Source organism: Coptis chinensis, unplaced genomic scaffold (genome assembly GCF_015680905.1).
Source record: "Coptis chinensis isolate HL-2020 unplaced genomic scaffold, ASM1568090v1 utg1287_pilon_pilon, whole genome shotgun sequence".
NCBI lineage: Eukaryota > Viridiplantae > Streptophyta > Magnoliopsida > Ranunculales > Ranunculaceae > Coptis > Coptis chinensis.
In genome coordinates this window covers 95,054-167,142 of record NW_028238099.1, presented here as the reverse complement: position 1 = coordinate 167,142, position 72,089 = coordinate 95,054, and the positions used below count along the sequence as shown (strand labels likewise).

General features: G+C 33.2%; 5 protein-coding genes and 1 long non-coding RNA gene across 8 annotated transcripts; 2 read left to right on the top strand and 4 right to left on the bottom strand.

The window, feature by feature from the left end:
- The first annotated feature begins 32,666 nt into the window (after positions 1–32,666).
- On the top strand, positions 32,667–33,041 carry LOC147474154 (uncharacterized). Its single transcript, XR_015210102.1, has 2 exons — positions 32,667–32,726; positions 32,816–33,041. It is a non-coding gene; the product is annotated as an uncharacterized LOC147474154 (long non-coding RNA).
- An 11,410-nt stretch (positions 33,042–44,451) lies between these two features.
- LOC147474153 (uncharacterized protein PHLOEM PROTEIN 2-LIKE A4-like) lies at positions 44,452–47,041 on the top strand. Its single transcript, XM_086586578.1, has 3 exons — positions 44,452–45,370; positions 45,493–45,611; positions 45,797–47,041. The coding sequence occupies exons 1-3, from the start codon at positions 45,029–45,031 to the stop codon at positions 46,179–46,181; spliced, it is 846 nt and encodes a 281-aa protein (XP_086442704.1). The 5' UTR covers positions 44,452–45,028; the 3' UTR covers positions 46,182–47,041.
- On the bottom strand, positions 46,469–47,061 carry LOC147474152 (Ribosomal L27e protein family). The gene is given in 2 exon segments (XM_086586579.1): positions 46,469–46,840; positions 46,843–47,061. Coding segments are annotated over 2 exon segments (405 nt in total). The 5' UTR covers positions 46,991–47,061; the 3' UTR covers positions 46,469–46,583.
- Positions 47,062–54,383: 7,322 nt separating this feature from the next.
- SMB (NAC (No Apical Meristem) domain transcriptional regulator superfamily protein) lies at positions 54,384–56,837 on the bottom strand. The gene is made up of 4 exons (XM_086586591.1): positions 56,498–56,837; positions 55,640–55,906; positions 55,124–55,404; positions 54,384–54,995 (listed from the first exon to the last, which is right to left on the bottom strand). The coding sequence occupies exons 2-4, from the start codon at positions 55,809–55,811 to the stop codon at positions 54,492–54,494; spliced, it is 957 nt and encodes a 318-aa protein (XP_086442717.1). The 5' UTR covers positions 55,812–55,906; positions 56,498–56,837; the 3' UTR covers positions 54,384–54,491.
- Positions 56,838–58,211: 1,374 nt separating this feature from the next.
- On the bottom strand, positions 58,212–64,619 carry LOC147474150 (mitogen-activated protein kinase homolog MMK1). Of its 2 annotated transcripts, XM_086586581.1 has the most exons (6): positions 64,047–64,619; positions 63,740–63,869; positions 61,383–61,520; positions 60,131–60,463; positions 58,864–59,044; positions 58,212–58,621 (listed from the first exon to the last, which is right to left on the bottom strand). In XM_086586581.1, exons 1-6 carry the CDS (start codon positions 64,244–64,246, stop codon positions 58,446–58,448), a joined length of 1,158 nt encoding a protein of 385 aa, XP_086442707.1. In that variant the 5' UTR covers positions 64,247–64,619; the 3' UTR covers positions 58,212–58,445. The 2 variants fall into 2 exon arrangements, with proteins under 2 accessions (XP_086442707.1, XP_086442708.1); XM_086586582.1 differs by lacking the exon at positions 61,383–61,520.
- A 1,450-nt stretch (positions 64,620–66,069) lies between these two features.
- MAPR4 (membrane-associated progesterone binding protein 4) lies at positions 66,070–70,095 on the bottom strand. Of its 2 annotated transcripts, none has more exons than XM_086586583.1 (8): positions 69,616–70,095; positions 69,459–69,535; positions 69,294–69,365; positions 69,120–69,157; positions 67,938–67,981; positions 67,804–67,850; positions 66,601–66,775; positions 66,070–66,464 (listed from the first exon to the last, which is right to left on the bottom strand). In XM_086586583.1, exons 1-8 carry the CDS (start codon positions 69,715–69,717, stop codon positions 66,297–66,299), a joined length of 723 nt encoding a protein of 240 aa, XP_086442709.1. In that variant the 5' UTR covers positions 69,718–70,095; the 3' UTR covers positions 66,070–66,296. The 2 variants fall into 2 exon arrangements, with proteins under 2 accessions (XP_086442709.1, XP_086442710.1); XM_086586584.1 differs by having other exon boundaries at positions 66,601–66,739; positions 69,616–69,814.
- Positions 70,096–72,089: the final 1,994 nt, after the last annotated feature.

The window sequence follows — 72,089 nt, the reverse complement described above, 5'->3', positions numbered from 1 at the left end:
ATAAAAAAAATTTTATTTTTTGAAGAATATACTATAAAAAAAAAAAAAAAATAACAACAACAAAAACAACAACATTTTCTTTTATTCGAAGAGTATATACTACAAAAAAAAAAAAAAAAAAAAAAAAATCATTTTTTTTTTTTTAGATTATCCACTAAAAAAAAAAAAAAAAAAAAAAAAAAAAATAAAACAAATCAAAATCTCACAAAAGCAAAGCTAACTGAACTTATTCTCGCTCAAAATACAGTCAAGCAAGTAATACTCTATAAACTCCAAACAAATTTCCACTATTGAAGTTTATACCATCAATTCAGAATATACTTGTTGGTCTAACTACCTTGTGAAACATTCTTCCATATGTTCTACCTCATTACAAAGCCAATGATCTTCGCCTAGGAAATCTGAAGTTAAAAACCCATCTTGAAAAAATTAACTTTTCACGCACATACCACGTAGAGGAGTGTCCAGACAAAAAAGCATGTCTCATTTGGTGTGCTATCTCTTTCCTATTGTGTGATATTTGTTTGTTTTCATTGATTGGTGTGATATTTTTAACTTTCTTTTGACATGTTGCATATTGTGCTCGACACACTTTTTTTCGCCAGCAGTTGTTGGCTGAATTTTTTCTCAAGCTTCACGTGCATTTTCTTTCTTCATCTCTTGACATTTTGAGGAGAAAGCATCCTTCCGTTTGGGGGTGGTAAGAACTTGAAGCAAAAATTTACAGCTTTTTAGGTTGTATATAGCTTCTTTATGAATAAGTGTACTTAGTGACAAAGTCTTGTTTCCTTTTCTATGATGAAAAATTATCTAGAAATCTCACACTAGTATTCAATTAGGATTTCTTCTTAGAAACTTAATATAATATGTACGCAATAGTTTTTACTTTTTTTCAACATTCATGCACGGAGTATCATTGACAACACATTGTATACATTTTCCATGTTTCAAATACCGATGATGATCATGTCAAGGATATTTTATGTGATGCATTTTGGAAGGATGGAGTACAAGTGAAGAAAAGAGGCTCCCGTGAATTTTTTTCAATCGATCCGAATGGGGAAGATTAACACTTCGCCCGCGGGATGTATTGGTCTACAGTTTGGTTTGAGGGGAGACATGCGTGTTTTTGATGTAATTGAGCCTCTCCGCTGGTAGGGCTTGGGAATGGAGTATTTGAGTTGGGAGAAGCAACTAATAGCAGCAAGAAATGGAAGATTTGGAAACACGAGGAGGCTTGTAAAGCTAACCAAAGATTGTTTCATTCCGCTCGGTTTCACACTTTTGGTTTCTTGGCACAACAATCTGTTAAGCTCCTTAAGTGATTGCAGAAAGTTATGGACTCAACAACCTAATGACAACCGGTTCTAACGAAGTTTGTATTCAGGAGGATAGGATTTGCCGCTCGTAAAAAGGACTTGCAGTCACAAATTGTTGTTACACGCTTGTCCTAATTATTTGTAAAACTCGTTATCATTATCCATAAAATTTCCACTTAAAAAACAACAACAACAAACATTTTCTTTTATTCGAAGAGTATATACTACAAAAAAAAAAAAAAAAAAAAAAAAAATTTTATTATAAGAGTATATAAAATAAATAAAAAAATAAAAAAAAAAAAACAAAAAAAAAAAACAACAACATTTTTTTTTTATTCAAAGAGTATATACTACAAAAAAAAAAAAAAAAAAAAAAAAAATTTTTTTTTCTTTTTTTTTTTTCAGATTATCCAAAAAAAAAAAAAAAAAAAAAAAAAAAAAACCTTTAAAAAAAAACAAAATCAATCTCACAAAAGCAAAGCTAACTCAACTTATTCTCGCTTCAAATACAAATGGGTAATAATACTATAAACTCCAAACAACTTTCCACTATTGAAGTTTCGCCATCAATTCAGAATATACGTGTTGGTCTAACTACCTTAGCTTGTGAAACATTCTTCCACATGTTCTACCTCATTACAAAGCCACGATCCTCGTCTAGGAAATCTGAAGTTAAAAAACACATCTTGAAAAATTAACTTTTCATGTACTTACCTCGTAGTAATGTCCAGACAAAAGCACATGTCTCATTTGGTGTGTTATCTCTTTCCTATTGTGTGATATTTGTTTGTTTTCATTGATTGGTGTGATATTTTTAACTTTCTTTTGACATGTTGCATATTGTGCTCGACACACTTTTCGCCGCAGTGTTGGCTGAATTTTTCTCAAGCTTCACAGGTATTTTCTTTCTTCATCTCTTGACATTTTGAGGAGAAAGCATCCTTCTGTTTGGGGGTGGTAAGAACTTGAAGCAAAATTTACGCAGTTTTTAGGTTGTATATAGCTTCTTTATGAATAAGTGTACTTAGTGACAAAGTCTTGTTTCCTTTTCTATGATGAAAATTATCTAGAAATCTCACACTAGTATTCAATTAGGATTTCTTCTTAGAAACTTAATATAATATGTACGCAATAGTTTTTACATCTTTTTCTTCAACATTCATGCACGGAGTATCATTGACAACACATTGTATACATTTTCCATTTTCAAATACCGACATGATCATGTCAAGGATATTTTATGTGATGCATTTTGGAAGGATGGAGTACAAGTGAAGAAAGAGGCTCCCCGCGAATTTTTTCAATGATCCGAATGGGGAAGATTAACACTTCGCCCTGTGGATGTATTGATCTACAGTTGGTTTGAGGGGAGACATGCGTGTTTTTGATGTAATTGAGCCTCTCCGCTGGTAGGGCTTTGGGAATGGAGTATTTGAGTTGGGAGAAGCAGCTAATAGAGCAAAGAATACAGGGGAAGATTTGGAAACACGAGGAGGCTTGTAAAGCTAACCAAAGATTGTTTCATTCCGCTCGGTTTCGACACTTTTGGTTTTCTTGGCACAACAATCTGTTAAGCTCCTTAAGTGATTGCAGAAAAGTTATGGACTCAACCCTAATGACAAATGGGTTCTAACGAAGTTTGTATTCGAGGATAGGATTTGCCGCTCGTAAAAGGACTTGAGTCCACAACTTTGTTACACGCTTGTCCCTAATTATTTGTAAAACTCGTTATCATTATCCATAAAATTTCCACTTAAAAAAAAAAACAACAACAACAAATTTTTTTTTATTCAAGAGTATATACTAAAAAAAAAAAAAAACTAAAAAAAAAAATTTTTTTTTTTAGTATATACTATAAAAAAAAAAAAAAAAAATAACAACAACAAAAAACAACAACATTTTTTTTTTTCAAGAGTATATACTACAAAAAACTATAAAAAAATAAAACAAAAAACATTTTTTTTTTTTTTTTCAGATTATCCAAAACAAAAAAAAAAAAAAAAAAATTTAAAAAAAAAAAAAAAATCAAAATCTCACAAAAGCAAAGCTAAATCGAACTTATTCTCGCTTCAAATAAATACAGTCGGCAAGTAATAATCTATAAACTCCAAAACAACTTCCACTATTGAAGTTTACCCATCAATTCAGAATATACTTGTTGGTCTAACTACCTTGTGAAACATTCTTCCATATGTTCTACCTCATTACAAAGCCACGATCTTCGCCTAGGAAATCTGAAGTAAAAACCCATCTTGAAAAAATAACTTTTCATACATACCACGTAGAGTGTGTCCGAACAAAAAAGCACATGTCTCATTTGGTGTGCTATCTCTTTCCTATTGTGTGATATTTGTTTGTTTTCATTGATTGGTGTGATATTTTTAACTTTCTTTTGACATGTTGCATATTGTGCTCGACACACTTTTCACCAAGCAGTTGTTGGCTGAATTTTTCTCAAGCTTCACAGTATTTTCTTTCTTCATCTCTTGACATTTTTGAGGAGAAAGCATCCTTCTGTTTGGGGGTGATAATAACTTGAAGCAAAATTTACGCAGTTTTTAGGTTGTATATAGCTTGTTTATGAATAAGTGTACTTAGTGACAAAGTCTTATTTGCTTTTCTATGATGAAAATTATCTAGAAATCTCACACTAGTATTCAAATTAGGATTTCTTCTTAGAAACTTAATATAATATGTACGCAATAGTTTTTACATCTTTTCTTTAACATTCATGCACGGAGTATCATTGACAACACATTGTATACATTTTTTTCCATGTTTCAAATACCGGCTATGATCATGTCAAGGATATTTTATGTGATGCATTTTGGAAGGATGGAGTACAAGTGAAGAAAGAGGCTCCCGAATTTTTTCACTGATCCGAATGGGGGAAGATTAACACTTCGGCCTGTGGATGTATTGATCTACAGTTGGTTTGAGGGGAGACATGCGTGTTTTGATGTAACTGAGCCTCTCCGCTGGTAGGGCTTTGGGAATGGAATGGATTTTTGAGTTGGGAGAAGCAACTAATAGAGCAGCAAGAAAGGGGAAGATTTGGAAACACGAGGAGGCTTGTAAAGCTAACCAGCATTGTTTCATTCCGTTCAGTTTCGACACTTTTGGTCTCTTGGCACAACAATCTGTTAAGCTCCTTAAGTGATTGCAGAAAAAGTTATGGATCTGCAACCTAATGACAACGGGTTCTAACGAAGTTTGTATTCGGAGGATAGGATTTGCCGCTCAAAAGGACTTGAAGGCCACAAATTTGTTGCACGCTTGTCCTAATTATTTGTAAAACTCGTTATCATTATCCATAAAATTTCCACTTAAAAAAACAACAACAACAACATTTTTTTTTTTTTTATTCAAGAGTATATACTAAAAAAAAAAAAAAAAAAAAAAAAAAAAACTTTTATTTTATTCAAGAGTATATACTATAAATAAAAAAAATAAAAAAAAAAATAAAAACAACAAAAAACAACAACATTTTCTTTTATTCAAAAAAGTATATACTACAAAAAAAAAAAAAAAAAAAAAAATTTTCATTTTTTTTTTTTTTAGAAATTATCCATAAAAAAAAAAAAAAAAAAAAATCCTTTTTTAAAAATAAAACAAATCAAAATCTCACAAAAAGCAAAGCTAACTCAACTTATTCTCGCTTCAAATACAAATCACAAGGCAATACTCTATAAGCTCCAAACAAATTTCCACTATTGAAGTTTGCCCATCAATTCAGAATATAATGTTGGTCTAACTACCTTGTGAAACATTCTTCCATATGTTCTACCTCATTACAAAGCCACGATCTTCGCCTCAGGAAATCTGAAGTTAAAAACCCATTTGAAAAAATTAACTTTTCACGCATATACCACGTAGAGTGTCCGCACAAAAGCACATGTCTCATTTGGTGTGCTATCTCTTTCCTATTGTGTGATATTTGTTTGTTTTCATTGATTGGTGTGATATTTTTAACTTTCTTTTGACATGTTGCATATTGTGCTCGACACACTTTTTCGCCGCTTGCAGTTGTTGGCTGAATTTTTTCTCAAGCTTCATGTGTATTTTCTTTCTTCATCTCTTGACATTTTGAGGAGAAAGCATCCTTCCTCTTTTGGGGTGGTAAGAACTTGAAGCAAAATTTACGCAGCTTTTAGGTTGTATATAGCTTCTTTATGAATAAGTGTACTTTAGTGACAAAGTCTTTGTTTCCTTTTCTATGATGAAAAAATTATCTAGAAATCTCACACTAGTATTCAATTAGGATTTCTTCTTAGAAACTTAATATAATATGTACGCAATAGTTTTTTACATCTTTTCTTCAACATTCATGCACGGAGTATCATTGACAACACATTGTATACATTTTCCATGTTTCAAATACCGACATGATCATGTCAAGGATATTTTATGTGATGCATTTTGGAAGGATGGAGTACAAGTGAAGAAAGAGGCTCCCGAAATTTTTCAATCGATCCCAATGGGGAAGATTAACACTTCGCCCGTGGATGTATTGGTCTACAGTTGGTTTGAGGGGAGACATGCGTTTTTTGATGTAATCGAGCCCCTCCCGCTGGTAGGGCTTGGGAATGGAGTATTTGAGTTGGGAGAAGCAGCAAATAATAGAGCAGCAAAAGGGAAAGATTTTGAAACACGAGGAGGCTTGTAAAGCTAACCAAAGATTGTTTCATTCCGCTCAGCTTCGACACTTTTGGTTTCTTGGCACAACAATCTGTTAAGCTCCTTAAGTGATTGCAGAAAAAGTTATGGACTGCAACCTAATGACAACCGGTTCTAACGAAGTTTGTATTCAGGAGGATAGGATTTGCCGCTCGTAAAGGACTTGACACAAATTTTGTTACACTTTTGTCCTAATTATTTTTGTAAAACTCGTTATCATCCATAAAATCAATAAAATTTCCAACTTAAAAAACAACAACAACAACAAAATTTTCTTTTATTCAAGAGTATATACTACAAAAAAAAAAAAAAAAAAAAAAACTTTTTTTATTCAAGAGTATATACTATAAATAAAAAAAAAAAAAAAAACAACAAAAAAAACAACATTTTTTCTTTTTTTCAAGAATATATATACAAAAAAAAAAAAAAAAAAAAAAAAAAAAAAAAAAAAAATTTTTTTTTTTTTTTAGATTATCCACTACAAAAAAAAAAAAAAAAAAAAAAAACCTTTTAAAAATAAAACAAATCAAAATCTCACAAAAAGCAAAGCTAACTTAACTTATTCTTATTCTTCAAATACAAATAAGCAGCAATACTACTATAAGCTCCAAACAAAATTCCACTATTGAAGTTTATACCATCAATTCAGAATATATACTGTGTTGGTCTAACTACCTTGTGAAACATTCTTCCATATGTTCTACCTCATTACAAAGCCACGATCTTCGCCTAGGAAATCTGAAGTTAAAAAAACCCATCTTGAAAAAATTAACTTTTCAATGCATACCACGTAGGGAGTGTCCGCACAAAAAGCACATGTCTCATTTGGTGTGCTATCTCTTTCCTATTGTGTGATATTTGTTTGTTTTCATTGATTGGTGTGATATTTTTAACTTTCTTTTGACATGTTGCATATTGTGCTCACACACTTTTTTCCGCAGTTGTTGGTTGAATTTTTTTCAAGCTTCATAGGTATTTTTTTCTTCATCTCTTGACATTTTGAGGAGAAAGCATCCTTCCTCGTTTGGGGTGGTAAGAACTTGAAGCAAAATTTACACAAGTTTTAGGTTGTATATAGCTTCTTTATGAATAAGTGTACTTAGTGACAAAGTCTTGTTTCCTTTTCTATGATGAAAATTATCTAGAAATCTCACACTAGTATTCAATTAGGATTTCTTCTTAGAAACTTAATATAATATGTACGCAATAGTTTTTACATCTTTTCTTCAACATTCATGCACGAGAGTATCATTGACAACACATTGTATACATTTTCCATGTTTCAAATACCGACATGATCATGTCAAGGATATTTTATGTGATGCATTTTGGAAGGTCGGAGTACAAGTGAAGAAAGAGGCTCCCGTGAATTTTTTCAATCGATCCGAATGGGGAAGATTAACACTTCGCCCGTGGATGTATTGATCTACAGTTGGTTTGAGGGGAGACATGCGTTTTTTGATGTAACCGAGCCTCCCGCTGGTAGGGCTTGGGAATGGAGTATTTGAGTTGGGAGAAGCAACTAATAGAGCAAAGAAAGAAGGGAAGATTTGGAAACACGAGGAGGCTTGTAAAGCTAACCAAAGATTGTTTCATTCCGCTCGGTTTTCGACACTTTTTGTTTCTTGGCACAACAATCTGTTAAGCTCCTTAAGTGATTGCAGAAAAGTTATGGACTGCAAACCTAATGAATGATGGTGGTTCTAACGAAGTTTGTATTCGTGGAGGATAGGATTTGTCGCTCGTAAAGGACTTGAGTCACAAATTTTGTTACGCGCTTGTCCTAATTATTTGTAAAACTCGTTATCATTATCCATAAAATTTCCACTTAAAAAAAAACAACAACAACAACAAAATTTTCTTTTATTCGAAGAGTATATACTACAAAAAAAAAAAAAAAAAAAAAAATTTTCTTTTATTCAAGAGTATATACTATAAATAAAAAAAAAAAAAAAAAAAACAACAAAAACAACAATATTTTTATTTATTCAAGAGTATATACTACAAAAAAAAATAAAAAAAAAAAAAAAAAAAAAAAATTTCTTTTTTTTTTTTTTTTTTTTAATTATCCATACAAAAAAAAAAAAAAAAAATCCTTTAAAAATAAAACAAATCAAAATCTCACAAAAGCAAAGCTAAATGAACTTATTCTCGCTTCAAATACAAATAAGGCAATAATACTCTATAAAGCTCCAAACAGCTTCCACTATTGAAGTTTACGCCATCAATTCAGAATATACGTGTTGGTCTAACTACCTTGTGAAACATTCTTCCATATGTTCTACCTCATTACAAAGCCACGATCTTCGTCTAGGAAATCTGAAGTTAAAAACCCATCTTGAAAAAAATTAACTTTTCACGTACATACCACGTAGGAGTGTCCAGACAAAAGCACATGTCTCATTTGGTGTGCTATCTCTTTCCTATTGTGTGATATTTGTTTGTTTTCATTGATTGGTGTGATATTTTTAACTTTCTTTTGACATGTTGCATATTGTGCTCGACACACTTTTCGCCGCAGTGTTGGTTGAATTTTTTCTCAAGCTTCACAGGTATTTTCTTTCTTCATCTCTTGACATTTTGAGGAGAAAGCATCCTTCTGTTTGGGGGTGGTAAGAACTTGAAGCAAAATTTACACAGTTTTTAGGTTGTATATAGCTTCTTTATGAATAAGTGTACTTAGTGACAAAGTCTTGTTTCCCTTTTCTATGATGAAAATTATCTAGAAATCTCACACTAGTATTCGAATTAGGATTTCTTCTTAGAAACTTAATATAATATGTACGCAATAGTTTTTACATCTTTTCTTCAACATTCATGCACGGAGTATCATTCACAACACATTGTATACATTTTCCAGGTTTCAAATACGGACATGATCATGTCAATAATATTTTATGTGATTCATCTTGGAAGGATGGAGTACAAGTGAAGAAAGAGGCTCCCGTGAATTTTTTCACTGATCCGAATAGGGGAAGATTAACACTTCGGCCTGTGGATGTATTGATCTACAGTTGGTTTGAAGGGAGACATGCGTGTTTTGATGTAACTGGAGCCTCTCCGTTGGTAGGGATTAGGAATGGAGTATTTGAGTTGGGATAAGCAGCTAATAGAGCAGCAATAGGGAAGATTTGGAAACACGAGGAAGCTTGTAAAGCTAACCAGCATTCTTTCATTCCGTTCGGTTTCGACACTTTTGGTTTCTTGGCACAACAATTTGTTAAGCTCCTTAAGTGATTGCAGAAAGTTATGGACTGCAACCTAATGACAAATTGGTTCTAACGAAGTTTGTATTCGGAGGATAGGATTTGCCGCTCGAAAAGGACTTGCACACGCCTTTGTTACACACTTGTCCTGTCCTAATTATTTGTAAAACTCGTTATCATTATCAATAAAATTTCCACTTAAAAAAAACAAACAACAACATTTTTTTTTATTCAAGAGTATATACTACAAAAAAAAAAAAAAAAAACTTTTATTCAAGAGTATATACTATAAAAAAAAAAAAAAAAAATAACAACAACAAAAAACAACAACATTTTTTTATTCAAGAGTATATACTACAAAAAAAAAAATAAAAAAAAAAAAAAAAAATTTTTTTTTTTTTTTAGATTATCCACTACAAAAAAAAAAAAATCCTTTTTTAAAAATAAACAAATCAAAATCTCACAAAAGCAAAGCTAACCGAACTTATTCTCTTCAAATACAAATAAGCAATACTCTATAAACTCCAAAACAAATTTCCACTATTGAAGTTTGCGCCATCAATTCAGAATATACGTGTTGGTCTAACTACCTTGTGAAACATTCTTCCATATGTTCTACCTCATTACAAAGCCACGATCTTCGTCTAGGAAATCTGAAGTTAAAAACCCATCTTGAAAAAAATTAACTTTTCAAGTACATACCACGTAGAGTGTCCAAACAAAAAGCACATGTCTCATTTGGTGTGCTATCTCTTTCCTATTGTGTGATATTTGTTTGTTTTCATTGATTGGTGTGATATTTTTAACTTTCTTTTGACATGTTGCATATTGTGCTCGACACACTTTTCGCCGCAGTGTTGGCTGAATTTTTTCTCAAGCTTCACAGGTATTTTCTTTCTTCATCTCTTGACATTTTGAGGAGAAAGCATCCTTCTGTTTGGGGGTGGTAAGAACTTGAAGCAAAATTTACACAGTTTTTAGGTTGTATATAGCTTCTTTATGAATAAGTGTACTTAGTGACAAAGTCTTGTTTCCTTTTCTATGATGAAAATTTTCTAGAAATCTCACACTAGTATTCGAATTAGGATTTCTTCTTAGAAACTTAATATAATATGTACGCAATAGTTTTACATCTTTTCTTCAACATTCATGCACGGAGTATCATTGACAACACATTGTATACATTTTCCATGTTTCAAATACCGACATGATCATGTCAAGGATATTTTATGTGATGCATTTTGGAAGGATGGAGTACAAGTGAAGAAAGAGGCTCCCCGAATTTTTTCAATCGATCCGAATGGGGAAGATTAACACTTCGCCCGGGATGTATTGATCTACAAGTTGGTTTGAGGGGAGACATGCTTGTTTTGATGTAACTGGAGCCTCTCCGTAGGTAGGGCTTGGGAATGGAGTATTTGAGTTGGGAGTAGCAGCTAATGGAGCAACAGCAGGGAAGATTTGGAAACATGAGGAGGCTTGTAAAGCTAACCAGCATCGTTTCATACCGTTCGGTTTCGACACTTTTGGTTTCTTTGCACAACAATTTGTTAAGCTCCTTAAGTGATTGCAGAAAGTTATGGACAGCAACCTAATGACAGCTGGTTCTAATGAGTTTGTATTCAGGAGGATAGGATTTGCCGTTCAGAAATGATTAGCGTCACAGCTTGTTACACGCTTGTCCTAATTATTTGAAAAACTTGTTATCATTATCCATAAAATTTCCACATAAAAAACAACAACAACAACAACATTTTCTTTTATTCGAAGAGTATATACTACCAAAAAAAAAAAAAAAAACTTTTATTCGAAAAGTATATACTGTAAATAAAAAAATAAAAAAATAACAACAAACAAAAAAACAACATTTTTCTTTTTTCCAAGATATATATAAAAACTACAAAAAAAAAAAAAAAAAAAATCATCATTTTCTTTTTTTTTTTGATCTACAAAAAAAAAATAAATAAAAACCTTTAAAAATAAAACAAATCAAAATCTCACAAAAGCAAAGCCAACTGAACTTATTCTGGTCAAATACAGTCGCGTGCAATACTCTATAAGCTCCTAAATGCTTCCACTATTGAAGTCTGCGCCATCAATTCAGAATATACGTGTTGGTCTAACTACCTTGTGAAACATTCTTCCATACGTTCTACCTCATTACAAAGCCACGATCTTCGTCTAGAAAATCTGAAGTTAAAAAACCCATCTTGAAAAAATTAACTTTTCACATACATAGCACATAGGAGTATCCACAAAACCAAATGTCTCATTTAGTGCGCTATCTCTTTCCTATTGTGTGATATTTGTTTGTTTTCATTGATTGATATGATATTTTTAACTTTCTTTTGACATGTTGCATATTGTGCTCGGCACACTTTTCGCCGCAGTGTTGGCTGAATTTTTTCTCAAGCTTCACAGGTATTTTCTTTCTTCATCTCTTGACATTTTGAGGAGAAAGCATCCTTCTATTTGGGGGTGGTAAGAACTTAAAGCAAAATTTACGCAGTTTTTAGGTTGTATATAGCTTCTTTATGAATAAGTGTACTTAGTGACAAAGTCTTGTTTCCTTTTCTATGATGAAAATTATCTAGAAATCTCACACTAGTATTCGAATTAGGATTTCTTCTTAAAAACTTAAAATAATATGTACGCAATAGTTTTTACATCTTTTCTTCAACATTCATGCACGGAGTATCATCGACAACACATTGTATACATTTTCCAGGTTTCAAATACCGACATGATCATGTCAATTATATTTTATGTGATGCATTTTGGAAGGCTGGAGTACAAGTGAAGAATGAGGCTCCCGTGAATTTTTTCACTGATCCGAATGGGGCAAGATTAACAATTCGGCCTGTGGATGTATTGATCTACAGTTGGTTTTAAGGGAGACATGCGTGTTTTGATGTAACAGGAGCCTCTCCGTTGGTATGCCTTTGGAATGGAGTATTTGAGTTGGGAGAAGCAGCTAATAGAGCAGCAGCAGGGAAGATTTGGAAACATGAGGAGGCTTGTAAAGCTAACCAGCATTGTTTCATTCCGCTCGGTTTCGACACTCTTGGTTTCTTGGCACAACTATTTGTTAAGCTCTTTAAGTGATTGTAGAAATTTATGGATTGCAACCTAATGACAGCTGGTTCTAACGAGTTTGTATTCAGGAGGATAGGATTTGCCGTTCAGAAAGGACTTTATTTGCGTCCACAAAATTTTTTACAAAAATAACAACTTGTCCTAATTATTTGTAAAACTCGTTATCACTATCCATAAAATTTCAACTTAAAAAAAAACGACAACAATAACAACATTTTCATTTATTCGAAGAGAATATACTACAAAAAATAATAATAATAATAATAATTCTTTTATTCGAAGAGTATATACTATAAATAAAAAAATAGAAAATAACAAAAACATTTTCTTTTTTTCGTAGATTATCCACTACAAAAAAAAAATTCCTTTAAAAATAAAACAAATCAAACTCTCATAAAAGCAAAGCTAACTTAACTTATTCTGCTCAAATATAGTAACTTAAATTGCATCAAGTTTACACCAAAAAACATGTTTTAAAACATCCCAAATTTGAAAATTGTGTCGGTGGTGGTAGGTAGCATTGGTGGTGTTGATATCAATAAGATAAAAATATTTGGAGAAATTAAACAAACAGTTACTTACAAGGAAAAAGGAATTTAAGTACATAAAGGATAATGGTAGCAACCATTCTGCCATATTTTGTTGCATGTTATAATTTTGTCAGAGATATCCTATTTAACTATACTAGCATTTTTTTTTAATAAAGAAAGTGTAAAGCCCGTATTCTAAATATGAATGCTCTTAATCCTTCCAACCTATATATGACTTTGTTCATATCATGAAGTTTATAGAGAAAACTCATTTAAATCTATATAATGGAGATTAAATTACGTTAGACACATTGTCCATTAAAAACTTATATACAGAGGTTACATAAGTTATGATGTTAAATCCTCTCAAGGTCACAATTACATGATATATTCGCTCCTTCCTTTCCTACAATACCTGTTGTTTGTTGTCTACTGTTTCAAAGAGAAGGCTACATAAGTTCTAATGTTAAATCCTCTCATAGTCACAATTACATTATATATTGGCTCTTTCATTCCTTTCCTACAATACCTGTTGTTTGTTGTCTACTGGTTGAAAGAGAACATGCAACCGTTTCACTTTAAGAGCATTGCGTACTATCCATCTCTTTTTAATTGAAGAGCAAGTCTTCAGTGCGCGTGATGTATGGCTACGCACAATTCCTGACCACATATTTTCCAACCCGTAACCGGTAGCCGAAGTGCCCACCTAAGGGTAGCGTTGGCATTTCACATATTTTCATTTATCCCCAATTTATCCTATTTTCTATTCTTCTCAATTAGATTGCGCGCCCAAATCTTTTCACCCCTTTCACCTCTTCTTAAATTCATGGTTAATCATTTACTTCTTTCACTCTCTAAAGTTTACAGCAAGGAAGTAGAGCAAAAAAGAGTGACAGGAACCAACAAAACAATTGTTCTATAAATAGAAAGTATATCATGCTTTATGGATGGTACAATAAAACAATTGTTTAAGATGATAGTATGTCAATAAGAGTTTTATAGTTTTATATGTCATTGGTAGTCAGTATATATGACTATATGTCATACTCAAAAATGTTATGTCACGATTTATATATGACTATATGTCATAAGTGTAGCAATCAAATGTATATGTCATAACAAAATTTATAAGCTTTTATAATCATGCTAGTATGAGTTTTATCGTTGGTAGTATGTCATAAGTGTAGCAATCAACGATATATTAGATATATGTCATACTTTTCATTATGTTAATTTTATAATATATACTATATATGTCATACTTTGTATGTCACATTTTATAACATATGTCAATAAAATACGTTGGTAGTAAAGAATCACTTGATATATATGACACTATATATGTCATACTCAAATGTTATGTTACTTTTTATAACATATATCAATTAGAGTTTTATACGTTCGGTACCAACAATCACAGATAGATATGACACTATATATGTCTTACTCGAATGTTATCTCACTTTTTATATGACTGATAATGTTATCTCATATATATATATATATATCATATTAGCACTCGAATCACTCATACCAGCAAATTCCATTTTGCTGACCCATGTTTGCTTTGTTTTGGCAACGTGGGTGTGTTCTTGGGAACATAGGTGGAAGGCAGTGGAACCACGGCGTTTGATTTGGGATTCTTGCCTGGAGCAGTCCGTTAGTTTTCTTTTAGGTCTGATTCTTATTGGAAGGATGTAATAACGTAGTTTTCTTTTCATATGACATGTGAATACGATGCTGAGGACCTATTATTCTTAGAATGTTATATTGATGATTTTTTATGGAAGATAGACTTGCATAAAGTAATAAAGAGAATTTTTGGAGATTATTTTTGTTGTTAAGATTCTTTATGATGTGGGTTTTAGGTTTTGACATGTGTTGTATCCACCCCGTCATAGCCTGGGTTTTTAGACAATTGAACCAAGTGATGTTTGAGATATTTATATTTCAAATATTCATTTATTTTAATTGTTTAGAAATTCAGGCTATGACATTTTTGGTATCGGAGCCTAGGTTAGCCTAGATAGTGAAGGTCTAGGTGATCCTCGGATTGTGGTGAATGGGTAGTAGGAGTGTTTCTTTGTGGTATTTGGTTTGGCTTATTGTTTTGTGTGTACTTTTATAGTGGAATGTTGGGATATGATTAGGAAAATAAAATGCTTGTTTTAACGGTTAATTTCTTATGAAATTTATAATCGAATTTTTTTGCATGTTATAGTGTTGTTTTCCTAACAGAGTTTTCTATTTTTAAATAAGTATTGACTAAAGAAGAAATGGTTATTTTAAAATTTCATATTTGAGTAAATTGGAATTATCCAAGGAATAAAGAAACCCTTTTGATAAAGGTTGGATTTGAAATATTTGATATTGTCCAAGTTATGTATATCGTTGGTGTGTGATCCAATATACATAACATCTCTCGGTATGCATCGTTGGAGTTTGATCCAAAGTGTATACATGTACATCGTTGGTGTGTGATCCAAAGTGCATACCACATATTGTTGGTGTTTGATCCTATGTGATGGTAGAGAGTTAGTATGCATCGTGGTGTGTGAACCCGGTGTATATTTGCATATCGTTGGTGTGTGAGCCAGATGCATGCCTCACATTATAGGTGTTTGATCCTATGTGATGGTGGACATAGTGTAGGCCGTTGATAATATGAATCGATCTATACGTTTTATATTTTTATTTTTCTAACATGTGGTGTTTGTGAGACACCGAGAGAAATGTTGATATATGTGTAAACACTAAGGTGGTGGATAAAACATATGAGTTTTTAAACAAATAGTTTTGACAGGAAAGATCGTTAAAAAAGAAATTATAATATGCATATTTTTTAAACGCTTTAGATTAGTTGGGAAATACTAAGAGTGGAACTAACTGCCTCGGTGTGAGAGGAACTACATTGCCTTCTTAGTATGATTTAACTTGAAGAATATGGGTTTTGCTAAATTGTGAAATAATGAGTTTACTTAAGTGTTGACAATTGAATAAATTAATTACATTTATTCTTTTGAGTTGTGTATGCTAGCGTATATATGTATTTCTTGGGTTCAATACGTATATAGACACACTTTCAAAGTATGTGATTTGAATATTAGTATGTCTATCTATATGATATCGTATATGTGTATTCCTTTTAAGGTGTGTATACTTGCATATACACGTTATGTCTCATTTTAATTGTTTGACGCATTTGTTTGGTTAATCTACACTCTACCTTGAATCTCGACGAGATCCTTTTAAGGTGTGTATATTATAACACCCGTGTTTTTCATTCTTTTATTTTCCTAATAATAATAATAATAAAGATAATAATAATAGATAATAGATAAAATAAAATAGGATAAGTGTTAGTGGAAATAGGAGACGTGGGTTTATGGGATAAACCTTCTTCCCTATTTTGGGGGTTTTGTTTTGAACAGAACGGAAAACAGAAAAGAAAAAAAAATAGGGTTGGTCAAAAAAGAGAGTTTTTTTTTTAAAAAAAGAGTTTCCACAGAGAGGAAAAGAGAGAAAGTTTCTTCTTTGGAGATTTTCTTTGCAAATGAGAGCCCTACAAAAAAAAAAAGTAGATAGTTTTCTATTTCACTAAATATGTTCATTATTCTGGTATTAATTAATATTCGTCATGTCATTGGTAAAACTGTCGTTATTAAAACTGATTAAAATCTGTTGAAACTCCAGAAAAATTGAGATTGGATTTGTTGGGGTGAGGTCGTTTAATGGCACGCTGAAAGTTCCTCGCTTTAAAAAACAAACAACAGGGTCCTCAGTATATGTTTTGGAAGTGTTTGTATTTCATTTTTTTTTTGGTTATACTCTTGTTGTGTTGATTGTATAACCGATTAGAGGTAGTGGGTGATGTCGGGGTGTGGATAGCTTCGACAGCTTATTTTCAATGGCGCCCAAGGCTCGACCGAGATATCGACATTACCACTTTTGAACTGCAATGGTTTTTTTGTTTGGTTGTATTGGGTAAGGGATTGTTGGTGATGGGGTAGTGATTTGGGTCGTGTGTGGTGTTTGTTCAAGCTTGAAGGAGGAGTCAAGGGAGGCGTGACTCAAACCCCACAAAAAACGCCATTACCGCCATTCTTTTAATCTTGAGGAAATTGTTTTTGTGTATTCATTTTTCGTATTTGAGCTGTTTGTTTGTATGGAGGGTTGTTGGTTGAATGAATGGTGGTAAGGGGGAAAGTTTGAGAGTGGTTTGAGAGCTTGAAGAACCATTAATGGCGGTCAGAAACTTTTAGATCTAGTTTTGGGTGAGGTTTGGATTGTATGATTTGGGGTTTTTATTTTAATGAATGTTGTTTGGTTTTGGATTTGGGTTAAAATCGGTTTGATGAAGTGAGGGGTATGGCCGATTTTTGGGTGGCCGGTTTTGGTGGTGGAGGGAGAGAACTGCTGGAGGAAGGAGATGACGACTTGGGCCTGGGTCGGTTTCTCTTGGGTTTAGGTTTGTTAGTTGGGCCGAAATGTGTTAGTTGGTTATTAAGTCCTACCCTTCTGCAAAAGAAAGTTAGAACTTCTAACATTTGTCGATATCCTATACGTATTCAGAAGTAAACCGAAACACACTCGCACAATCAACTTAATTTCTCTTATTAATTAATCAATTACTTTTCTTATACACATATTTCACAACCTATGTACCTTAGGTCATTCCCGCCACATTCAAGGAATATCCAACCCTACATTCCCGTACACTCAAGGAATACAACTAACCCGCAAGGCGTACCTTAGTTCCTCTCTAGGGTAGTCTAAACAATCTGGTCATTCATGGCACATTCAATGAATACCTGGGTCATTCATGGCACATTCAATGAATACCCATATATAACGCTAACGGGCCATTTATGGCACATTCAATAAATGCCCACCTAACCTATGACATCAACAGTCATAAAACTCAATTCCAAAACTTGAGGCATGGAAAGTTCTAAAAGAGTGCGGTAAATTTTGTTTACGCATTATTGAACCTTATTTCATATATTATTTCAGAGAACGAAAGAGTATCTTGATTCATGTATTTTTGGTTTACGCGTTATTAATTATATGGATGTCTTAGTGTCATAGCGCCGTATATCATAAGAGATTGAAATATCACATAATAGTTAATACACGTACACACGTATATATATATAGGTCTTAGCCTAAAGTCACCTTTTTTATTACATATTTGTTAGTTTCTGCATGTGTGCTAGGAATTGGTGATTGTTTCACCTTTATGTTTTAAAAATTATTCTTGAGATTCAAAATTAGAAAAGCCAAATAAAAACCGTTGATATTTTTTTTATTATTTTTTTCAAAAACCGTTGCTACAACATGTGTGTTATAATACACCAATTTGCAGAAGAATTTGGCGGAAAAAAAAAATGAATTCTTTGTCAAAAAAATTATACTTGAGATTCCATATTAAAAAAGCAACACAAAAATCGTTGATACAGTACATGTTTTGTAAATACACAAGTTTGCTAAAAAAAATGGGAAAAAAGAGAACTAGATTTTTATAGATTTTAGGTTGCGTAGATTTGTTTTCCGAAACTTGTGGATTTTTTCAGAAGCTTGTATTACTTTTCATAAATCGCCACATTTTGACTTGAGGCTTGTAATTTTCTAGGTTAGTTATATACAAGAATTTGCTCACGTTAATGGTCCTTGATGAAGAATATTGGTTGCTTATATTTCTCTTTGAATTATTTTTATTCCATTGTTGAGAAGTACAACAGCAACTTATCTCTTATCTTGCCCAATCTGACTATCACCTTATTGAGTACATGTTTGTTAGTTTCTGCATGTGTGCTACGAATTGGTGATTATTTCACCTTTATGTCTTAAAAATTATTCTTGAGATTCAATATTAGAAAAGTCATACAAAAACCGTTGATATATACTTTTTTTTTTTCCAAAAACCGTTGATACAGCATGTGTGTTATAATACACCAATTTGCAGATGAAATTTGAAAAAAAAAATACGAATTCTTTGTCATAATAATTATACTGGAGATTCCATATTAAAAAAGCCACACAAAAATCGTTGATATAGCGCATGGGTTGTAAATACACTAGTTTGATAAAAAAAAATGGGAAAAAATAGAACAAAATTTTAATATATTTTAGGTTGCGCAGATTTGTTTTCAGAAACTTGTAGATCTTTTTAGAAGCTTGTATTGCTTTTCAGAAATCTCTCCATTTGGACTTGAGGCTTGTAATTTTCCAGGTTAGTTATATACAAGAATTTGCTCACGTTAATTGTCCTTGATGAAGAATGTTGGTTGCTTATATTTCCCTTTGAATTATTTTTCTCCCATTGTTGAGCAGTACAACAGCAACTTATCTCTTATTTTGCCCTAACTGACTTTCACCTTTTTGAGTACATGTTTGTTAGTTTCTGCATGTGTGCCTGGAATTGGTGATAGTTTCACCTTTATGTCTTAAAAATTATTCTTGAGATTCAATATTAGACAAGCCACACAAAAACCGTTCCTAATTTTTTTTTTCAAAAACCATTGATACAACATGTGTTTTATAATACACCAATTTGCAGATGAAATTGGAAAAAAAAATAAAAAATTATGAATTCTTTGTCCTAAAAATTATACTTGAGATTCCATATTAAAAATGCCACACAAAAATCGTTGATACAGCACATGTGTTGTAAATACACTAGTTTGCTAAAAAAAAATGGGAAAAAAGATAACTGAATTTTAATATATATTAGGTTGCGTAGATTTGTTTTCAGAAACTTGTAGATGATTTTAGAAGCTTGTATTGCTTTTCAGAAATCTCTCCATTTGGACTTGAGGCTTGTAATTTTCCAGATTAGTTATATACAAGAATTTGCTCACGTGAACGGTCCTTGATGAAGAATATTGGTTGCTTATATTTCCTTTGGAATTATTTTTCTCCCATTGTCAAGCAGTACAACAGCAACTTATCTCTCATCTTGCCCAAACTGACTTTCACCTTTTTGAGTACATGTTTATTAGTTTCTGCATGTGTGCTTGGAATTGGTGATTGTGTCACCTTTATGTCTTAAAAATTATTCTTGAGATTCAATATTAGAAAAGCCACACAAAAACCAATGATACTTTTTTTTTTTTTTTTTTTTTTTTTTTTTTTTGTGTTTCAAAAACCGTTGATACAACATGTGTGTTATAATACACCAATTTGCAGATGAAATAGGAAAAAAAAAATACGAATTCTTTGTCCTAAAAATTATACCTAAGATTCCATATTAAAAAAGCCACACATAAATTGTTGGTACAACACATGTGTTGTAAATACACCAGTTTGCTAAAAAAAAATGGGAAAAAAGAGAACTGAATTTTAATATATTTTAGGTTTTGTAGATTTGTTTTCAGAAACTTGTAGATTTTTTTAGAAGCTTGTATTGTTTTCCAGAAATCTCTCCATCTGCACTTCAGGCTTGTAATTTTCGAGGTTAGCTATATACAAGAATTTGCTCACGTTAACGGTCCTTGATGAAGAATATTGGTTGCTTATATTTCCCTTTGAATTATTTTTCTTCCATTGTTGAGCTGTACAACAGCAACTTCTCTCTTATTTTTCGCAATCTGACTTTCACCCCTTTGAGTACATGTTTGTTAGTTTCTTTCGACGCGCAGCTGGAATGTGTCATTGTTTCACCTTTATGTTTTAAAAATTATTCTTGAGATTCAATATTAGAAAAGCCAAATAAAAACCGTTGATATTTTTTGTATTTTCTTTTTCAAAAACCGTTGATACAGCATGTGTGTTATAATACACCAATTTGCCGAAGAATTTGGGAAAAAAAAAAAAAAAAAAAAAAAAAAAAACCAAATTCCTTGTCCTAAAATAATCACCAATTCTAGGCACACATTTGGGCATGAGGCTTGTAATTTTCCAGGTTAGTTATATACAAGAATTTGCTAACGTTAACGGTCCTTGATGAAGAATATTGGTTGCTTATATTTCCCTTTGAATTATTTTTCTTCCTTTGTTGACCAGTACAACAACAACTTATCCATTATCTTGCCCAGTCAGACTTTCACCTTTTTGAGTACATGTTTGTTAGTTTCTGCATGTGTACCTAAAATTGGAGATTATTTCACCTTTATGTCTTAAAAATTATTGTTGAGATTCAATATTAGAAAAGCCACACAAAAACCGTTGATATATTTTTTTTCAAAAAACCATTGATACAGCATGTGTGTTATAATACACCAATTTGCAGATGAAATTGGAAAAAAAAATATATATGAATTCTTTATCCTAAAAATTATACTTGAGATTCCATTTTAAAAAAGCCACACAAAAAGCGTTGATACAGCACATGTGTTGTAAATACAACAACAACTTATCTATTATCTTGCCCTAACTGACTTTCACCTTTTTGAGTAAATGTTTGTTAGTTTCTGCATGTGTGCCTGGAATTGGTGATAGTTTCACCTTTATGTCTTAAAAATTATTCTTGAGATTCAATATTAGAGAAGCCACACAAAAACCATTGATACGGCATGTGTTTTATAATACACCAATTTGCAAATGAAAATGGAAAAAAAAAAAAAAAAAAAAAAATTACGAATTCATTGTCTCAAAAATTATACTTGAGATTCCATATTAAAAATGCCACACAAAAATCGTTGATACAGCACATGTGTTGTAAATACACCAGTTTGCTAAAAAAAAATGGGAAAAAAGAGAACTGAATTTTAATATATTTTAGGTTGCATAGATTTGTATTTACAAACTTGTTGATTTTTTTAGAAGCTTGTATTGCTTTTCAAAAATCTCTCCAGTTGAACTTAAGGCTTGTAATTTTCCAGGTTAGTTATATACAAGAATTTGCTCACGTTAACGGTCCTTCATGATGAATATTGGTAGCTTATTTTTCCTCCATTGTTGAGCAATACAACAACAACTTATCTCTTATCTTGCCCAATCTGAATTTCTCTTTATTGAGTACATGTTTGTTAGTTTCTGCATGTGGTCCAGGAATTGGTGATTATTTCACCTTTATGTCTTAAAAATTGTTCTTGAGATTCGATATTAGAAAAGCCACACAAAAACCTTTGCTAATTATTTTTCGAAAAACCGTTGATGCAGCATGTGTGTTATAATACACCAATTTGAAGATGAAATTGGAAAAAAAAAATATGAATTCTTTGTCCTAAATATTATACTTGAGATTCCATTTTAAAAAAGTGAAACAAAAATCGTTGATACAACACATGTGTTGTAAATACACTAGTTTGCTAAGAAAATGGGAAAAAAGAAAACTGAATTTTAATATATTTTAGGTTACGTAGATTTGTTTTCAGAAACTTGTAGATCTTTTTAGAAGCTTGTATTGCTTTTCAGAAATCTCTCCATCTGGACTTGAGGCTTTTAATTTTCCAGGTTTGTTATATACAAGAATTTGCTCACATTAACGGTCCTTTGATGATGAATATTGGATGCTTATATTTCCCTTTGAATTATTTTTCTTCCATTGTTGAGCAGTACAACAAAAACTTATCTCTTATCTTGCCCAATCTTACTTTCACGTTTTTGAGTACATGTTTGTTAGTTTCTGCATGTGTGCTTGGAATTGGTGATAGTTTCACCTTTATGTCTTAAAAATTATTCTTCAGATTCAATATTAGAGAACCCACAGAAAAACCGTTGATAATATTTTTTTTTTTTTCAAAAACCATTGATACAGCATGTGTTTTATAATACACCAATTTGCAGATGAAATTGGAAAAAAAAAAAAATTACGAATTCTTTGTCCTAAAAATTATACTTGAGATTCCATATTAAAAATGTCACACAAAAATCGTTGGTACAACACATGTGTTGTAAATACACCAGTTTGCTAAAAAAAATTGGAAAAAAGAGAACAAAATTTTAATATATTTTAGGTTGCGTAGATTTGTTTTCAGAAACTCGTTGATCTTTTCAGAAGCTTGTATTGCTTTTCAGAAATATCTCCATCTGGACTTAAGGCTTGTAATTTTACAGGTTAGTTATATACAGGAATTTGCTCACGTTAACGGTCCTTGATGAAGAATATTGGTTGCTTATATTTCCCTTTGAATTATTTTTCTTCCATTGTTGAGCCGTACAACAGCAACTTATCTCTTATCTTGCCCAATCTTGCTTTCACCAATTTGAGTATATGTTTGTTAGTTTCTGCATGTGTGCCTAGAATTGGTGATTGTTTCACATTTATGTGTTAAAAATTATTCTTTAGATTCAATATTAGAAAAGCCACAGAAAAACCGTTGATTTTTTTTTTTTTCAAAACCGTTGATACAACATGTGTGTTATAATACACCGATTTGTAATCGAAATTGGAAAAAAAAAAAACGAATTCTTTGTCCTAAAAATTATACTTGAGATTCCATATAAAAAAAGCAACACAAAAATCGTTGATACAGCACATGTGTTGTAAATACACCAGTTTGCTAAAAAAAATATGAAAAAAGAGAACTGAATTTTAATATATTTTAGATTGCGTAAATTTGTTTTCAGAAACTTGTGGATCTTTTTAGAAGCTTGTATTGTTTTTCGGAAATCTCCACATTTCGACTTGAGGCTTGTAATTTTTCAGGTTACTTATATTCAACAATTTGCTCACCTTAACGATCCTTGATGAAGAATATTGGTTGCTTATATTTCCCATTGAATTATTTTTTTTCCATTGTTGAGCAGTACAACAACAACTTATCTCTTATCTTGCCCAATTTGACTTTCACCTTTTTGACAACATGTTTGTTAGTTTCTGCATGGGTGCCTGGAATTGGTTATTATTTTGCCTTTATGTCTTAAAAATTATTTTGTTATTCAATATTAGAAAAGCCACACAAAAACCGTTGATACAGCATGTGTGTTATAATACACCCATTTGCAGATGAAATTGGAAAAAAAAAATACGAATACTTTGTCCTAAAAATTTGACTTGAGATTCCATATTAAAAAAGCCACACAAAAATCGTTGATACAACACACGTGTTGTAAATACAGCAGTTTGCTAAAAAAAAAAAATAGGAGAAAAGAGAAATGAATTTTAATATATTTTAGGTTGCGTAGATATGTTTTTAGAAACTTGTGGATCTTTTTAGAAGCATGTATTTCTTTTCAGAAATCTATACATTTGGACTTGAGGCTTGTATTTTTCAAGGTTAGTTATATACAAGAATTTGCTTATGTTAACGATCCTTGATGAAGAATATTGGTTGCTTATATTTCCCTTTGAATTATTTTTCTTCCATTGTTGAGCAGTACAAACGCAACTTATCTCTTATCTTGCCCAATATGACTTTCACCTTTTTGAGTACATGTTTGTTAGTTTCTGCATGTGTGCCTGGAATTTGAAATTGTTTCACCTTTATGTCTTAAAAATTATTCTTGAGATTCAATATTAGAAAAGCCACACAAAAACCGTTGCTATTTTTGTTTTCAAAAACCGTTCATACAACATGTGTGTTATAATACACCAATTTGTAGCCGAAACTGGAAAAAAAAAATAATAAATAAATAAACGAATTCTTTGTCCTAAAAATTATACTTGAGATTCCATATTAAAAAAGCAACACAAAAATCGCTGATGCAACACAGTTGTTGTAAATACACCAGTTTCTAAAAAAAATGGGAAAAAATAGAACTGAATTTTAATATATTTTAGGTTGCGTAGATTTGTTTTTAGAAACTTGTGGATCTTTTCAGAAGCTTGAATTGCTTTTCAGAAATCTACACATTTGGACTTGAGGCTACTAATTTTCAAGGTTAGTTATATACAAGAATTTGCTCATGTTAACGGTCCTTGATGAAGAATATTGGTTGCTTATATTTCCTTTTGAATTATTTTTCTTCCATTGTTGAGCAGTACAACAACAACTTATCTCTTATCTTGCCCAATATGACTTTCACCTTTTTTAGTACATCTTTGTTAGTTTCTGCATGTGTGCTTAGAATTGGGGATTGTTTCACCTTTATGTCTTAAAAATTATTCTTGACATTCAATATTAGAAAAGCCACACAAATACCGTTGATACTTTTTTTTTTTTTTTTTTTTTCACTGATACAACAAGTGTGTTATAATACACAAATTTGCAGACGAAATTGGAAAAAAAAAAAAACGAATGCTTTTTCTTAAAAATTATACTTGAGGTTCCATATTATAAAAGCCACGCAAAAAACGTTGATACATCATATGTGTTGTAAATACACCAATTTGCTAAAAAAATGGGAAAAAAAGAGAACTGAATTTTAATATATTTTAGGTTGCGTAGATTAGTTTTCAGAAACTTGTGGAACATTTTAGAAGCTTGTATTGCTTTTCAGAAATCTCTCCATTTGGACTTGACGCTTGTAATTTTCCAGGTTAGTTATATACAAGAATTTGCTCAAGTTAACGGTTCTTGATGAAGAATATTGGTTGCTTATATTTTCCTTTGAATTATTTTTCTTCCATTGTTGAGCAGTACAACCACAACTTATCTCTTATCTTTCCGAATCTGACTTTCACCTTTTTAGTACATATTTGTTAGTTTCTGCATGTGTGCCTAGAATTGGTGATTGTTTCACGTTTATATCTTAAAAATTATTCTTGAGATTCAATATTAGAAAAGCCACACAAAAACCGTTAATACTTTTTTTTTTTTTTTCAAAATCCGTTGATACAACATGTGTGTTATAATACACCAATTTGCAAACGAAAAAAAAAAAAAAAAAAGTCTTTGTCATAAAAAATTATACTTGAAATTCCATATTAAAAAAGCCACACAAAAATCGTTGATACAAAGACATGTGTTGTAAATACACCAGTTTGCTAAAAAAAATTGGAAAAAAGATAACTAAATTTTAATATATTTTAGGTTGCGTAAATTTGTTTTCAGAAACATGGGGATCTTTTTAGAAGCTTGTTTTGTTTTTTCAGAAATCTCCACATTTCGACTTGAGGCTTGTAATTTTCCAGGTTAGTTATATTCAACAATTTGCTCACCTTAACGACCCTTGATGAAGAATATTGGTTGCTTATATTTCCCTTTGAATTATTTTTCTTCCATTGTTGAGCAGTACAACAAAGAACTTATCCCTTATCTTGCCCAATCTGACTTTCACCTTTTTGAGTACATGTTTGTTAGTTTCTGCATGTGTGCCTGGAATTGGTTATTATTTCGCCTTTATGTCTTAAAAATTATTTTTGGGAGTCAATATTAGAAAAGCCACACAAAAACCATTGATACAGCATGTGTGTTATAATACACCCATTTCCAGATGAAACTGGAAAAAAAAATATGAATTCTTTGTCCTAAAAATTATACTTGAGATTCCATATTAAAAAGCCACACAAAAATCGTTAATTCAGCACATGTGTTGTAAATACACCAGTTTGTAAAAAAAAATGGGAAAAAAGAGAATTCAATTTTAATATATTTTAGGTTGCGTAGATTTGTTTTCAGAAACTTGTGGATCTTTCTAGAAGCTTGTATTGTTTTTCAGAAATCTCTCCATTTGGACTTAAGGCTTGTAATTTTCCAGGTTAGTTATATACAAGAATTTGCTCACGTTAACGGTCCTTGATGAAGAATATTGGTTGCTTATATTTCCCTTTGAATTATTTTTCTTCCATTGTTGAGCAGTACAATAGCAACTTATATATTATCTTGCCCAATCTGACTTTCACCTTTTTGAGTATATGTTTGTTAGTTTCTGCATGTGTGCCTGGAATTTATGATTGTTTCACCTTTATGTCTTAAAAATTATTCTTGAGATTCAATAGTAGAAAAGCCACACAAAAACCGTTGATATTTCTTTTTTCAAAAACCGTTGATACAACATGTGTGTTATAATACACCAATTTGTAGACGAAATTGAAAAAAAAAAAAAAAAAAAAAAAAAAAAAAAAATTCTTTGTCCTAAAAATTATACTTGAGATTCCATATTAAAAAAGCCACACAAAAATCGTTGATATAGCACATTTGTTGTAAATACACCTTTTTGCTAAAAAAATTGGGAAAAAAGAGAATTCAATTTTAATATATTTTTTAGTTTATGTGAGATTTGTTTTCAGAAACTTGTGGATCTTTTTAGAAGCTTGTATTGCTTTTCAGAAATCTACACATTTGGACTTGAGGCTTGTAATTTTCAAGGTTTGTTATATACAAGAATTTGCTCAAGTTAACGGTCCTTGATGAAGAATATTGGTTGCTTATATTTCCCTTTGAATTATTTTTCATCCATTGTTGAGCAGTACAACAGCAACTTATCTCTTATCTTGCCCAATCTGACTTTCACCTTTTTGTGTACATGTTTGTTAGTTTCTGCCTGTGTGCCTAAAATTGTGGATTGTTTCACCTTTATTTCTTAAAAATTATTCTTGAGATTCAATATTAGAAAAGCCACACAAAAACCGTTGATATAGGATGTGTTTTATAATACACCAATTTGCATATGAAATTGGAAAAAAAAATTACGAATTCATTGTCCTAAAATTTATACTTGAGATTCCATATTAAAAATGCCACACAAAAATCGTTGATACAACACAAGTGTTGTAAATACACCAGTTTGCTAAAAAATTGGGAAAAAATAGAACTGAATTTTAATATATTTTAGGTTATGTAGATTTGTTTTCAGAAACTTGTTGATCTTTTTAGAAGCTTCTATTGATTTTCAGAAATCTACACATTTGGACTTGAGGCTTGTAATTGCTTTGCAGAAACTTGTTGATCTTTTTAGAAGCTTCTATTGCTTTTTAGAAGCCAGACCAGTTTGCTAAAAAAAATTGGGAAAAAATATAACTTAATTTTAATATATTTTAGGTTGCGTAGATTTGTTTTCAAAAACTTGTAGATCTTTTTAAAAGCTTGTATTGCTTTTCAGAAATCTCTCCATCTAGACTTGAGGCTTGTAAGTTTCCATGTTAGTTATATACAAAAATTTGCTCACGCTAACAGTCCTTGATGAAGAATATTGGTTGCTTATATTTCCCTTTAAATTATTTTTCTTCCATTGTTGAGCAGTACAAATGCAACTTATCTCTTATCTTTCCCAATCTGACTTTCACCATTTTGAGTGCATGTTTCTTAGTTTCTGCATGTTTGCCTGGAATTTGTGATTGTTCACCTTTATGTCTTAAAAATTATTCTTGAGATTCATTATTATAAAAGCCACACAAAAACCGTCGATATTTTTTTTTAAAAAAACAATAGATACAACATGTGTGTTATAATACACCAATTTGCAAACGAAATTGGAAAAATAAAAAATAAATAAATTCTTTGTCCTAAAAATTACACTTGGGGTTCCATATTAAAAAAGCCACATAAAAAACGTTGATACAGCACATGTGTTGTAATTACACCAATTTGCTAGAAAAAATGGGAAAAAAGATAACTGAATTTTAATATATTTTAGGTTGCGTAGATTAGTTTTCAGAAACTTGTAGATATTTTTAGAAGCTTGTATTGCTTTTCAGAAATCTCTCCATTTGGACTTGAGGCTTGTAATTTTCCAGGTTAGTTATATACAAGAATTTGCTCACGTTAACGGTCCTTGATGGAGAATATTGGTTGCTTATATTTTCCTTTGAATTATTTTTCTTCCATTGTTGAGCAGTACAACAACAACTTATCTCTTATCTTTCCCAATCTGACTTTCAGCTTTTTGAGTGCATGTTTGTTAGTTTCTGCATGTGTGCCTGGAATTGGTTATTATTTCACTCTTATGTCTTAAAAATTATTCTTGAGATTCAATATAAGAAAATCCACACAAACACCATTGATACTTTTTCTTTTTTTTTTTTTTTTTTTCCAAAACCGTTGATAAAACATGTTTGTTATAATACACCAATTTGCAGATGAAATTGGAAAAAAAAAAAAAATGAATTCTTCGTCCTAAAAATAATACTTGAGATTCCGTATTAAAAAAGCCACACAAAAATCGTTGATACAGCACATGTGTTGTAAATACACAAATTTGCTAAGAAAAATGGGAAAAAAGAGAACTTAATTTTAATATATTTTAGGTTGCATAGATTTGTTTTCAGAAACTTGTAGATCTTTTTAGAAGCTTGTGTTGCTTTTCAGAAATCTAAACATTTGGACTTGAAGCTTGTAATTTTCAAGGTTAGTTATATACAAGAATTTGCTCACGTTAAAGGTCCTTGATGAAGAATATTGGTTGCTCATATTTCCCTTTGAATTATTTTTCCTCCATTGTTGAGCAGTACAACAACAACTTATCTCTTATCTTGCCCAATCTGAATTTCACCTTATTGAGTACATGTTTGTTAGTTTCTGCATGTGAATTTTTAAAACGAGTTTCGATACCACTCCCACTAAAAGTAGTATCGATACTTATGACACTTGCCTTTTTTTTTTTTTTGTAGAAGGTGTATGGATGATGTAGATAGATGATGTAGATGGATGATGGTCGTTGAACAAAATAGAAGCGTATAAAAATCTAATTATCCCTCAATAAGTAAAGGATGAGTAGGGTATAGTTCAACTTTTAAGTGTATGTTATGTGAAAGACAGGACTGGAAAGTGGGTTTGAGGGATTAAAAACTGTGATTGTAGAGATTTTAGATTCTAATGCTAAACTAAACTAAATTAACTAAACTATTGAGAATTTATAAGAGAGGGAATTCAAGATATTAGAATCTACCAATACTTTTGATCTATGACCTTCTGCTTCATGGTTGTTCTCATAAGTAGACTATAATTAGGCAATCGAGCTAGTGACGATGCCCTCTTGGACAAAATATCGTTAACAAATAACTCTACTTAAAGTTGTTCCTATGTTTATGCTATTAATATCTTCTTTCTTTTATGTGAGCCTGACAAACTATTATTCAACTAATCACCATCTAAGGCAAACAAAAAGAATACTTCCTTTACTCTAAAACAATATACAACTAGAAGAAAAGTAGAGAATAATAGCATACTATTCAATTACAATAAATAAATATTCTAGCATTATATTCAATTACAATAAATAAAAGCATGTCACTAGCCAATATTCAATTGCAATAAATAAAACCCTAAACTAGCATGATATTCGATTGCAATAAATAAAAACCTTAATCTATACTTCCTTCCCCTGGTCTGGGCAATGGAACTAATAACTAAAAACACAAAGAACTAACCTGATTGAAGAACACCATGAACCGGAAGAATCAACGAACCCTAAGAACCGGCTTCATCTCCTCCCATGAAGGAGAAGATTAGCCTTCCATAAAGAAGGAAGAACACGAAGAACGAGAAGAAGAAGAGTCGAAGAACATAAGACTAGAAAGACTAATTTATTAAGACTCGGCTAGTTAAAACCGAATCTTTTATTATTAATCTCTCTCTGCCTCAAGTTCTGGAGACAAGAGTATGAGTAAATTGGCAATTACATGGGGCACTTAGGTCCTCTATTTATAGGGGTTACAATGAGTTCTAGAAGCATTCCAAACCGCCATTTGTTTCCTAATACAAATCAACTTCTTTCAGAGTCCAACTTCGTCTCCAAAACTGAGAAGGAAGTGGCTATAGTGTCATTTCATGCGTTTGGACGCACGATCCATGCGTTCCAGATGCGGAAGTCTATTTTCCCTCTTTTGCTCTATCCTTCTATCCTCTTTCGCGGGCTTTGGTCCAAGCAACGAATCCGTTGGCCTTGGGCTTTCAAATAGGCTTTAAAATAGGTCCAAGTCGCATATTTAATAGCTTCAATTCCTTGGCCTTCTCCATGATTGTCCACGGGGTTCCCATGTGATCCTTAATGCTCCGAATTGCTCCGTTTTACCCCTTTTTCTCTAATATTCCACAAAACTCTCTTTTTCACCTGTAGAATCATAAAACATAACGTACAAATACTATTAGTCCACTAAAATGGCTAAACAAGAGGTATAATCGAGGTTTAAAATGCACTTTTTGAGCACTTATCACACCATTTGAAAATCACTCCTTTTGTGTGTTATTGATGGTATATGGATGATGTAGATAGATGATGGTCGTTGAACAAAATAGAAACGTATCAAAACCTAATTATCTCTCAATAAGTAAAGGATGAGTAGGGTATCATTCCACTTTTAAGTGTATGTTTATATGAAGGACAGGACTGGGAAGGGGGTTTGAGGGATTAAAAACTATGATTATAGATATTTTAGATTCTAATGCTAAACTAAACTAAACTAACTAAACTATTGAGTATTTATAAGAGAGAGAATTCAAGGGATTAGAATCCACCGATACTTTTGATCTGTGACCTTATGCTTCATGGTTGTTCTCACAAGTAGACTACAATTAGGCAATTGAGCGAGTGTCGATGCCCTCTTGGACAAAACATCGTTAACGAATAACTCTACTTAAGGTTGTCCCTATGTTTATGCTATTAATATCTTCTTTCCTTTTGTGTGAGCCTGGACAGCTATTCAATGAATCACCATCTAAGGCAAAAACAAAGAATACTTCCCTTACTCTAAAACAATACACAACTAGAAGAAAAGTATAGAATAATAGTATAATATTCAATAACAATAAATAAAACCCTATTCTAGCATTATATTCAATTACAATAAATAAAAGCATGTCACTAGCAAATATTCAATTGCAATAAATAAAACCCTAAACTAGCATGATATTCGATTGCAATAAATAAAAACCTTAATCTATACTTCCATCCCCTGGTCTGGGCAATGAAACTAATAACTAAAAACACAAAAAACAAACCTGATTGAAGAACACCATGAACTGGAAGAATCAACGAACCCTTAGCACCGACTTCATCTCCTCCCTTGAAAGAGAAGATCAGCCTTCCATAAAGAAGGAAGAACACGAAGAACGAGAAGAAGAAGAGTCGAAAAATATAAAACTAGAAAGACTAATTTATTAAGACTCGGCTAGTTAAAATCGAATCTTTTATTATTAATCTCTCTCTGCCTCAAGTTCTGGAGACAAGAGTATAAGTGAATTGGCAAATTACATGAGGCACTTAGGTCCTCTATTTATAGGGGTTACAATGAGTTCTAGAAGCATTCCAAACCGCCATTTGTTTCCTAATACAAATCAACTTCTTTCAGAGTCCAACTTCGTCTCCAAAACTGAGAAGGAAGGGGCTATAGTATCGTTTCATGCGTTTGGACGCACGATCCATGCGTCTTAGACGCGAGCAATGCGTCCCAGATGCGGAAGTCTATTTTCCCTCTTTTGCTCTATCCTCTTTTGCTGGCTTTGGTCCAAGCAACGAATCCTTTGGCCTTAGGCTTTCAAATAGGCCTTAAAATAGGTCCAAGTCGCATCTTTAATAGCTTCAATTCCTTGGCCTTCTCCATGATTGTCCACGGGCTTCCCATGTGATCCTTAATGCTCCGAATTTCTATGTTTTACCTCTTTTTCTTTAATATTCCACAAAACTCTCTTTTTCACCTGTAGAATCATAAAACCTAACTTACAAATACTATTAGTCCACTAAGATGGCTAAACAAGAGGTATAATCGAGGGTTAAAATGCACTTTTTGAGCACTTATCACAACTCCCAACTAGCCTTTTGCTAGTCTCTTAGCAAATAAGATAAAAAATAGATAAGTGCTCAAAAAAATAGATAAGTGATAAAAAATCGCAATTGCATTTACCATATGCAACAAGGCTTTAAACCTTTAAGTTCCCCAAAAAGGACGAGTTATAGTCTCATTAGGGTTTTCAGGTGATATACCCACAAAATCAATGAATAGCATGTTCAAGAATGATAGTATTTTTCAGAGAGAGAAATTCCTTACCCACTTAGTGCTTACTCTAACAGACGGTCTCCATTGCTAACTATATTGCTGCAAAGACTCATAGATTATAGTTCCTCTTGGTGGTAAGCATCACCTCTGCTCATGGTGCACATACCCAGAGCAGAGGTGATGGCTTCTGGAAGGGATGGTAAGCATTTGAATCACTTAAACTACATTTAAAGCTATTTGTATTATTCATTTTAACTAACATATGCTTTGGTGGGTATCTTTTTGCAGTTGTGCTGCCGTATGTTGTTGTTGCGTGTTGGATGCGTGCTTTTGATGATTGAACTCATTGAAGGACATTTAGTTTTCTTTGTTCGTTTTTCTTTTGGTGTTTTCATTTATGTTTATCATACAGATTTATGTGAGGGAGGCTGTGATTAGAGTGGGTGTTATTGGATTCTTTACTTTGTTTTATATACATGTTTTTAAATAATAGATCAGCTTTCGTAATTTAAAATGAATGTCAACGTACTCCAAAAGTTCAAAGTCTCGTTTATCTGCGGAAATCAGTGTACATACATACGAAGCATATCATATGCCATACTTAGGAACATAACAAAATTTTGTCGCCGTTACTTTGTTGCTAAACCACCTATCAGAAACAAAAAGGTTTCTGCTACTCAGTTTATGCGAGAAGTAGTTTAGGAACAGAGGATATTCTAACCAACTTCATTTTGATAAAAAGAGAGGACTTATGTGGTCAAAGTAGACACACGAGCTTACGTTTTCTTCAAATTAATTCGGGATTCAAAAGGAACACTGAACTGACTGAAGAGGAAAGATGAACCAGAGAACGGTCAATATGGTGGAGTAGAGATGATTGGCTACTTTAGACTTTATAACACTTTTTGATGTTTTCAAAATCTAAAATGCATTGTATCTACCTAAGGAAAAAAGACACAGTTTGATTTGAGTTGATGCTGGACGATGTTTACGGGTACCGAAATCAGTGAAAATAGACGATCTAAAACTTTGGTTGGAACTCCTACTTTGCCGATTAGTTATTGCTTACTGAAGCTACTAGATCAAATTGAGTATGGGATTTTTTTTCCTTGGGCCATTTTACAGATCATTAGTGACTGCTTACTGAAGCTACTTGGACAAATTGAATATGGTAGTCTACGACAGATCAAAATCAATGAAGCTACTACTACCTTCAGATATAAAAGATATCAACTAGGAGTCAAACGACAGAAATTTACAATTATCAGCTGGAAACAAACTATATCCTGGTCTCTTCTTGAATACCTATGGTGGGAATGTGGGATGTTGGTGGTCAAACCACCAAACTAGCCCTTTAAGGTCATGAACAACACATTAAATCAACCACCCCTGTAAGAGTTGAAACTATCCTACCTAGTCCTTGAAACACCACCTTAAACCGACCCCTGTTAGAGTTACAACTTTCAACTTTCATTGGAAACATAATACACAAAAATTAGTGCAAACATAAGAGTATTAGATTTAGTCCCACTGTAACAAGCAGGGGTACGTGTAGAAAACGTTTCAGGGACATTTTGGACCAAGATCCATAAACATAAAGTAACACCAAGTTCTTCATTCCTCTCAATAAACCATTACTGTGGCTAAGAGGCACAAATTATCACAACCTGACTAGAACTTTGAAAAACAAAAAAGTTTAGAGCTATAAACTAACTGAACATATTATAAAAATATGATTATAATAATAATATGATTATAAAGCAAGCCAGCACCCTGACAGTTTTCTGACTCAAAACCCTACAAAGCTGCAAGTAGTTTCCCAAGTTTCCTAGATTCTACATATACATATACATATAAATACACACCAAGTGAGTTTATATCTACAGAGCACCCAGACAGTTCTCCAACTCAAAACCCTAAAGAGCTGCAAGTAGTTCGCCAAGTAAAGATGGGCACATAAGAGATTATCACCTAAAACAACTCATATTAAAATGACCAATCCCTCTGTCATTTGACCATGACTTATTACGCCTAAGAGGCTAAGACAGCCCAAGGAGTTAGCTGAGAATCCTAGCAACTTGTGCACTGCCCTTGACAACATTGCTAATCATAAAAGAACTCAAAACCCTACAGAGCTGCAAGTAGTTCGCCAAGTAAAGATGGGCACATCAGAGATAACCTAAAAGAACTCAGATGAAAATGACCAATCCCTCTGTCATTTGACCATGACTTATCACACCTGAGACCACCCAAGGAGTTAGCTGAGAATCCTAGCAACTTGTGCCTTGCTCTTGACAACATTGCTAATCATACAACCACATTTTCGTATAACGGTACTTTAATTAGACAACAACCTACACTACACAAATGAAAAAGACCAATCCAATTTTGTATTAATCCCCACAAACACTCAGTACTCTGTCGTCAAACCATACTATATACCCAATAACCCAAGCCAACAAACTTCAAAACAACACCTAAATACCCACACTTGCTATAGCCTATACTTGACATAATCAGTTGGAGAGAAATTAATAAGAATTACACATACAACTCACCACACATGGCAGCACAATCCAAACACCCACATTAGATAAGACATAAAGATCAATCTAACCAAGGTCTTATCAACATTCTCACAGATTTAACATTTCAATCATCCCCCCATATCTAAAAAACAATGCATCATAGATCATACCCATTCCAAAGGGTACTTAACATCAAAGGCTCCTAAGAAAGTATTTAATTACTTGGCTTCCGAAATGGCTCCAGTATTAGGCTCCGACTAAACCAAAATTATCGAGATGGTAAAAAGATAAACTAAGCAACAAACAACCAATGGTACATATAGATTTGCCTACAAATCCATTACTTGCAATAACTTATTGGGCAATGAATACATGACACAACCAGTTCAGAATTTCAATATTTTTATCACTAGCATATCGCATAACCTGTATATAGATATTTTTGTCTAGATCAACGTTTTGCTTGTATTTGTTTCATGGAATCAAAATGTATAGAAAACTAGAGAAGAGTCTGTATGAAAGAGGAGGACACAATCTCCACATCTATCACAGAGGGGGAAAAGGAAAAGGCACTGCTTTCCCTTGTTCTCTTCTTTATATCTGAAAATATATCCTTTTTTGGTATCTGATGTTCCTCTTCTCCAAGCATTCTCTAGTCTCAAATGGAATTTAAATTTCCATGAACCAAACAGTCATAACTTCCAGTAAAACCAAACTTATTAACACAATATATGAAATATACTAACAACAGAGTGCAAGGAACGGCCCTATCCTTCTCAGGTGGAAATGACCACTCCCTCCTAGTTATTTCATCATTCTCATTGCCATCAAACAGAGGTTGGGTTTCCTTTGGAGAATTGTTTACCTCTCCTACAAATTCTACCTATTTCTCCCTCTTTTATACCTAATGCCCCACGTTTCGATTCCAAATGTTTTTAATTAGTTTGTTATGTCTCTAACAACAACCACTGCATCTTTTCAACTTGTATTGTATACAATGATATTATGTTTTAATTTTTAAAAACTTTGTTTGACAAATTATTTTTATTTGTTACCGTCCAACATAATTTAGAAAATAAAAATAATAATAATTTTATAATAATACTCTATTTTCACTTGATCTAATAAACTAAATTGCTTGATTCAACCCGGTTATACAGTTTGATATAAAAAAAAGGGGCGATGTTTTTTCGATTCCAAATGTTTTTAATTAGTTTGTTATGTCTCTAACAACAACCATTGCATCTCTTCAACTTGTATTGTATACAATGATACTATGTTTTCATTTTTAAAAACTTAGTTTGACAAATTATTTTTATTTGTTATCGTCCAACATAATTTAGAAAATAAAAATAATTTTATAATAATATTATGTTTTCACTTGATATAATAAACTAAATTGCTTGATTCAACCCTTATTATACAGTTTTGATATAAAAAAGGGGCTTATGTTTTTTCGATTGCAAATGTTTTTAATTAGTTTGTTATGTCTCTAACAACAACCACTGCATCTCTTCAACTTGTATTTTATACAATGATATTATGTTTTCATTTTTAAAAACTTTGTTTGACAAATTATTTTTATTTGTTATTGTCCAACATAATTTAGAAAATAAAAATAATAATAATTTTATAATAATATTCTGTTTTCACTTGATATAATAAACTAAATTGCTTGATTCAACCCGGTTATACAAATATAAAAAAAATGGGCTTATGTTTTTTTTCGATTGCAAATGTTTTTAATTAGTTTGTTATGTCTCTAACAACAACCATTGCATCTCTTCAACTTGTATTGTATACAATCATATTATGTTTTCATTTTTAAAAACTTAGTTTGACAAATTATTGTTATTTGTTATCGTCCAATATAATTTAGAAAATAAAAATAATAATAATTTTAAAATAATATTCTGTTTTCACTTGATCTAATAAACTAAATTGCTTGATTCAACCCGGTTATACAGTTTGATATAAAAAAAGGGGCGATGTTTTTTCGATTGCAAATGTTTTTAATTAGTTTGTTATGTCTCTAACAACAACCACTGCATCTCTTCAACTTGTATTGTATACAATAATATTATGTTTTCATTTTTAAAAACTTAGTTTAGGGTTTATGGTTTAGGGTTTAGGGTTTAGGGGTTTTTTTAGGGTTTAGGGTTTAAAATGAATGTCAACTCCAAAAATTCAAAGTCTCGTTTATCTGCGGAAATCAGTGTACATACATACGAAGCATATCATATGCCCTACTTAGGAACATAACAAAATTTTGTCGCTGTTACTTTGTTGCTAAACCACCTATCAGAAACAAAAAGGTTTCTGCTACTCAGTTTATGCGAGAAGTAGTTTAGGAACAGAGGATATTCTAACCAACTTCATTTTGATAAAAAGAGAGGACTTATGTGGTCAAAGTAGACACACGAGCTTACGTTTTCTTCAAATTAATTCGGGATTCAAAAGGAACACTGAACTGACTGAAGAGGAAAGATGAACCAGAGAACGGTCAATATGGTGGAGTAGAGATGCTTGGCTACTTTAGACTTTATAACACTTTTTGATGTTTTCAAAATCTAAAATGCATTGTATCTACCTAAGGAAAAAAGACACAGTTTGATTTGAGTTGATGCTGGACGATGTTTACGGGTACCGAAATCAGTGAAAATAGACGATCTAAAACTTTGGTTGGAACTCCTACTTTGCCGATTAGTTATTGCTTATCAAGCTACTATATCAAATTGAGTATGGGATTTTTTTTTCCTTGGGCCATTTTACGATCATTAGTGATCAAGCATCAGCTACTTGGACAAATTGAATATGGTAGTCTTTACGACAGATCAAAAATCAATGAAGCTACTACTACCTTCGGATATAAAAGATATCAACTAGAGTCAAACGGCGTAAATTTACGCTTATCACCGAAACAAACTATATCCTGGTCTCTTCTTGAATACCTATGGTGGGAATGTGGGATGTTGGTGGTCAAACCACCAAACTAGCCCTTTAAGGTCATGAACAACACATTAAATCAACCACCCCTGTAAGAGTTGAAACTATCCTACCTAGTCCTTGAAACACCACCTTAAACCGACCCCTGTTAGAGTTACAACTTTCAACTTTCATTGGAAACATAATACACAAAAATTAGTGCAAACATAAGAGTATTGGATTTAGTCCCACTGTAACAAGCAGGGGTACGTGTAGAAAACGTTTCAGGGACATTTTGGACCAAGATCCATAAACATAAAGTAACACCAAGTTCTTCATTCCTCTCAATAAACCATTACTGTGGCTAAGAGGCACAAATTATCACAACCTGACTAGAACTTTGAAAAACAAAAAAGTTTAGAACTATAAACTAACTGAACATATTATAAAAATATGATTATAATAATAATATGATTATAAAGCAAGCCAGCACCCTGACAGTTTTCTAACTCAAAACCCTACAAAGCTGCAAGTAGTTTCCCAAGTTTCCTAGATTCTACATATACATATACATATAAATACACACCAAGTGAGTTTATATCTACAGAGCACCCAGACAGTTCTCCAACTCAAAACCCTAAAGAGCTGCAAGTAGTTCGCCAAGTAAAGATGGGCACATAAGAGATTATCACCTAAAACAACTCAGATTAAAATGACCAATCCCTCTGTCATTTGACCATGACTTATTACGCCTAAGAGGCTAAGACAGCCCAAGGAGTTAGCTGAGAATCCTAGCAACTTGTGCACTGCCCTTGACAAAATTGCTAATCATAAAAGAACTCAAAACCCTACAGAGCTGCAAGTAGTTTGCCAAGTAAAGATGGGCACATCAGAGATAACCTAAAAGAACTCAGATGAAAATGACCAGTCCCTCTGTCATTTGACCATGACTTATCACACCTGAGACCACCCAAGGAGTTAGCTGAGAATCCTAGCAACTTGTGCCTTGCTCTTGACAACATTGCTAATCATACAACCACATTTTCGTATAACGGTACTTTAATTAGACAACAACCTACACTACACAAATGAAAAAGACCAATCCAATTTTGTATTAATCCCCACAAACACTCAGTACTCTGTCGTCAAACCATACTATATACCCAATAACCCAAGCCAACAAACTTCAAAACAACACCTAAATACCCACACTTGCTATAGCCTATACTTGACATAATCAGTTGGAGAGAAATTAATAAGAATTACACATACAACTCACCACACATGGCAGCACAATCCAAACACCCACATTAGATAAGACATAAAGATCAATCTAACCAAGGTCTTATCAACATTCTCACAGATTTAACATTTCAATCATCCCCCCATATCTAAAAAACAATGCATCATAGATCATACCCATTCCAAAGGGTACTTAACATCAAAGGCTCCTAAGAAAGTATTTAATTACTTGGCTTCCGAAATGGCTCCAAAGATAGGGGCTCGGACTAAACCAAAATTATCGAGATGGTAAAAGATAAACTAAGCAACAAACAACCAATGGTACATATAGATTTGCCTACAAATCCATTACTTGCAATAACTTATTGGGCAATGAATACATGACACAAACCGGGGTTCGGGAATTTCAATATTTTTATCACTAGCATATCGCACAACCTCGTATATATAGATATTTTTGTCTAGATCAACGTTTTGCTTGTGTTTGTTTCATGGAATCAAAATGTAGAAAACTAGAGAAGAGTCTCAGATGAAAGAGGAGGACACAATCTCCACATCTATCACGAGGGGGAAAAGGAAAAGGCAATCGCTTTCCCTTGTTCTCTTCTTTAGATCTGAAAATATATCCTTTTTTGGTATCTGATGTTCCTCTTCTCCAAGCATTCTCTAGTCTCAAATGGAATTTAAATTTCCATGAACCAAACAGTCATAACTTCCAGTAAAACCAAACCTATCAACACAATATATGAAATATACTAACAACAGAGTGCAAGGAACGGCCCTATCCTTCTCAGGTGGAAATGACCACTCCCTCCTAGTTATTTCATCATTCTCATTGTCATCAAACAGAGGTTGGGTTTCCTTTGGAGAATTGTTTACCTCTCCTACAAATTCTACCTATTTCTCCCTCTTTTATACCTAATGCCCCACGTTTCGATTCCAAATGTTTTTAATTAGTTTGTTATGTCTCTAACAACAACCACTCATGCATTTTTCAACTTGTATTGTATACAATGATATTATGTTTTAATTTTTAAAAACTTTGTTTGACAAATTATTTTTATTTGTTACCGTCCAACATAATTTAGAAAATAAAAATAATAATAATTTTATAATAATACTCTATTTTCACTTGATCTAATAAACTAAATTGTTTGATTCAACCCGTTATATACAGTTTGATATAAAAAGGCGATGTTTTTTTTCGATTCCAAATGTTTTTAATTAGTTTGTTATGTCTCTAACAACAACCATTGCATCTCTTCAACTTGTATTGTATACAATGATACTATGTTTTCATTTTTAAAAACTTAGTTTGACAAATTATTTTTATTTGTTATCGTCCAACATAATTTAGAAAATAAAAATAATTTTATAATAATATTATGTTTTCACTTGATATAATAAACTAAATTGCTTGATTCAACCCGGTTATACAGTTTGATATAAAAAAAAGGGCGATGTTTTTTCGATTGCAAATGTTTTTAATTAGTTTGTTATGTCTCTAACAACAACCACTGCATCTCTTCAACTTGTATTTTATACAATGATATTATGTTTTCATTTTTAAAAACTTTGTTTGACAAATTATTTTTATTTGTTATTGTCCAACATAATTTAGAAAATAAAAATAATAATAATTTTATAATAATATTCTGTTTTCACTTGATATAATAAACTAAATTGCTTGATTTAACCCTTGGTTATCTGATTTTGATATAAAAAAGGGCGATGTTTTTCGATTGCAAATGTTTTTAATTAGTTTGTTATGTCTCTAACAACAACCATTGCATCTCTTCAACTTGTATTGTATACAATGATATTATGTTTTCATTTTTAAAAACTTAGTTTGACAAATTATTGTTATTTGTTATCGTCCAATATAATTTAGAAAATAAAAATAATAATAATTTTATAATAATATTCTGTTTTCACTTGATCTAATAAACTAAATTGCTTTATTCAACCCGGTTATACAGTTTGATATAAAAAAAGGGGCGATGTTTTTTCGATTGCAAATGTTTTTAATTAGTTTGTTATGTCTCTAACAACAACCACTGCATCTCTTCAACTTGTATTGTATACAATAATATTATGTTTTCATTTTTAAAAACTTAGTTTGACAAATTATTTTTATTTTTTACCGTCCAATATAATTTAGAAAATAAAAATAATAATAATTTTATAATAATATTTTGTTTTCACTTGATCTAATAAACTAAATTTACAACACAGACTCTTAACAAGGTATGCACTACTATTGGCCTTGATTTTTTCATGTGAATGTCATATACTGTTTACCGGTTTCCTTTATGAGGTGTTTCATATTTTCATGTACGGTTGGATATGTAAACAATGTATATTTTGATCAAATAAGAATTGTTACTTATAGTGTTTTGTAATTGAAAATTTGGTATTAAGTAACTAAAAACTAATATTAGTTGTACTAATAAAAGTCATTTATATATTAGACCTCCTTAACAAATTTGATGTTATCCTTTCATTTTTTAAATTTAGTTAATTATTTGTGTGTTATATGGTTGATTGGTTGAGGGTTTCAAACATTTGGCCTTGAAGCTGTGGGTAGTGGTTTAGTAATTAATAATTTGGTTTTTCCTCATTTAGTGTTGGGGGTTCTAATTGTCCATTCTGTCCATATCGTTAAACATATGCATTTCCAAGAGAGACCAACCCGAAAGAAGTAGCTAGCAAAGGACAAACTGTATAACATTCTCTTAAGGCAGGTACGTCTCCCATCAGTGCATGTATTATGCTAACATCACAAATGATGATTTCTTAACTTCGATTTTTTGTTGGGTATGCAGGCTGTAGCTAAGAGTAACATTTCTAAATGGAAATGTTATGAAAGGATGGGCAGGATCTTTGGTTAAACCTGCATTGTTTGATGTTGTTGTTGCTGTCATTGTTGTGACTAGCTCCGACTTCTGAATTGGCTAAATTGAGTAGTGTATTTATTTGTCTCATGAGCCATGTCATACCATTGCAACCGACCTCGTGGCTTAGCATTTTGTGCATGTTTTTAGCCAGGTCTTTGTAGTTTTAAGAGTTTTAGAGAAGTTGTTGTATCTTTATTGCTTTTTAACTATTATAAGAAAGCAAGTCAAAAAGAAAAGAATGGTGTCCGTCACTACTTTCGAACAATGTGTGCAAGTGTTGGATATTCTAAATTGTTAACTCTTCTCTTGGTCATGCTTCCTTCTCTGTTTTCTATTGGACTCTATTATCTGTCATAGGTTTTAGGAGATCTATTATCCCACCTATTAGCCGGATTTAGAAATCTTTGATCAATGGCTAAAGTATAAAGTTTAATCATGTGGACAAATAATGGTGGCCAGTCATTCATAACTTTCATTATGGGTAATAGGTATTGACACATTTTACAGAGTGATTTTCAATTTATCTTCTATGTTTTCTTTGTACATTTTTATGGATTTAAAGCAATTATTTGCTCTTTAACTTTGATCTTAACTTTCGTATATCATTCGTGTTTTGATGCAATCGTGGAGAGAAGGGGTGGCCCTGCTTGCTTTCATGCTCACGATTATTGTTATCTGAAAAGATATAGTTGGGAGCAAACGACTCTAGAAATGGTATACAAGCAAGCTCCTCTGAACTCGCTTCATCTTCTGCCTCCTCTTAATCCACGACCAGAGGTTCTAAAGTTATATTTTCAAAACCAAAACAAATAAACACGCCACGCTACGCATGTATAAAACTCTTAGATGTTTGAAACCTGGAAAGTACATCTACTCTCCACATTAAGCAGTTAATGTATATCTGAATTTATCATTTATTTATTTTATTGTCAACAACAATTTATTAGCCCATTAGGTCACATTATCTCTTCTGTCTATGTTTGTCTCTTTCATTGGTGTAAATTTATATTATGATTTTGTAACAAATGAAGTCTTTTCCCTTAAGGCGAAAAATATGAAAGAGCCCCTAGAGCCGGAATACAATTTTAACAACATGATGGATCTATCATTTTTTATTTTTTATTTTTTTTGGCAAAAGCCTCCAGAGGGGAGGGGGTTTGGCACTCTAAAGGAGATTTTAACAAAGTTGATGCCCATAAAGCTATCTGATGCCCATGAAGCCATCAACAAGAGAGCAATGAAAACGTTGTGGAATAATCATCTCATGGGAAATACACCCCAGATTACAAGGCATAATGGCCAGTTTGGAAATTCCACAAACAAGATCAATCCTATTTTCACTACATGGCTCAAAAGAGACCAAATGTTAATGATCTGGATCAACGCTACTTTGTCAAATGAAATACTTCCTTATGTTGTTGGTGTCACCTCATCAAGGCAATTGTGGTTACAACTGGAAAAGAGGCTATCTACTCTTTCAAGGTCTCATATTAATCAATTAACTCAAGGCACAACTTCAATCTTTAAGAAAAGGGAATCTTACTATGGCGCAATATCTTTAGAAGCTTAAATTTCTTGCTGATAGCCTTGCTGCATCTGGTGAACAAGTTTCTGATGTTGATATGGTTTTTCATACACTAAGAGGTCTTCCATAGGAGTAAGCGGCTTTTTCTACTTCCATAAGGACTAGGTCGAACAATGATCCAGTACAAGTTGATGAATTACATAGCCTTGTTATCAGTGAGGAACTGTCAATACAAGATCTTAGAGGCAATATTCAAGCTGATCCAGTGCAAGCTTTTGCAGCTTTTAATCAAAATCAAAATCAGTCAAATTGGCAGAGGAAGAGGGTTTGATAATTACAGCAGCAACAGAGGAACCGGTCGAGGTTTTTATAGAGGCAATGCCAGAGGAAACTATAGAGGCAGAGGAAATAGTTTCACTAATGGTAACAACACTGGCAGAGGAAATGGACTTAGCTACAACAACAATACCAGCACCTCTAATGGTTACTATAATGTCTCACAAGGTCGCCCTCAATGTCAGATTTGCACTAAATTTGGGCACTTGGCAATTGACTGTCACAATCGCATGAACCACTCCTATGTAGGACGAATTCCACCTACTTACAAGGGTTGTTTTGTGTAATTAGTATATTGCTTGAAAAGGGTTGTTGACGAATCGAATCGATGTTTGCATTTTTAGTTCTTTTTAACATTTGGGGATGTTAATTTTTGCGGTTTGGAGGGATGGAATGTGATGATACGCATGCAGAACGTTTTGTTCTGGTTTTGTAGTTGTTGAATTCCATTTAATGACAATGTTATTTTTTGTTATTTCTTTTTTTAAGGTTTGATTGCTGTGCATTTTAGCTACAGATTCCAAACTTATCTAAATCATAGAAGTTATTTAAAATGGGGCATTTAGGACTCTGGACCTTAAATATATATGGATAAATGTTTAATTGCTAATGAATAATTGCCTTGGTGTAGTCTTTCAGCGTTCATTGGTGTATGTTTCAGTTCAATGAATCATCTTTGTTATAGATCCTAGGGTAATGTAAGTATGAGCACACAATCTGCTAAACTTCTGTTACCTGCATTCACACAAGAATTATTGTTTTTCCTTGGCGCTTAGAGAAAGTTCTAGCTTGTGCAGTAGCTTGTGTTCCTCAATGTTCCCTAAATCTACTTGGCCACCTTTGCGGTGAAGTAAAAGAAGGTGGTAAATATAAAGAATGCTTGGGTATCTTATCTCCAATCTATAGAGAATAACTTTTAGAAATGCTGGAGAATATAACAAAAAGTACAGGCTACGAATAATCCCAGTAAAAGATCTCCCCATTGGAGATCTAACCTTGCTATGCTATATATAACCACAAGCATTTGGAGGAAGAAAAGGTACGTAAAATGGGGCAAGTTCCATCACAAAACGAAGATGCTAAGCCTAAAGCTGTCGAACAAGAGCAGAACAAACCACTCCCCACAACTTCTAAGACTACAGAGGTGAAAGAAAAGGAAGGTAAAACGGGACAAGTTCCATCACAAAACAAAGATGCTAAGCCTAAACCTGTCAAACAAGAGCAGAACAAACCAGTCCCCATAACCTCTAAGACTACAGAGGTGAGAGCAGCACCAAAGCTGCCTTACAACTATGAAAACATAATAAAACATGCTGATTCACCTATCAACTTTTCAGATCAGTTGTTTGACCAACTTCATTCTGGAGTATTTTTGAACCAGAAGGCAAAGGCAAGTTCCTGAACTTTGTCTGAGCGATTAACTAGCCATTCTTGTTTGCTTTTGTTCGTCATCATTTTGTTACTATCATATTTACTATCACTGAATTGCTACAAATTTTTTTACTTGTGTAGAAATACTGGATTGAGAAGGAAACTGGGCTTAATTGCTTCATGCTGTATGCAAGAGATCTTCTAATCACTTGGGCGGAGGACAAGAGCTATTGGCATTGGCCTTGTCTAAATGACACTAGGTAAAAAAAATGTATAGATCAAAATCTTTCATATATCAAATATAGATGAACTAGAAAGAACACAAAAGTATGTATACAACAATAAATTGCATTCTTTGAAACGATTAAAATAGTAATAAAATGATGAAATATTGTTATCTTTCGGAGAAACGAAATCTAACTATAATTCTTTTTCCCCTGGACAGTGAAGCTAATGTTGATGTGGCCGAACTTTTAAATGTATGTTGGCTTGAGGTTCACGGAAAATTTTCCACATCAAACCTCTCTCCAAACACTATGTATGAAGTTTTATTTCTAGTGAAACTGATTGATCCAGCATATGGATGGGAAGTCCCAGTGAATCTAAGGCTCATGCTTCCAAATGGAGAAACAAAAGAACACAAAGAGAGTCTATTGACAAAGCCTAGAGCTCAATGGATTGAACTTCAAGCAGGGGAATTTTATACATCCCCTGATAAATTGGGAGACATGGAAATCTCCATGTTTGAATATGAAGGAGGGACATGGAAAAAAGGACTTGTTATTAAAGGTGTTGTGATTCGACCAAAGAAACACTCCTCAAGTAAATGATGATTTCCTTTTGAGGTAGTCCGTGTTCTACTTGCAAATAATGCAATAGTTACTTATACGCAACATATCCATTTCCAACCTAACAAACTTCTACTCTAAACACAATTATCCACATATGTTATAAGATAAACTTGTCTAAATGATCCAAATAGTTCAGAATGAAATCAATCCTACACATACTGTAAATATCATCAAAACATGCATCATCATATCCATTTTCCACTCAAACAGAAACAACTACCTACATTACCAACAACTAAACATACTTCAAAACTATAAACACAATAAACCTCAAATAGTAAACTTTAAATACTTGAAAATATCTCAAAACTCATAATACTCCATAACAGAAACAAAACCAAAGTCTCAAAATTAGACAATAACCAAATCTCAAACCAAACCTCAGAACCTGAGCTTAGAAAAGAACCACCTGTTCTTCCCAGTCTTAAACCTTTCCTCAAACCTAGCTTTAACCTCTTTAGCAGCAGTAACCTTCTTATCCCTTGACCCAAATGTTTCCAAGCTAGCTACATCTTTCAAATCAACATCCAATGTATACCTAGTTGGCATTATGTGATTATAATTCACAAGCTTCACAAATGTTTTCACACGAGATTTCTTAGCTGTTTTTTTGGCTGAATCTTTTCGAATCACTTTTTAGGGTATTTTGAGATACCAGCTACTAAACAATGTCCATATGGTCTGTCACGTGTTCCATCATCATATGATTTGATTATCACTGCCTTACGACCTGCGTATCGGCCTTGTAGAACAATCACAGCTTTGTTTGGTTTCAGAAATTTCACCATTTTCAGACGTCTCCTCTTTTTTCTCTCTGGTTTTTTAGGGTTTTGAGGGGAGAGCTGGAAATGAGAGAATGAGTTGTATTTATAGTGAAGTGGGAATTAGGGTTTTGTCTGTTTAGTTGGGCTAGGTCTTGGGCTTTTTATTTTTGGGCTGGACTTTAATGTGTGGTTAGGCCCACGAGTCAGCAGCAAGTCTAACTTTAAGTCTCTGACTACTTTAAAGAGAACTAGCTAACTGGCACGTGTCCACGCCACGTGTATGGTCAGTTGATTTGGGCGGGCAGTACAAAAATATAATTTTTGGTCAGTATCAATTTTGTAATTTCTTGTAAAATTGAGGGCAGTGTGATAAATCAAGAGAGAAGCGCCTGAATTTTACTGTACAAATGGACATTTTTACCCTTCTCTCACATATGTTATTACAAACCTCAATTCCAACATAACCGTACTAATCAAAATCAGATAGGAGTATAATCGAGAAAACAGCTACTGTTAACCGAATCGGAAACAGCTATCCGGTTTCGATTATTACGATTATGTTGGAATTGAGGTTTGTAATAACATATGTGAGGGAGGGGTAAAACCGTCTATTTGTACAGTAAATTTTAGACGTTTCTCCCATAATTTATCATACAAACAATTACGAAATTGTAAAAGAGGGGTAAAACCGTCTATTTGTACAGTAAAATTTAAACGTTTCTCCCTTAATTTATCATACAAACAATTACGAAATTTTCACCGACCGAAAATTGTATTTTTGTGCTGCCCTGCCCAAAATAACTAACCACACACCTGAAAATAACTAGTCTCAATAAAGAAAAGTCGGAAGTGTTCGATTTAGCGACAAGTCAACAACTATGTAACGTCATATATATTAGTTGACAACTATAAGCAATAAACGAAACGATTAAACAATAGGATCTTCATCACCAATATTTTTGCCATTAATATACACACGGATGTACAATATTATACATACATTTACTTCCAAAGGATTATACATGAATGATGAATATATACATTATATGCGCCTCCTTTGAAGACCAACATTATACTTTATAGACTCCATAATATGTACATACAAAGATACCCGAGCTTGATACTGCCTTTGTCCAACTCATTTAAGCACAAAGTTGATACACTCAACACGCTCTAAGTTCAACATGTTGCTTTCCCTCGCTACGTGGGTGAAGAACGATGGTAGCACATGCCTTTTCCCCGAGATGAACGATCCTTGCACATATGAGAAACCGATATTGAGTTCAAGGAAGGCTTCTTCTCGGTCGGATCACCCAGTCATCTTGGTCTTCCGAGATGACTTCCCAATCTTCTTCGGTGAAATTATATGTGTGCCGCCTTCTTGGCGCTTTAACCATTTCAAAGGTGGTTGGTAAGATTACAAAATCGTTTTATGGGTCATAGAAAGGATGCGGATCACCGACCTAAGCCGATCTTTGAAGTATCCGAAATACATGTCTATCGCAGATTATCCCTCGGTGATCCCCATGGACTCGACTCTAGCCATCGCATTAAGCCCATCTGCGCAAATAAGGGGAAACTAACTTTCGAAAAACTATATAATCATTTATAATGTTCAAGCCGCTTAACCGACATATTATCATTTATGAAAGAAGACAATTATATCCACCTAAAAGTAGCAAATAATTCATTTTTCATTAAAACATATAGATGTCATCTAAGAAGGTTTACTTGGAAAAGAATATAGCATACCTTTGTTGATTCCAATCGAACAGTCCCATCACCATCAACATATATGTAATTAGCCTGAGTATAAACAAAAACTTGTTAATGTTCACATTGGTATAATACAAGTGAAATTTCATCTCAATTATAATTAGAAAAACTGAAGAAGTTTTAAAACCCATAAAGAAGACAATGACAATGAGTTCATCCCAAATATATGATCGAGGGCAATGCAGGATTAAGAAAGAAGAAAAGAATGAGAAATTTTACTCAGAGTGCAAAAATAATTCACTGCTTTTACCATACAAAACAACAGTAAACATATTTATTCAAATCAGACTGGAAATACGGTCAATAGTATGCCATCCTTGAATACTACGAACTTACATCTAATTTTATTCAAAAACAATTCATATTTAAGATTGGAACCGTTTAAGTTAAGATTGGTGAATTTTTAATACAAGTCATGGTGCACATTAGTAACATACTATGATACTAGTCAATGGTCTTAGTAAAACTCGTCGATTTATTTTGGTTGTTATGTTTAATAATAGAAGTTTAATTGAAATTTTGTGGGAATGCTCAATGTGGTGAAGATGATATTGAAGCTACTTAAATAGCAAGACATTCTCAATCATAATAAAATAATTATAATAAGCACTACTTAAAATGCAAAACTATATTTGTCGAGATATTATATTCTCCCTATATATAATACAACTATATTTCGAGGTTATTTCAATGCATTTGTATCAAATTTCTAATTTTACGTTAATTATTCTTTGAGGCTAGTTCAATGTATGTAGTTGGATCTAGTTTCCGATTTTCCATTAATTATTCTCTGAGGTTAATTCAATATAGTTGTATCAAGTTTTTGATTTCCCGTTAATTATTATTTGAGGTTAGTTTAGTGCAGTTGCACCAAGTTTACAATTTTCCGTTAGTTATTCATTAAAATTAATTCAGTGCAGTTCCATCTAGTTTTCAATGTTTCGTTAATGACTCTTTGAGATTAGTTAATTGCATTTGCATTAAGGTTCCAATTTTCCGTTAATTACTCTTTGAGGTTAGTTTAATACTTCTGCATCCAGTTTCTGATTTCCCGTTAATTACTTTTCAAAGTTAGTTCGCATCTAGTTTCCAATCAATTTCCGGTTATTTATGCTTTGAGGGTAGTTCGATGTAGTTACATCCGGTTTTCGATTTCTAGTTAACTATTCTTTAAGTTATTTTAATGCATTTGCATCCAGTTTCTGATTTTCCGTTAAATATTCATCAAGGATATTGCATCCAATTTCTGATTTCCCGGCCTGTTAGTTAATATATGATTTTAGTTTAATACAGTTACATCCAATTTTCTCTTTTCCGTTAATTATTCTTTGAAGTTAGTTCAATGCAGTTGCATCCAATTTCTGATTTTCTATTAATTATTTTTCGAGGTTAGTTTAATGCATTTGCAGCAAGTTTTCGATTTCTCGTTAATTATTTTTTGAGGTTTGTTTAATACAGTTGCATCAAATTTATGATTTCCGGTTAATTATTCATTGAGGTTAGTTCAGTGCATTTGCATCCATTTTTTTATGTTTCTATATTCGTTAATTAGTCTTTAGATTAGTTAATTATATTTGCATACAATTTTCGATTTTTCATTAATAACTCTTTAAGGTTAGTTCAATACATCTGCATGTAGTTTATGATTTATGATTATTTATGCTCTGAGATTTTAATTAGTTCGATGTAATTTCATCCGATTCGATTTCCGTTAACTATTTTTGAGGTTATTTTAATGTATTTGCATGTAGTTTCTGATTTCACACAATTATTCTATGAGGTTAGTTCAATGCAGTTGCATTTGGTTTTTGATTTCCTGTTAATTATATTTTGAGGTTAGTTCAATGCATTTGCATCCAGTTTCTGATTCATCGTTAATTATTATTTGAGGTTTGTTTGATGCATTTTTGCATACCTTTTCCGATTTACTGTTAAATATTTTTCAAGTATTTGCATCCAATTTCTAATTTCTCATTAGTTATTCTCTGACGTTACTTTAGTACAGTTGCATCCAGTTGCCGATTTATAATTAATTACTTTTTTAGTTTAGTTTATTGCATTTACATAAAGTTTTTAATTTCCCGTTAATTACTCTTTGAGCTCAGTTCAATGTATTTGAATCCAGTTTTCGATTTCCTTTTAATTATCCAATGTGGTGTGTAATACCAACTTTCTACTTATCCATATGTAGTGTCCTTGCAAACATGACATAAAAGTAAATTATGCTTGATTTACTATATTGGATCATCAAACATTATCCAGTTTTCGATATTCGGTTAATTATTCTTTAAATTATATACCTGACTCACTATGTGGGATCTTCAAAGATTATCTACGAATGGGTCTTGTCATATTAATTATTCTGAAAAATATATTCAACTGTATATGCATAACTATTATATACAGATATTATATTGCTCACTCATCCAAATTTCTTATAACATGAAAACCTCACGTACTCTCTATTAAAAAAAATAACTCGCCATTGATAAAACCCTTCAACTTCATTTGTTGTTTAATAATAGAAGTTTGATTGAAGTTTTATGAAATTGTCTAATAAGATAAAGTTCATATTGAAGCTACTTGAATAGCAAGGTGTTCCCAATTATACGAAAAAAGATTAGATAAACACCGTTTTAAATGCAAAACTATACTTATCGAGACATTCCCACAACATATAACACAACTATATTTTGAGGTTAGTTCAATGCATTTGCATCCAATTTCTGATTTTCTGTTATTTATTTTTTGAGGTTAATTCAATGTAGTTGCATCTAGCTTCCGATTTCTTGTTAATTATTCTTTGCTGTAGTTTAATGCATTTGCATTCAATTTCTAATTTACTGCTAATTATTCTTCGAGCTCAGTTAAATGCATTTGCATCTAGTTTCCGATTTTCCGTTAATTATTTTTTTAGATTAGTTTAATACATTTGCATTCGGCCAGTTTCCGATTTCTCGTTTATTATTCGATGAGGTTGTATTTGCATCTAGTTTCTAATTTCCCGTTAATTATTGTTTGAGGTTAGTTCAATGAATTTGCATCCAATTCCTGATTTTTCGTTAATTATTTCTTGAGGTTAGTTCAATGCATTTGCATCAAATTTATTTTTTGAAATTAGTTTAGTGTAGTTGCATCCAGTTTTCGATTTCCTATTAATTATTTGTAAAGATTAGTTTCACGCATTTGCATCATGTTTCCAATTTATAGTTATTTTTTTAGGTTAGTTCAATACAGTTGCATCCAGTTTCCGATTTCTCGGTAATTTAATCTTTGAGGGTTAGTTCAATGCATTTGCAACCAGTTTCCGATTTCCCGATAATTATTTGTTGGTGTTAGTTTGATGTATGTGCATTCAAGTTTTGATTTCCCGTTATTTATTATTTGAGATTAGTTTAATGCAGTTGTATCAATATTCTAATTGTCCATTAATTAATTTTTAAGATTAGTTTAATGATTGCATGTGCATCCAATTTCCGATTTCCCGTTAAATATTATTTGAGGTTAGTTTGATGTATTTGCATCTAGTTTTCTATTTCTCATTAATTGTTCTTTGACGTTAGTTTCATGCAGTATTATATATATTTGAAAATATTTGTTATTATTGGGGGTGGGGTTTTTTTCCAGTTGCTATTATATATTTTGTGATGTTATTTTTTGTATAATTTAATTTTCCATATGTAATTTGTTTTGGTTTGGTTTGGTATATAATTTATTTAAGCCCAACGTCTACTTTAACTAAATCAATAGTTATATAATTTATTTAAGCCAACGTCCGTTTTAACTGAATCTCGTTATTCCACTAAAATTGGAAATTATAAAATTCATAAATTTAATTAGAATATGTCGTAATTATTGTGGCCTGTGGCTTTTGAAATTCTTAACTATGACTAAATTTTACACCTCAAATTGATTCAACTTTATTTGTTAGACCCATATATATAGTGCATACAATACAATTTTATTTGTTTTTGGTGTACACTATTACTTATTTTATTATTAGTTTACTTTTTTTTTTTTTTTTTTTTCCAATACATATGTGGTTAACAAATGCATAAAGTAAATGTTCAAGCAACTCAATTTTTTTTTTCATTTGTTCTTTCGTAGTTTCATTATCATTTTCTAGAAAAAAAACTTTGTTATGTTAAACTTCACCTGAGATTAGTGTGGAAACTATTCTTTGTGGCGTAAGGGTTTTAGGAAAATCGTTTTTGGTTGAAAATATTGCTCTTTGCAATTTAGTTATTTTTTTTAGGTTAGTTCAATACAGTTGCATCCAATTTCCGATTTTCCGGTAATTTAATCTCTGAGGGTTAGTTCAATGCATTTGCATCCAGTTTCCGATTTCCCGATAATTATTTGTTGGTGTTAGTTTGATGTATTTGCATCCAAGTTTTGATTATCCGTTAATTATTTTTTGATGTTAGTTTAATGCAGTTATATCAATATTCTGATTGTCCATTAATTAATTTTTAAGATTAGTTTATTAGTTTAATGTTTGCATGTGCATCCAATTTCCGATTTACTGTTAAATATTATTTGAAGTTAGTTCAATACATTTGCATATAGTTTTATGTTTCTCGGTAATTGTTATTTGACGTTAGTTTCATGCAGTATTATATATTTTTGAAAATATTTGTTATTATTGGGGTTTTTTTTTTCAATTGCTATTATATATTTTGTGATGTTATTTTTTATATAATTTAATTTTCCACATGTAATTTGTTTTAGTTTGGTTTGGTTTGGTATATAATTTATTTAAGCCCAACGTCTATTTTAACTAAATCAATAGTTATATAATTTATTTAAGTCAACGTCCGTTTTAACTGAATCTCGTTAGTCCGCTAAAATTGGAAATTATAAAATTCATAAATTTAATTAGAATATATCGTAATTATTGTGGCATGTGGTTTTTGAAATCCTTAACTATGACTAAATTTTACACCTCAAATTGATTCAATTTTATTTGTTATGCCCATATATATATATTACATACAATACAATTTTATTTGTTTTTGGTGTACATTATTACTTATTTTATGATTAGTTTATTATTTTTTTTCCCCTTTTTTCCAGTTACATGTGTGGTTAACAAATGTATAAAGTAAATGTTCAAGCAACTCAATTCATTTTTTCCTTTGTTCTTTCATTGTTTCATTATCATTTTCTAGAAAGAAACTTTGTTATGTTAAACTTCGTCTGAGATTAGTGTGGAAACTATTCTTTGTGACGTAAGAATTTTAGGAAAATCGTTTTTGGTTGAAAATATTATTTTTTGCAATTTAGTTTTTTTTTTCCTTAATTAGCTATATGTTTTAGAAAAAGTTGGACATTCTGTGAAACTCTAAATGAGATTGTTTATTTATTTATATTCTACTTTTTTATAATTAGTAATAGAGTTTAGAAAAAATTGGAGTCTTTAAAGTGCTCCAAAAAATAGATTTGGATTTTTTTTTTTTCCTTAATTAGTATTAGAGTTTAGAAAAAGTTGGAGACTCGCCTTGAAAAATAGAGCCAAGAGGGTATAGCTATAATATATATCTAAGGAAAAATAGTTAGCCTATATTATAGCCTATTTTATATATTATAGCCTATATAAAAAATTGTAAAGAACAACCACACCACTAACAATATCTAGCAGTTTACATACAATTAGAGACTAGCTAGCCTCTGATTTAGAATATATAGCAGTAAATATATTGATCGATCCTGCCAATGACATTTGAGAACATGCATGGCTACGTACAGTTTACTTGGTGTACTTCAACATGTCTGTTTCACCACCAACTCCTAAATAGTGATGAAACGGAAATTTCTGGGTAGAAGGACCTACGTCCACCAGTTGAGAGGACGAGTTCCATTTACTTTGACAAAACTGATCCACGCCTTGTTGAGAGACAAGAAGCTTGTCCAAGAAGGACCAATCTCCATTGAACCTCTCTTGTTGCATAAGTCCAGCACCAGTATCCGTGGAGGTTAACTTCAGCAAGTTCTGAGAGCACTCGATGTCCATGGTGTTCAAGAAAGATGGGCTGACATTCAACTGATCAGGACTAAGCAACTGTGGCAGATGCATTGAGCTATCAAAGGTGAAACCGTAATGCTGCTGTGTCTCTAAGTGATGGCACCCGCTGCCTCTCTTCGTTGTGTGACTAAAATGCATTTCTTCGTGATTGGGAGACACTTCGTGATGAAATCCCCTATGATGGCTCTTCTTTTTAAATACTCTACAAACAACCCATCCATCTTCTTGCTGACCCATATGTATATGCATAAATTTAACAGTAAGATTCATTTATTTGATTTTATATCCAAAGGAACAAAAGAGAGGACGTGGTACATAGCTACAAGACTAGGTACTATAAATTTAACGTCGTGTACCTGAACTTCCAAGGTCATCCCTTGATCATCGTTGAGACGATACTCGTGCATGATCCAGTCAGTCTTTTGGCCATGAGGGGCTCTTCCTGTGTAGAAAACTAGGGTTTTCCTCATGCCAATTGTTTTCGAATTGCTGAGGTGAATGGCCTTGTCCCTCCCAGTGGCTTTCCAAAATCCAGCGGTTGTAGCACGATTGGTACGAGTTCCAGTTGGGTATTTCTTATCCTTGTGACTGAAAAAGTACCATTCGTTCTGAGGGCCTGACCCAATTCTACATTTCTCTGCAACAATGTCATCCATTAAATAAAGCTAAGTGTGCATATGATGATATATATGCGCATATATACATTGGTGAAAAAGGAAAACTGGAGTAATATGCATGCAGTATTTACCTAAAACTACATAATAACCATTTAAATATCAAATGACCGAGCACCTGATACTATATACAGCCTATACTGTATATAATTACTTATCTGAAGCTAATTATTAAAAAGAGCTAGCAGCAGATCGGACCTTTTAAATCCCAAGGCTCAAGTTTGTTCAAGTCGATGTCCCTGATAACGTTCAGGTCAATAGCTTCATAAGCCACCTTCTTCCTAAGATAGTAACAAAGAAGTTCCTCATCTGTAGGATGGAATCGAAAACCAGGAGGAACTGCTGCTACCTGACCATTTCCAGACATCATCTACCTGTATATATATATATATATATATATATATATATATAGATATAGATATATGTCTGGTATGTAGTCCTCTTACCGTTCTACCTATATCTTACCTGTAAAGTTGATCAAGAAGCTAGAACTCAGAGGAAATAGAAACTCTTTCATAAACCGACGTACACAGTATTAACATATATATGAAGTATAACCAATAAGTGAGTAATAACTTTTGTTTTCATCTTTGCACAGCTAGGAAAATACCCAATTTAGAGTATAAACTCTAAAAAATCAAGTGAGAGCTAGTACTGTCTTTGGTGAATTTGTTTCAATAAAAAGAGAAGAGAACAATATCTAGACGTACGTTTAATTGGATTTCAAATAAATTTTGTTGACGTTATTTCTTTATACATTTCTTTCACCATTTACGTATGGTGGGAGGATGCTTATCCCAACGTGCCTTGCATATTTCTTTTTTGGTGAGAACAAATCTTGGCATTTCGGTATGGAAATAATACCCTTCACTTAGGAACTATTTTTGAGCTTTGCACATGAAATTAAGTTTAATTTTTCCTTCCAAAAATGTGATTAGAAATTTCTTGTCACCAAAAATATAATTAGTTTAAAACAAAGGACTGAATTTTGTTCAAAACCAAGAGTGAAGTGTATAATCATACTGACAGAATTAAGAGAAAGCAAAGAAGACAGACCTCCAAAGTCGGTACCACGTACGCCCAAGGCAGCTCTAGTGTTAGTGCAGGAAGCGAGTATAGAGGGAGCTAATAATACCAAGGCACGGAATAAGGAAGGGGGAATACTGAAGAAAATGGGAGCGGACCAGAAATAAAGCAAAATTATTATAAATTAGGGAGGATATGGGAAGAAATGAAAAGGTGGAAGTCTGTGTTTGGGTTCGGAGAATAAATTAGTGTCCATCCTGGATATAACTGTATGGTATAACATTATTTATTATGTAAAGAAGAAGGCATAGAACGTTTACATTAGTTTATTGTATTGTATAATAGGAAGCTTGCCATGTTTCATCTTGTCTTCTCTAATTATTCCTCCTCTCCTCTTATGATAAATATATGCAATAGTTAACCCGTATATAAAAGATAAGGTAAGATGGATGGGAATGTACGTTGAGAGATAAGAGTATCATGATTCATGAGCATATTAGGATATGTCCGTTGAACAGGAGACCTGCCCACAAAATCGCCTCATAAGAATGAAGAATTCATGCAGAGCTGTCAAATTTGTTGAGTTATTTGCGTATACCACTTTTTCTTTCTTTATTTTATGACTCTATATAGGTTCAACCCTTCCATGTTCCATCCTAAATTCCTAAGGTACTTGCATCCGTACGTGATTTCTGGACATCGCATGCTTAGAACACACTAATTTCTTTTCTTAGTGGGCTGAGTGAGTGCACGGCACGCCCTTCAAGGTCCGGCCACGTCCATCCCCATAGAAGAAGAAGATCGAAGATATGGATTGCCTTTATTTCGGACTGAAGGGATTCCCACGCAGTCTTTCTCTAAAATATATATTCATAATTACGGAGAAGCCAAGCACATGTACCATTTACTTGTTAAGTCAGACTGAAGAATGAAACAAGATGCCGTTGCCTTTACGAACACTCACTACAAGTCTACAACACCACACAGAACATTAATTTCTGTATAGGTGCTAGCTTTGGTAATGAAGATCGTGAAGATGGAGCAGATGCTACGTTATCTTTTTCACTTTACTTCTTTACTGATAATCATTATTTTTCAATATCTGTATGCATGGCCTGAATAACGCATATAACATGTTGGCAATGCATTGCCAACTGATCTCGACAGTCCCAATTGTCTAAAGCATTTCTGGGTAAGTGACCAATATGTGTTTACACTTACAAGTCTCAACAAGTCATTCATAATCATTCATATATTGACCACCACTGTGGCACTGTGTCGGCCATAGTACCCCCTCATTAAACCAAATTACGGAAAACTTAATAACCTCACTCTCAAAAATCTTGGAAATGGGCAAGACGGCAACATAAAAGTTCCGACAAATATTGTAAAACTTCGCGGGATTTTGCTCTATGCTCTTGGCAGATCACATTTCTTTTGGAATCACATGCTGCCAAGTTTAACACAGAATAGTTCATCATTCCATATTTCAATAATGATTCCTGTAAGGCTGGAATCTCCGCAGATATAGCAATATTCACGACACTAACTAATATGCTTCAGATTACTCACGTACAACAAACAAGAAATCATCTAGCAGACTAGCATGAACTTGAATTACACAGCAAGTACAAAATGATTGGTCCTGGATAATGCTTAATATGGTCAAGTGTTGTTTCTTGAGATACAGTCAGTATGCTCGTTCACCAGCATTCATATGTGCAGAAAAAGTTAACAAACCAAAAACAAAAGGCAGTTCTTTACTTCTTTAATTCCCCAATATCCGTGCTCACTTCCATATCATACAAAATCAAAGGGCAAAGACCAACAGAAAATATAAAATACAAAATAATAGCAATCCAGCTTTGAATACACATCTTTTACATCAGAATATCAATCAAAGACAACATATTGTTGGGATGAAACATCACCTTTTCTAGGCAGAGTGGCTGAGGTCTACTTCTGAATACGGAAAAACTCACTGCTGATGATACTCCGGGTTAAATGCCAGTGCTTCCTGGTAAATTAACTCCTTAATCTGTTCCTCAGACAATGCATGCTGCTCAAAGTCAAAGCTGAAGGGTGTCGAGCAGACAGGCTCATCACTAATGTCATGCAGGGACGCTAGGTACGGATGTGCTAGTGCTTCTTCAACTGCAACCACAGAGAACAATACACACATAGATACATAAAGCTACCATATGATGTTCAATCAAACTGCAGATCTTTGCTGGGAAAACAGAACTCAAATAGGTGATTTCGTGTGTTAGTGGTTTTACTACCATAATCAAAATCGAAGCAAATGCACAACTTTGCCTCCACTTCTACAGTACAAATACTTTACCGCCACAAAAGATATTTATCAAAACAACCAAGGAACAGAGTCTCACTCTTACCTGTGATTCTCTGCCTTGGATCAAATGTCAACATCTTCTCAACCAGATCAACGGCTGCAGGATGGACATGTGGGAATCTCTCAGTAAACAATTGCCGGTTGTGGCGAGGAAGTTGTCGAATGTATCTCTTTGCATTTTCGTTCATACATTCTAGGTCAGCCTCAGTAGGGGTGCCAATCAGCTGCCATGTAATACACCAATTACTGGTATGGAAGTGCGTAAACACTACATGCATGCATGCATACATCAAACATGTTCCATATATATGTAAAATCATGTATTAAGGCATTCAACGCTACAAATGTTAACTATAGGCGTTTAGCCATTTACAAATCGAAAGAAAACAAAAGCTTCAGAAGCGCAGAAATTTGTCTTTTTTTTTTCTCACTGGGCCATATATTACTTTCATTTCCTGATTTAATTTCAAACTGGGAAGTAAATATAAGTTTGATGTCTGATTTTTTCTTCCTCTGTTTTTCTTCGTAATCATACCTCCTCTGTACTGAAGGAGTAAACAAACAATCAGAATCACTCTTCTATTCCCATGTGGGTATGTAACATGCTTTTCCAATACGAAAAATGACAAACTTGAATGGTGAACATGGAAAAAGGAGAAAGTTGAATATCCAGGAATTTCAGGGGTTTACTAAATTACTCGACCTACTCGTGATGCATGTAATCAGCAAGTCTCCTATGAATTCACTTTGTAACAACTTTAACCAGGCCACACCTGATCTTCAAGAATGAACGCTTCTTTTGCATGACAAATTCAAATTTCAGTCCATGCACACAGCCCATACTCAGCAGGAGGGTAGATTCATAATTATATCATCTCGTGTAATGTTTGGTTTCACTGCCTATGTGCCACCACATTACAGCACTCAGCACCAGTAGGTGACAAAGTCACAACAATGGAGCAACATAACGAGGCAAATGCCGATTCCAAACTTTTTCCACTTGGTATCCTCCCACTATAACATTAGCCAGTGCTTTGAGAAACTGATTGTCGGCTCTTTGCTAATGTAATGTCATAAAGACTATTATCTTGTTTTCCCTGTACGTTTCTTAAATTTTGGGTATGAGCAGTTTAGCACTCCTTGATCAGTGATAAAGGGTCAAAGCAGAAAGTGTACCTAGGTAGTGTTGCAAAAAACATTAACGAAACATGAAACATATAATGTATCCAGAATATAGGAAATCAACCGTTGTTGTTCAAGCAGAAGGCTCACTAGTTCCAATGCATAAGACACATAATCAAATTGTTTACCTCCATTAGTAATCGAAGCTGGTGCACATGGTCTCTCCCAGGAAATAACGGTTTCCGGTCCATTAATTCCATGAAAATGCAGCCTACAGACCATACATCAATAGCTGCACTGTATTCAGATGAGTTCAGTAACAGTTCAGGTGCCCGATACCATCTTGTCACCACATATTCTGTCATGAAATCAGTTTCAGAGGTGATACGGGCAAGTCCGAAATCGCATATCTTCAGATCACAATTGGCATTCAAGAGGAGATTGCTAGGCTTTAAGTCCCTGTGGAGAACATTGGCTGAATGTATGTATTTCAACCCACGAAGGATCTGATACAGAAAATACTGCACAAAACGTAGAGATCACAGAAATTTGTTAATTTCATTACAATATACAATTTTTTCTTGTCGAATGAGGAAAATGAGCAACCACAAGAAGACAGTAAATTAAGTAACTCGGAGAAACAAAACAGAATATTGAATTATGTGTCTGAGTTTCCAAACCACGTGCATCCAGGCAGTCATACATATCAAACGCTGGCTAATGTGAAAGGGAGTTTTGGTACAAAAAATGACTTGCATATATGTAAATGTCCATCCATAAACATAGAACATCTTACGTAAATATATGCATTGTTTTCAAACAGCAAAAATGCATGAATAATGACATTCACTAAAGATCTACCCTGACATAATTTTTTTGCCATATCCAATTTGGTAGTCTACTCGATCTCTATAGTAATATCCATATAATGTGTTTCCTAGGGTTTTTTTTTTCTGCTAAGGGTAATTGTACTGCTAGCAAAAAGAAAATTAATCGTCTTAAGAAATAAATCTAAAATAGGTAGAGAGTAAAAAGTTTGCTCTGCTGTCCCACCATTGCATCTGTCCATTTTCTAGTGGTTTCCAAGGGTTGAATCACAAATAAAATTGTTGAGAACTATCAGTAGTAGTAGACTTTTAGTCCCACACTGAGTAGGTAGGAGTCATAGTATGTGTGATATCCATATTTAAGGAGAGTGCTTCTATATGTAAACACATCTAAGTTAAATAAAACTTTACTCTTCCTAGAATTTCTCTAAAATAACTTTTCAGCTTACTCTCTTGTCAACAACTTTACTAGCGGGTAGAAACAACGGAATGCAAAGTAAGATAAATAACATGAATGTGCATGAAGCTACAAAACGATATACCAAAATAACAATGATGTTTGCACTTATTATGTGCTTTTAAAACCAAACATAATGCAGACTTAAAATATAACCTGACAATGTTCCTCAGATAATGCTTGATTGGAACGAATTATCTGATGAAGGTCAGTGTCCATCAGCTCATATGCAATATAAACATCATTAAATTGGAATCTTTGAGGAGGCGGTATTATATCTCTGATTGCCACAACCTAAATGATGAATGCAATTTCCATTAGCCTGTAATTCTCATGTCAAATTGAATAAGTACAACATAAATAAGATAAACAAAAAACAAAAAAATTGAATAAGGTGATTGCAACAGCATGTCTCAACGAGCTGAAACTGGAACTGAAATAAAATAATGTGTATTTGACCTTTCAAATTAAGAAAATTGTTTCTGCTCTAAGAACATAAGACATTGTAGGTTGTAAAAGCAGTTATATTCAGTTTGCTTTTAAGTTGGGTTCCTTTATTATGCATGAATGCCTTAACTCTAGATCCCCTATGTGAATGTTGATTTCGCACCATTCCCCCTGCTCATGGCGGCCTGGTTCAGCTCTTCAATCTGCACCAACATAGGAACATTACCATCTAAAAAACCCCTGGTCTAACCAAATAACGAGGCTAAATGGCCTAGATTTCATAGCCGGATGGGGAACCTAATCAGTAGTTGTGGAAAGGGTGGCTTTATCCATGTGACTTGACAAATCAACTAGCCTTCCACTGGCAGGCGATCGAGAGGTTATTTGCTGCTTGGCATCGGTGAAAGGACCACATAAGAGGTTGGAGAGGATTAGGAATGCCAAGGACCAGATCCCTATCACAAGAAAAATAGAAAAAAAAATCTGCTGTCCGATTAGTGGGTTAAATTCCTGAATCCTTGGCATTTAAAGAATAGTCTCAAGCCGTGCTTCTCTGAAGAAAGGAGCTCAACTCAAAACAAACACAATACAACTGCTGGATGAGTTTTGGCATATACAATAATACAATACAAGCTCAGCAATTTAAGCATTAATCGGTAGCTAATCGACTTAAGAGCGCATAGCGATTAGTCCTAGTAATCCAAATTCATTGGGAACTAATCGAGTGATTACATAGGAACATTACCATCTAAAAAACCCCTGGTCTAACCAAATAACGAGGCTAAATGGCCTAGATTTCATAGCCGGATGGGGAACCTAATCAACAGTTGTGGAAAGGGTGGCTTTATCCATGTGACTTGACAAATCAACTAGCCTTCCACTGGCAGGCGATCGAGAGGTTATTTGCTGCTTGGCATCAGTGAAAGGACCACATAAGAGGTTGGAGAGGATTAGGAATGCCAAGGACCAGATCCCTATCACAAAAAAAATAGAAAAAAAAATCTGCTGGCCGATTAGTGGGTTAAATTCCTGAATCCTTGGCATTTAAAGAATAGTCCCGAGCCGTGCTTCTCTGAAGAAAGGAGCTCAACTCAAAACAAACACAATACAACTGCTGGATGAGTTTTGGCATATACAATAATACAATACAAGCTAAGCAATTTAAGCATTAATCGGTAGCTAATCGACTTAAGAGCGCATAGCGATTAGTCCTAGTAATCCAAATTCATTAGGAACTAATCGAGTGATTATCCTAAATAAGAAAATCCACCCCTCCCCCCCCCCAAAAGTAACAGTAACACAAACACAAATATGACACCATAAATCAAAAAAAGCCGCGAAAGTACTTAAATTTCACCATAAACGAGCTTTTTTCTTGGTTTAAGACGAACAGTACACAATTTTTTTTATTCGTGTGAGAAAAGTGAAAGTTGGGTTCTATTGTGGGCTTTTTTGGTTTGTAACTTTATATATGTATAAAGGTGCTTCAACTGTTCAATATACAAGTTCAAAACAAAAGGTCACAAGAAACCGAAACTCATGGACACAATGTCAACCTATTCCTTCCTCCATGTGCACGTTTTAAAACACAACAAAATTCTGACTATATATATCAATCTCAATTAGAACTCATGAATATTGATAGAAAATCCAACATAGCCTCAACTGTTAAAATACACCCACAGACCTATCCAAAAACTCCACAAACCCCATCCAATACCACGGATTATGTTGGACAATATACATAGATTGCAATGAATACTAGAGAATTTCAACATACGCATTTATACATAACACAGTGCTACTTTTACACGTTACATAAGGTGAGTGAAGACAAATTGGAGATATGCAGAAGTAGGATTGTGTAAGATTTTAAAGCATGGAGTCGAGGCTTTCTCCATTAGGTAGGTAGCAGCATCAACAGAAGGTCCTTTCATTTTTTGAATTTGCAGAAGCTAAAAGTGAGGTAAAACAGAGGTAGTTAAAGAGAAACTGGCTATTATTGAATATATGATGCAAGTAAGGAAAGAAAAAGCAAACACAGAGAGATAGAAAGAATAACTGACGTTTTCATGATCCATGTGGCGGAGAAGTTTGATCTCACGAAGAGTCCGCTTAGCATCAATCTTGTTATCAAAGGCATTCGCAATCTTCTTAATGGCCACTTGCTCGTTCGTCTCCGAATTCAGAGCAGAACTTCAATTAAACAAAATGAATTAGAAATGAATCAGCTCAACAATAAAATAATATTAAAAAAAAAAAAAAACTCGTCCAGATCCTAAAACCATAGAATAGCAAAAACTGATGATGAATGGAAATTGATAATAGTTAACAAAAACTTATTGAGTGAATGAATGAATAGAGTTTAATTACCAGACGATGCCGTAGGCGCCCTTGCCGATGGGCATGATGGGAGGCCTGTATTTAACGGTGACCTCGAATATGTTGCCGAATATGTTGTACTGTATGAATCGTCCTCCGTGACTCAGTGTCGCCGGTATACTCTCTCCTCCTCCTGGTGGTGGCGCCGCCTCTCCCATCACTGCATCCGTCGACGGCTGAGATGCATCCATTTTTTTTTTTATTCTTCTCTTCTTTTAATTTTTTGTTTCCTCTTCACAACCTCACTCACTCATTCACTCTCTCGGTCGGTCGGGGCAACAAATACTTTCTGTTCCACTCCTCTTTCCCCCTCTTCTCTCTTTTTTCTACGCTCTTTATTTTCGTTTTCGTGTTTTTTTTAATGCTCGTTATTCTTCTCTTTTATTTTCTCTCCAGTCTCCACTGCCCAAAGGTTTGTTTTGGGGGCTATTTCTACATTCTGATCACACTTTTCAGTGTATTTTCAGGGGCCTTTTTTTCAGTCCGAACTGCTAGCAAAATATACCAAATTAAGTGCCTGCCACTTACATAAGTACCTGAAAAACAAACACACTAGTTCACCCCTAGAATAAAATGGCAAACTACTTATAAATGAGAGCGGTTCCCCTATAACCGGTACAGAGATCAATCTCTGTACCACACACACACACCCATCTCGTATCTCGACGCACACACACATCTCGGAGTACACACACAAGTATCGAGGCACACACACACATCTCGAATTTGAATGAACAGCGAGATAACACGGTTATAGAGATGATCTCTGTACCCGGTTGTAGAGATCTCGAGTCCCTTATAAATAAGGATTTATTCGATTTTGGTCCCACTTTTTCTATAAGTTTGCTTAATTTGTTTTTGACCCCAGTAATAAAGTAACAGTTGACTGGGTCAATTTTAACTGCACCGTAGTATATTTTTGAAATGACAACTTTACCCTCACATGACTTGACCATGAATATCGTAAAATTTTGATTTTGAAATCCAATATACACATTTCATTTTGATGATAACGATTTAAAAGTCCCAGTGGCAATTATCTATAGAACAAACATTAACCGTTTGGATTAAAATGTTTAAGGTTTTTACATATCACGAGAATGTGGCTTATTTTATTTCTTAATGATCCTTTTGTCTTTCTCATTAACTAGCTTACAAAGCAAACAAAAATCGAAATTTAGTCTACGGCATCGTTTCAAAAATGTTTTTAAGTTTTTAGTCTCTCCTCCATTAATAGACGGTGGGATTAGGGTTGTCAATGGATTTCGATAACCCGATAACTAAACCAAACCAAATCAATAAAAAATGATTTGGATTTTAGTAATTTGATTTGTCCTCTACCAACCCGAAACCGAACCAATAAGATATTGGTTTGGTTTTGAATTTGTCTTCCACCAAACTGACATGAACCCAAACCGATAAAATGGCGTTTTAGTAGTATTTATGAATAATTTTATATATGTTTATCAATTGTATAGCTAAAATTGATTTAATTTATAATTTAATTGATTTTATAGTTTTCAGTTCGGTTTCTGTTTGTAATATATGTTGTCGGTTCAATTTGGTTTCAAGTTCTCAATTTTCTTATCAGTTCGGTTCGGTTTCAGGTTCCATTTTCTTATCAGGTCAGATTCGGATTTTCTAGAATCCGACCCAAACCAATCCATTGACACCCATGTAGAATATCCTTCAAAGAAAATACAAACCTTTGGTGCACTGATGAGAACTTCGCTACCCCCATTGTATTATTTGATCTGGAGTTAGACATGAGCAAAAACCAATAAACAATAAAATCAGCCCTTTAGTTTAACGCACAAATTCACTTTTAGGTTTTTGATGTCAAGATAAGACGGGGGAGTCCAATGTATCCGAGAATAACAATATATATTGCGTATTCAACCAAGTCTTGAGTTGCATTCTCAGTGGTTTTATTTGGTTGACCACAAGCATATCCATCAAGGCAATGATGATGAATTGATGATGTTGATGATAATTCTTTTGCTGCAGGTGAATGTTCTCTTAGAAACTGCCGCACATTATTTATTTCCAAAACGGTAGCTTTATAGCATTCCTCGTGTGGATATGTTAGGTACGTCTCGTCCCCAATTCATGTATCAAGTGGTCAATAAATGAAACAGTAGAAGACAGACGGAAAGTTACGTGAACTGAAATGGAGCAATAGAAGACAATGAAAAGCACATGATACTTATAACCAGAAACAATCAAGCTAGGTTGGGTCCTTTAAACAGGACAAGCCTTTGACAGATAAGCACAACCCGTATAGGCCTCCAATCCTGGCTGCCCAAGTTGTTCTTCTTTAAAGCAAGCACATTTCCTGCTCATTTTTCCGGTCAAGGCAATTTCTAGTGGTCTCTGAACTAATCTCGGATACCCTACATCACACCAAACCTGAGCAAAACCACTCACCAAGAATAAAACAAAAATCAATCAAAAAATGTATCATGTGTATATCGATGAATAAATGCATACTCAGCGTTAAATAGTTATGTCAATGGGAACTGTCTGTAGCAATAGGATCTCTTACCTCTCCTCCCTCATGCTGACTCCACCTTGAATTGCAACTAGGCAATTTCGCCTCTTCAATTTTCTGTTTCTCCAACAATTGGGCGCCTCGAGCAGCTTTTGCTTCTAGTCCTTTTAAGAATTTTGTTTGCTGTCCTTGGCTATTATAGTAGCGACCAACTAAGTTACCTACAAATCTGAGATTCATTTGGATATAAATACTAAATAGGACTGATGAAGATGTTGCTGGTCAGAATGTACTTCTACCATCAGCCCTACTTGTTTGTTTGGGGACAACCACTACTCTTACTGATAATATCAGTCAGCTACTGTGGTCAGGTAAAGTGCAGCAGTGCCCATTCTATATTAAAGACTATTTTCTGTTCATCTGACATGCTGAGTAAAACCATAATCAAAAAACACATCCAAATATCCATGATGAAGTATACAATCTTAAAAATCTTATAAATTAGTTTAACAATGTTCAAGCATGCAAGTGAATTTCATCATCAGAGAGACCGATATGGACACACGCACTCACATAATTCGTGGGACACAGCGTAGGATGGGAACAGAAAATGTGAAGCCATTTGTTTTTCTTAAAACCTATGTTACATAGACACGCCATATTTTTTTTTTAAATCCGTGTCGGATCGACGTGTCCGTGTTGGACACATATAGTTTGTGATTTACCTCAAATTTTGATATTTTGCCGTGTCAGACACTTTGTATCTGTGTCAGATATGGACACACTAGCCGTGTCAATGTAACTTAGCCTAAAACTAATCAAGCGGAAACCATTGCAAATATGTAGTTTAAAATTTTAGATAGAAAACCATTGCAAGAAGTTCTTAAGAGCGTGATAGCAAAACCTTGAACTCCATCTGTGCATCACTTTCCAAGAGAATAAAGTGGTGTTGCCTTTCAAAATTATTTGACCAAAATTTGATAGAAGATAGTGCTAGCATAGAAGGTAATTGAAAGCAACAAATTTTTTTCAGTAAGAATGTAATATGTTAGAAAGCTATGCTGGACTTCATAGTGAAAAAAAAAACTGAATGACAAACATTACACACTAAACATTTACAGAACTATGCATCTAAACTGTTAACCATTTCAATTCCCTTCATCTATCTTTCCAATGACCACTTCTTGTACAACAAATCACAACTTTTAGGGAGAACAAAGTAAAAAGAAAAGGGGAAATCAAAATATTAGAGCTCACATGTAACTTCTGAAGTAGAAACCCCGCCAGTCGACAACACTCTTCACCTGGTAAAACCAAATTCAGAAAATAAGATACAAACATTCATGCAACAATAAATATTACAATAAACAGGCAAATGCAACTTTAAGTACCTCAACACTGGATAAACCGTGCAAGGAATCAATTAACCCATCTCCTGTATCATTGAAAATTATGGTCAACTGGTGCCAGGTATAAGAGCTATTTGTTTTTTCCTCTTATAAGTCATAAACCTCTAGTAGCCTCTCATAAGATGCATTCTACTAGAAATGTCTTAAAGAGGAGAGCCAAAATTGCCTTTACTTCTTTTTTATAAGTCTTATAGCTTGAAAAATGACCCAAAGGCCCCCGCCCATATACTCCTAGCCCTCATTTATCTCTTCTTCCCCAAACCACTATACCCTATCAAAGACACTCCCCCTCCCCTCCCCCCTGTGTTGCTCAACACCATGTTGCTTCACCATATATTGTTTGCTGCATATAAACGCATGCTACCCCAAAATTCTCCTTGTGAAGTAGGCAAGTAGCTACCCCCATTGTGAATTAGCTCCCCCAATTTTTTTACTTTTATTTTTTTGTGAATTCGCTTTCCCACAAGCAACGTTGTATACCTGTTATGTACGACCGATGTCACATTAAGATTTGTACATTGAGGATGTAATAGTGTCAATGGACCACTTCCAGCTCTCACAACTCACAACTGCAGAACCGACCTGGTCTGCAAATCAAGTTGTCCACAATTTCAGCTCACTTTGGACTCTAATTAATTGGGTATTTGGGTCTGTGTAAATCAACTAAATGGTTTAGTTTATGTATTGGTACTCGAAATTATGGACATTTCACAATGAGATAAAGTTAAACAAACATTCATAGTCGCACCGTCAACAAATCAACAAACAGATCGAAGAGTGAACAACTTAATAATGAGATAAACCAGCATTTACATGCATTTGTCCATCACCACATGGTCAATAGCATACCAACATTTTTTTATGAAATTCAATGTATGCCGTTACACTTTGATCATTATATTGTAATATTCATTGTGTGATAAATTTTCTCATGTCAGATTGATTTCTAATATCCGTTGCACGATAAATCTTTTTTCATTACAATCTTTTTTACATGTCAGATTGTAAGGTATATACTTTTGAAAGTAAGCTCATTTATAAGCGTGATCAAAGTGAACAATTTGTATTGCACATTTATATGTATTATGATCAATGTGAACAAGAATGAATTGAAATATAAATTTAATGATGGTAGTTAAAACAAAACATGGAACTCAAAGTTACCTGTAAAGTTTCCAGAGACGAAAGCACGTGAAGCATCCCTAGAGGTAATAAAGTTGTGAATCAACACAAAAAAAAAGTCAATGTGTAAACTCAATAAAAGAAGCTTGACGTGTACAGAGGTTGCTCCTCGAGGATGATAGTGTCTATGTAAAAATGAGTAAAAAGAAAACCTGCCTGCCAGCGAAATGATGGTAGCTACCTCCAGGACCATAATGGGGTCCACCTTTTGTTACATCGAACACGGAGCTGACGATAGAGAGAGATTCATTAATTTGATCAAAATAAACCCAACAAAAAAATAATAATAATGTGAGAAATACGGTGGAGGAAGAGAGACACCCGAGGATTCCTAAGAGAATGGGCAATTTAGTATCAGTGCCATTGTATAGGGCCAGCTCTTCCGGACTCCACATCCTCTTGAACAAGAAGAAAGCAGCGTTTTAGTTTTTAATTGGAAGTAGAGTGAGTGGAGAAAGTAATAAATATGAACAATTACCGGTTCCGATTGTTTAACCGAATAAATTTGGATAAGAACTGCGACGATCACGGATACAAGAGCGGCTCCCAAACCAATTAAAATCCCACAGCTCGTCCTCATTCCTAATCACTCCTCGTATGGATAACTTTACTTACTGCAAAAGAGTGAGAAGAAGATGGGATATTTAGGTTTGGTCCTCCCAAAAATGTCAAAAGATCGTTTATCGTTTATCCTTTCCCAAGGCTTCTCCTATTCAATGTTTTAATTTGGTTTTCAACTGAGTTGACCGTCACTTTCCATAATTTTCCTATTACCATAATACCCCTTGCTGTACGCAATAACTTCACACGCGTCAATATCTCAATAACTTGAATCAACGGTTAATGTGAACTAGCCGTTGCAAGTTTGAAAACTCCATTATCATCTCCTATTTCCTATAAGCTAGTGAAGGTTGTTATTAAAACAATATGGAATGAAAGGAATGGTTATACTAGTTTATAAGCTGGAAGGGGGAAAAACAATGGAATGAAAGGAATGGTTATACTAGTTTCTTGATAGAGAGGAGTCAAGGAGAGATAGAAGGAGGAAAAAGGGTATTGGGGCGAAGAAAAAATGAGAGAGAAGTTTATGACAGACAAATATATACCAACCAATTTGGTTTTTGTCCGCATACCTCCCTTTTGCCAAGATCGTTCGCTTCGCTTACTCGATTAACTCCACCTTAATGACTTCAAAGTTATTCCACTCCTAAAAGTTGACATACAAGATAAATTGAGGGTTAATTTTTTGTAGAGATATACAACACATGATAAATAATATCTCCACAAAAAATTAGCTCGATTGAATATGTTTAACCTTGTCAAAAGTTAGTATGAATTTAAAAAATTTGGGTCGTTAGATAACTTAATAACATTCTAAACAATTTTTTATAATGTTATAGATCTTCAAATGAACTGATTTTTTGTGAAGATGATCTGTATTGTGTGGATAACATTTCTACTAAAAATCATTTTCTAATTAATTATATTTAGTGGTGGAGTAACTTTTGAGTCACTTTAAGTGGAGTTCATATAACCATCCCCTTGAATGAAATAACAAGTTAAGAGGAAATAAAGAAAACGGGGTGGAAATGATGTTGTAGTCTATCATATAGAATTACCAGAAGCTAAACAAAGGTATTTATAATTTTGTAGACTTATTATAGATTTTGTATTGTTTATATATACTAGGGGTGGGCAATGGGCCGGGTCGGGCTAGCCCGGCCCTAAACATTTAAAGCCCTTTAGATATTAAGGCCGGGTCGGGCGCCCCAAAGTCAAGTCTAAAACCTCACAAGTCTAAACCTCAAGCCACGACCACGACCCCTAGCCCTTTTAAGGGCTTTAGGGTCGGGCCTTTAGGGCCTATATATATTTTTTTTTTTTACTACATCAGGTTTTAAAACTCATTTTATATTACAAAATGTATAATAATCTACAAACTCAAAGTCCAACCAATCTAAGAATAATCCTCGTATAAGTCAAAAATTTAAAATGCACATCCACAATCTAATGAACTCAAGACATCAAGAGTTCGAATTTGTTATTCCTCAGACTCAAACCTCACTAAAATTACATTTAACATTGAAATACATAGACAAATAATTATATTATCATTTTAAATGAATAAGTAATAGATATAAAGAAAGAAAACATAATAGTTTTGATTAAGGGTCATGGAAGTTGTTAAACTATTTGTAATATCATAAATTATTTCTATAATAGATTCAAACAAATATAATATTACATTTCTTCTAATTTAAAAGTGATTCAAGCTTTGTATATGGAAATGAAAATATTGGCTTTTGAACAAGTGATGGAGAAAGGTTTGAGATTACAAATGTCATTTTTCCGACAAAGGGTGTTTTTGGTTTCTATGTTACAAATGTCCGCATGTATTTTTGCTTTAATGGTGTGGAAGGAAACCTTTAGTTTTAGACTTGGCTTGGATGTGAATAAAAATATAATTTATAAGAAATAAGTGAAAAATAAATTGAGAATAATAAGTTATGGACTTTGACTTGATGATCGTAGGAATAAAGTCATATTTTTATTAAATTAGTTCATTGTTCTTCACGACCGCTAAGTTGACAAGTTTTGTTATATAAAACAAGTTATTGGAAGTACCCCCTTGGGTGTAAGTGATAAATTACAAAGGCAATGTTATTTTAATTAAAAATATTTAACAAAAGAGTTGGACAATTATGGTATGTGTATTTATAGTGAAAGTATGAAACAGGGCGGTTAGGGCTTGGTTAGGGTCGGGCCTATGTTTTAGAATCTTAGCCCCCTACCTCCCTAGAAGGCATTAGGGGCGGCGGCCTACCCTAAACTCCTGTGGAGGGCTTTAGTTGTGAGGGCTTTATAGGGCTTAGGGTCGGGTCGGTCAGGGCCGGGTTAGGGTCGTTAGGGCCAAATTCCCACCCCTAATATATACGTCGATTATATTATAAA

Excerpts from the sequence above, each read along its gene's own strand:
- LOC147474150 (XM_086586581.1), bottom strand. The coding sequence starts at position 64,246 with ATGGATGCATCTCAGCCGTCGACGGATGCAGTGATGGGAGAGGCGGCG. Across the intron at positions 63,870-64,046 it reads GGCGCCTACGGCATCGTCTG|TTCTGCTCTGAATTCGGAGA; the intron begins GTAATTAAACTC and ends GTTTAATTGAAG. Across the intron at positions 61,521-63,739 it reads GCCACATGGATCATGAAAAC|GTTGTGGCAATCAGAGATAT; the intron begins GTCAGTTATTCT and ends TTCATCATTTAG.
- LOC147474153 (XM_086586578.1), top strand. The coding sequence starts at position 45,029 with ATGGGGCAAGTTCCATCACAAAACGAAGATGCTAAGCCTAAAGCTGTC. Across the intron at positions 45,371-45,492 it reads TTTTGAACCAGAAGGCAAAG|AAATACTGGATTGAGAAGGA; the intron begins GCAAGTTCCTGA and ends TTACTTGTGTAG. Across the intron at positions 45,612-45,796 it reads CCTTGTCTAAATGACACTAG|TGAAGCTAATGTTGATGTGG; the intron begins GTAAAAAAAATG and ends TCCCCTGGACAG.
- MAPR4 (XM_086586583.1), bottom strand. The coding sequence starts at position 69,717 with ATGAGGACGAGCTGTGGGATTTTAATTGGTTTGGGAGCCGCTCTTGTA. Across the intron at positions 67,851-67,937 it reads ACGGTTTATCCAGTGTTGAG|GTGAAGAGTGTTGTCGACTG; the intron begins GTACTTAAAGTT and ends TGGTTTTACCAG. Across the intron at positions 66,465-66,600 it reads GTCAGCATGAGGGAGGAGAG|GTTTGGTGTGATGTAGGGTA; the intron begins GTAAGAGATCCT and ends GGTTTTGCTCAG.
- SMB (XM_086586591.1), bottom strand. The coding sequence starts at position 55,811 with ATGATGTCTGGAAATGGTCAGGTAGCAGCAGTTCCTCCTGGTTTTCGA. Across the intron at positions 55,405-55,639 it reads TGAGCCTTGGGATTTAAAAG|AGAAATGTAGAATTGGGTCA; the intron begins GTCCGATCTGCT and ends ACATTGTTGCAG. Across the intron at positions 54,996-55,123 it reads GGATGACCTTGGAAGTTCAG|CAAGAAGATGGATGGGTTGT; the intron begins GTACACGACGTT and ends CATATGGGTCAG.